Source organism: Schistocerca cancellata, chromosome 3 (genome assembly GCF_023864275.1).
Source record: "Schistocerca cancellata isolate TAMUIC-IGC-003103 chromosome 3, iqSchCanc2.1, whole genome shotgun sequence".
In the NCBI taxonomy this organism is placed as follows: domain Eukaryota; kingdom Metazoa; phylum Arthropoda; class Insecta; order Orthoptera; family Acrididae; genus Schistocerca; species Schistocerca cancellata.
This window is the reverse complement of record NC_064628.1, coordinates 582,628,560-582,700,648: the sequence shown is the minus strand read 5'-3', so window position 1 is coordinate 582,700,648 and position 72,089 is coordinate 582,628,560. Positions and strand designations below refer to the sequence as shown.

The 72,089-nt window shown below is 42.6% G+C and overlaps 1 protein-coding gene across 1 annotated transcript; it reads left to right on the top strand.

The window, feature by feature from the left end:
- Positions 1 to 42,248: 42,248 nt before the first annotated feature.
- Positions 42,249 to 45,115, top strand: LOC126176440 (protein sprouty-like; the record flags this gene model as incomplete). The annotated part of the gene is made up of 2 exons (XM_049923597.1): positions 42,249 to 42,255; positions 42,288 to 45,115. Coding segments are annotated over 2 exons (957 nt in total), but the record flags the coding sequence as incomplete, so codon positions are not given.
- Between the last annotated feature and the right edge of the window lie 26,974 nt (positions 45,116 to 72,089).

Here is a 72,089-nt window from a genome sequence, read left to right as displayed (position 1 = left end):
TCAGGCGTATCTGCGTAACTAAACATTTGGGGATCTATGTTTATTTGAACTTTTTTCTTTAGTTTTACTTGTAGAGTAACATATTAAAATATTTGTATATCTTCGTGAATCACCCTGTATAGTGCTGGCAAATGGAAAAGAACAGATTTATGTAGACTCCTTTTATTTTACATACAGTAATCACTCTTAAGCTTACCTGAATGCAGTATATACAGCAGTACATCGAGTACTGCCCTAACTCCTTTTCTTAAGAGTGAAGTAATCAGTCATTTTACGCTGCTATCTATTAGCCTAATACACATTTTCTAAATTAGTTCTGTTTTCATTATTTCATTTGCAGTTTCTGCTCCCTCCCCTAGTTTCATAGAACATATTCACAATTTTAATGGCTTCCAAAGCGTCACTCACAGTAGATATAGGAATTTCTTTCTTTCTTCTTCCTCTTCTTCTTCACCTCCTTCATTCACTTCTTGGTCACTGTGGCTCTCGTCTTCAGTTTGCGCTTCGGTTGAAACAAGGTCATCATCTGTTGTTACATACTTATCACATTCGCACTGATTGCGAATATCACAATTTCTGTCAGCAATTCAGATGGCAGCAAATCATCAGTGTCATCGAACTTGTCTTCAGTTTCGGCGGCATTTATTCCTTCAGTTGTGATTTCTTCATGATTGAAACAGTTTTTGATGGTTTGGGCTGTGACCCGGCTCCAAGCTTTGGTAATGCATCTCTGCTCGCATACATCACTAGAATAATCTTGCTTTTCTCAATGCATTGTATAATTTTCAATAGTATGAGCTTACGATAGTGGCACTTCAGACTCCTAATTACTCCTTGGTCCATGATTTCAATAAGCTTCTCGTATTTGCAGGAAGAAAAACAAGACCAGACCAGACAATGCAGGACGGCTGTCAGCATGAACCAGTATCTTCCTCGTCTGATCTCTAAGCTCCCAATCTCAACGCTATATTTCAGCTACAAAGAGTTCGGAGGTCATGCAGGCCTTCACATTAGCACTGTTGTGCACTGACAAATTTTTTACATGCTTAAAACACCTGGGATTTTTCGATTTACCTGTCACGAACAATTTTTTTCTTCTCAGTTCCATCTGCATTAGCACGGCCAGAGCTGTTATTCGTACTTTAGATAACTTGCCACCGACACACTTTCTGCCCTTGAATTTCAGAGTTTTGTCAGGCGTCAATTTAAGGAAAACGCCAGTCTCGTCTGCGTTAAAGATGTCACTGTGTGCACATCGTACACGAATTGTCGGCCACACTGTAGTGAGCCATTGTTGGATTGTTACAGTATGCACCCGGTCGGCTTCACCGCCCGCTTTGCCAAAAGTAATGCCTTGACTTTGCTTGAATCTGTCAAGCCAGCCACTGTTGCACTCAGATTCCTCTAATTTTAATTATTTGGCAAATTCTTCTGCTTTCCCATAAGGAGAGATCCCTTAAGGAGAGATGCTTCTCTGTGGGTTAAACCGCACAAGCAGCGCTCATCAACGTCGCTCCTTTCAGCTTTTCGTAGTCGCTTAATTTTAGATCGATTTTGTTCGAACGCAGTAACAATTTTATCCTTATTTTTCCAAATCGTTTCGACTGGGGAATTTACGAGGCCAAATTGACGACACACGTAAAAACTTTTAGCTTCATTCTCGATATCATGAATCACTTTCACTTTTTCTTCCACCACTAAAACTTTCCTTTTCTGGCCATGCTGCTCTAAAATGCGTGCACTTCGTAACAAATTGTTATGGAAACTGAAATCACGTTTACTGTGGACGAGTTCTGTGACAGTCACCACTACTGTAGTACGAATCCGCTAGGGTAACAGTGAGGTGAGGAGTCTATTATAATATACCTATGGTTGACGAAAGGTTCAAATGGCTCTGAGCACTATGGGACTTAACAGCTGAGGTCAGGAGTCCGCTAGAACTTAGAACTACTTAAACCGAACTAACCTAAGGACATCACACACATCCATGCCCGAGGCAGGATTCGAACGTGCTACCGTAGCAGTCGCGCGGTTCCAGACTGAAGCGCCTAGAACCGCTCGGCCACTTCGGCCGGCGGTTGACGAAAGGGCAGAGAGAATATATCAGGTTGTCATATCACAGCAACAGATTGTCTTCTACAGTACTCCGATTCTTGGAAAATCTTGTTGCTACTTGAGGCTGAACATGACATTATATACCAGGTAATGAACATACACATGTCGTGCTAAGCAAGGACGAGAAGTATGTTCGTTACGAGGAATATGGCCGTAGAGGAATATGGCCGTACCACCGAAATCGCGACGTTGTAACGAAGTTCTCATTGTAACCGAAGTCGTTATTAGGAAATTCACTGTACGTTAGTCATACGTTGTTGGTTGACTTATGGTTACTGCAACACCCTGAAAGAAAAGCTTTTGCTGTTTAATAAGAAGTGCAAATTAGTTTTTGATGCTGTTAGTCCAGACGAAAGACAGGACGCGAATGCCACGTCACGTCGTCGGGGCTAACCAGACCGAGCGATCGAGAGAGAGAGATAGAGAGAGAGAGAGAGAGAGAGAGAGAGAGAGAGAGAGAGACGGGGGGAGGGGGTGGTGGAGAGCTTAAAGAAAGAAAAGAATCGGCTTCCAGCAGGCCGAGCCGGAAATTACCATCGCAGTGGAGAGGTGTGCGCCATCTGTTCTGCCCTCTGCCGCAGCGGCAGCCCTCCCACGAGGAAGACTTCCGGTTGCGCGCGGCGCGGGCGCGAAAGCCAGTAACAGCTGCCCCGCGGGCCGCGGCCTTACCTGCATCGGGCTATTGTGTGTGTCCCCGTCCTCTTCCGTCCAGGTTCCCTCCCACCGCCATCTGGGCTCCGACTCGTCATTCGGCGGGAGAGGTGAACTAGCTCTGCCCGCGCCGCAATTCCGTTCATTCATGAAGGCTTTATGCCGGCCGGTCGGCGGAGAAATTATTTTGGCGTCGCCGTAAATATGATGCGGCGGTGGCGCGCTCATTGTAATAATTCCCTTATTCATCTAGGCACGGCCTTGCCGCCGCAGTGCGTCGCGCAACTTGCACCATTTCTATTGAAACGCTGCCCGGTGTCTGCCCCCGCGCCACGGGTAGAGCGAGGAAAAGACGGACAGAGCGAGACGGAATAAACGAGGAGCGAGCGAAAGAGAGAGAGAGAGAGAGAGGGAGAGAGAGAGAGAGAGAGAGGGAGAGAGAGCGCGCGCGCGAGACGAAGTGGGGCCGATGTTTTCGCAACGGTCCGCACGCAGCTGTTTCATTCAGAACAAGTCAATGATGGCTGCCTTGAAAGAAGTCTCCCATTCATAAAAACGTAGTGGCTCGATAGTTTGCGCGCCTCCACCGCCAGATGGCAGAGCGGTAGGGTCGGGCGGGCAGGCCGGCGGCGCGACGTTGCCGCTGAGGCAGCGCCAGTCGTTAGAGAGAGCGTGTGCAGGCGCACCGCACCGCAGCTGCCGTCCGCTGCCACCTACCGCTGCTGTGTGTGTTTTCTGTGATCGCGAGTGCGCGCCTCCTTCGCCCTGCGCCCAGTGTGTACTCTTCGCATCCCTCTCTCCCTCCGTGCCCGGATCTGCGCTGCTCAGTGTGAAATCCGCGGAGCTGCCGCCGCAGACCGGCCTCGACAGCGTCGAAGAATGCTACAACTCGCCGCTTCGTCGAGGACGTCGTCGCTGCCGCAACGCTGCTGTTCCAGCTCTCTGCTGTAAGACATCCCACGTGTGCGTCTCTCTGTCTCGTCTCTGCACTAGCATTTCTCGCTCCGCCTTCTCTAGAGTCTCTCGTGATGTGTACTTCCATATCTCGCGCTGTACCCTCACCGGGTCCCCTGCCGCGTGTGAATCCGTTAGTTCTATGAATGAGGAGCTGGAGTGTGTGTGTGTGCAGCAGTTTCGGTGATCGTATTCGGGTGTGAGTGTGTGCGTTAGTGCGCCGTCGTCCAGTTACTTGCCAGCTTAGCTCTTTGCTTCTCTCTGTCTCTTTTATTTTTTTATCGGCACTGCTGGTGAAGGCCGAGTGTCCTTCCGTGCTGACGTCGTGGCAGCCTCGGTTTGTGAACGGCGGGCAGCTCGTAGCAAGAAGCCCGTGGCGCGCAGGAGAAAGCCCGAGCGGGCCGCGCGGCGTATATCGGTGTGGGCGAAGCTAGAGAGACAAGCCAGCTAGGCCGTGGGTGAACAGATGCGCCGAGGACACTGGTACGCGCCGTCCTGAAAACATACGGCAGCCGCGGCCGCGTGCCCGCTGCACGGGCGTGAATGGGGCTACCGCCGGCCGGCCGCCGCTGGGTGAGGGTTGCCGTCGCAGCCCCGGTCTCCGCGGTTCGTGCACCTCCCCCTGTGTTCTGCGCGTTCGCGTGCCGAAATAGCTATTGCCAGCCGCTCCTTTCTGTGCCAAGGACGTGTGACGCAGGAATTGTGAACGCCTCGACCTGTCGTAATGCTGCGAGGTATGGTCGAAATTCGACTGACGGCCAGTGTACTAATTTCTGCTATCGTTGTGTTCAACCTTTCTTCCTTTGATTCATAATTCCTGAGGAAGGTTTGCAACAACGGCGTAGTATCAACAGATTATCGTTCAATCTCGTGAAAGTCAAATCAAATGACAGATATTCCAAGTTGACAGTCGTAGCGTTTGTCGATTATTGATAATTAACCTCTCATAGGGCGAGAGTAGACAAAGATCGTGCTGACACGTTACCTTACAATGGCGGCTCAGTCTTTTATATACGTAATCCACAGAGGCAATATTTTTTTCTGAGTGCTGTCGAGATCTGTTTATATTTACCAGTGATACCGCGGTTCACTACCGCTTGTAATATACGGCGTTTTCCAGTCTGATAACAGATCTATATTCTTCCTCAGGTATATATGTCAAAGAAAATACGTAAACTTTTTAGTAGTGTGGAAGCTTTGCGAATCTCTGTTAAATACATTTTGTTCTACGCTAACAGCAGTCACCGCTGCTTGCATGACATAATATACAAGCTTCTAGTGAGACGTAAATGTGAAGTGGTTGTGCCTTTTACGCTCTAAGAAAGTTGACGGAGCCATAGTTACTCGAAGTGACAGTCATCTCAGCTTATTAGTTAACATATGTTGCAGTGATTATCGTTTGGTTGCAGATTCACACGCGCAAAAAATCATAAAAATATTCCGCGCTTGAGAATGGTTGTGTACCTGTAGACGCGAATGTATCGTACGATGTGCAACGGACGTGCAGAAAATAATTTGCTATTCATTTAGTGGAATATGGAGTTTCAGTCTTCGATCGCTATTCTTTATTTTCAATTACCGGTTTCGGGCTAGCTGCCCATCTTCAGATCATATGTTGTAGTTACAGAGTAACTTGTCCGTACAGAACACACTGTTCACTGTCATGACTTATGACAGTGAACAGTGTGTTCTGTACGGACAAGTTACTCTGTAACTACAACATATGATCTGAAGATGGGCAGCTAGCCCGAAACCGGTAATTGAAAATAAAGAATAGCGATCGAAGACTGAAACTCCATATTTTACTTATTGAACGATCGCGGAATTCCCAGTGAGACAACTATGTCTAGTTTTGATATTCATTTAGTGGTTTTCATTCGATACATGCGAAGTCTCTAAATTTTTTCTCTCTCTGGTAAACACAGTTCTTTGTTACATGTTGTCGGTTTGTCGATTGAAAACATTGCGTGTGACGAGGTTAAACTCTATTCATCCAGAATCCCTCCGAACCAGTTCAGTCGAGAAATACGGGGTAATATATTAAGCTACAGAAGTCACATTTTTTGAGACTGTATCACGATAATTCTAACTAAAATGACGCGTTTTGGAGAGATTTTTAAAGCGGTGCGACAGTTAAATTGCTTATTTTCGTAGTACGTAATTGTTACTGGTATTTAGTGGTTTTCGTATTCTTTCAGTTTCTAAAACATGCCTAAATATATCGCCAAATAAAAAAGTCCCTAATTTTTCCGTATATATCTAGAAATCATTCACCGAGGCGCTTATAGCTGAATGCGCCCTATGATAGCATGTTTCTGCAGTATAAAGTGGAATTATTAACTGAATTAGTTTTTCACATGTTCAGGTGTTCTTGCAGACACTATAGCCGGTATAAGCTACGCTGTTGATGTGAGATTATTCTGAAAAATGTTGGTACAATTTACTCACGATGACTAATTAGAGTTCTAGCGCTGTATCAGAAAAGATCGGTATTTTGCATCATCTATGATTGTATTACAGATGAAGGATTTTACGGTTCAGCTTTCACCGTCAGGTCGAAAATTACCCTTCTTGAAGTTCTGAATAGTTGGTGGAACTGAAATTTTTGAGCAGACGATGACTGCGTAATTACCGGAACAGTCTTGCGGTTGCAATGAAAATTGTGACTGAGGCAGGATCGGTTCCGTTAATGATTTAGTTCACAGTTGGCGGTGGTGATAATGCAGTCCTAAGAGGGCGAAGCGTGTTCTGGGGAGCGGCGGCAGCTTTGAGGAAGCGGCCGGACGTGGCAGCCAGCGCTAGCGCGGCCACGGCGGGGAAAGTGCCGGCGTGATTCAGAACGCGCCACCTGAGCCCCGCGACGCCCATTCATGCCTCTCTCGCGACTGTTCAACTGACTCACTTCCTGGCCGCGCCGCAGCGCGCAGTTCAATGCCATTTTGCTGACTACGGGCGGCGGAAGAGCGGACTAGGGCCAGCTCGCATCCGTCTCGTGTGTGTCAAACGTCAGCATTCTTCGCCGCGACACAGTACCGGAACTTCTGCAATGGCCGAAATCGGAACAATCTAGGGTTCAGCGAGTTTTCAAACAGGTTGAGTAAGTAGTTTCTTCATCATCAACACTGCGTGAAACGTGGCTGCCACGACTGTACGCGCGACGTGTCTATCTACTCTGCAGCTGTAGGCGTCGAAGGTGTACGTCAGCGTAGAGATGTTCCTCATGTTTCCGTGACTTTCAGAAGTTGAGAACCATGTACATAGCTGTTCCGCAGTTTATGCCTGAATTAGCTAACTCTGCCGTGTGTGTGACAAGAATTCGTTATATATGTCACCGGAACTGCTGTGCAGTGACATCCCCATATTTTCGGAAACAATTCTGCTGTTATCTCCTGTTTAACGGTAGAGGACAGAGCATTGGTAGTACCGATTACAGGCATTGAAAACGGCTTGTGTTAAGATTTAATATTTACAGGGCAAAAAGCAGCTCTAGTTTCCACATTTTGTGGTGTGTAATCGTGAAGTAGTTACTCTTTTTGCGGAGGCTCACTACGTCTAAACGTTTCGCGTGAATTAACGTGTGTGCTAATAATAAATTTCGGATTTATCGGTCAAGGAAATACGCCGGCGCAATGGATTCTTACTTCACCGCCTAGATTTAAATCCTACCGAAACTGAATATTAGTGGTAAGACGTATCGCCCAAAGCCTTCCCAGACCATAGGTCTGTGCAGTCTACTGATGAAAGTGATTTTTGTGAAATATTTATCTTCCTGTCTACCGAACTACGGTTTAGCTGCTGGTCGAAAGCCGTGTAATACTCAGAAGTGCCGAATACATTTCGAAGTATGGCTACTGAGGCTGGGTACGTAGTATCTGTAACTGAAGCATTACAAATATATTTTTAATAATGCGGGTCTTGGAAAATTTTCCAAAACTTTGGCGTTAGCGATTTTTTTTCACTACCGGGAGAATCCAGAGGAAAATTTTGTGTTAGAACGTAGTTCCGCATTGTTTACTGAGGCGTAGCTTGATGTGTAACGTAAGCTGTTATGCATATCACCTACATTGAATAGGTAACGTTGGTGGTGTCTTTATTTCTGAAAAATCTTTTATACGTGACGAAGATGTTATTTTAAATTTTATTCACACACAAAATAAGGCACTGTGTAATGTTTCCTTTCAAACATTTCTCTGCAAGTGTGCAGCATTCCTATACGAACTTCACGCTAGATAGTAATTTATAAGTACTAGCAGCTCTTATGCCCTATAGATTCCTGTTGAATTGTATAAATTTTCGTTGTTCATTAAATGGCATCCGGAATTGTCTGTAATGTCTTCAAAACAACGCTACATTAACCAGCGTCACAATTTCCTGTACATTCTCGTAGGTCAAGGTTTAGGGTAATCAGAAAACAATTTCCAAGATAACTATTTCATTAATATTTGTTGGCAATGTATTTCATCTGTTCAAGCAAGCCACAAACGTCTATTACTTTGGTTGTCAAAGTCTGTTCGATATATTTGCGCCATCATCACTGGGGGTTGTATGTTATTTGAGCAAGAAAGTGTAAACTTTTTACGCCAAAATTCGTGAGATAAAAATTAGGCCTAAACACATTTTTATCTGTGTAGATCATTTATCGTAATGGTTGCCTACGTGTTGTAGGACCTTTATTTACTGACCAGACAGGTTGTCATCTGCCATAACATGATGTGAATATCACTGGAGAGCTAATAAAATCAGTTTTCCTTCTAAAAACCAGATGATTTCATTCCTAAATAAAATTTACATACAACGCGGTTTCTTCGTTGACATAATAATTGCACAGATCGGTTAATGTAGGCAAATTTGTGATGAAATCAGCACGATCAGACCAGTATCCCCAAAGTATTATTAAAATACCGCGCATACTGCATATCTTTCACTATGAGGAACAGGGAGTGTGTGTCACTGATATGGAAGCGAGATAGGGTAACAGTAATTAAAAACAAAGTTTTTCGTTGCTGTGAGACCTTAGAATCTCAATCTTTCTCCTTCCGATGCCGAAATACGATAATTTAACTTCCACCTACATAGCGAGAAATGACTATCGTGATGAAATAGGGGAAATTAGAGCGAGCACGAAATATTTGTGTGTTCACTTTCCCCAAGTCCTATTTGAGTGTGGAACAGTAGAGAAATAGTGTGTAAGTGGTTCTCAGAACATTCTGCTAAACACGTGGGTGAGTTGGATATTCATGTAGAAGTAACTATGTAAAATTACTTTTTCAGTCCTATATATTGCGAAAGCAAACAAGTTCTGTTTCTCGCGATATTAACATTATCCAAATATTTCGAATGAAAAATAAAGCAGAATTTGCAAATGAAGGTTGCAGCGAACAAGATTAAAACTGAATTAGCCGCTAGAAAAGCAAAGGAAATTACGATAGACCCTAAAGTACTCGTACAGGGATATGACAGGCAGCTGGTAGAATGGAACGAGCAACAGTAATGTATTGATAACCAGAGTTTTCTTAACTTTTGGACAGATTGTCACCGCGAAGTCCTCGCTATCCATTCCTGGTTTAGAATTTACGACGTCCAGTAACTACACATCGTATCGCTTTGTCTAGAAATGAGTCAGAAATACGAGGACGTGTTGAAAGGTATTCCTTCCGAACTTTTTATGTGAAAACTCTTACAGCTATTTAAATTTACATTCTACGCCTTTATTCTTCTTGCCTACATATTTGTTTTTTCAGCATTATCACCCTGGCGACGAACACGTATTTCCCATTGAGAGGTTAGCTTGTTGATACCACCGTCACTGTAGACTCTGCCCTTGTTGACGGAACCACAACTTTACCTCTGCTTGCACCGGTTCATCACTAAGTGCAGTCCTGGAAGATGTTCTTCGTTTTGGAAACATGAAAATCGGATGGGGTCAAGTCGGAACTGTATGTGGAAGATTATCGATGACAGTGAAGGCGTCGGATTGTTGCAGATGTTACAACGCTCGTGTGGTCTGGCATTGTAATGCTCTGTCTCGAAGATGGAAATCTTAGAATCCGAAACTCGATTACAGCATGCTGTTTCTCTTACCGACACAATTTACACACCGTGGTGTTACACGCGAAGGTTCGGAGTTCTCTAACGGCAGAGGACTGCAAATAAGAGTATGTAGCCATGAAGAATAAAGATGTAGAATGTTAATAACGTTAGTTTCATTTAGAAAGCTTTCAGAGTATTCACAGAAAAAATCGGAGGCGTTAAGTTTCAGCGCGCCGTCGTATTTACATGCGTGAGTTACCACTGACTGCTTCTGTTTCACCGCACTGGGGAGCGCTATTTGTTGTGTGGGTCAGGTAGGGGATTGGGCTTATCGGCAGATGGCGGAGTGCGGCAGCGGTTGAGCAGAACAGAGGCTGGGGTCGACGGCACGGCGTGCCTTTAACGGTCGCCACGCGTTCTCAGGGAAAGCCACGTCCCTGCTTCCGTTGCAGGGGACGCTCCCACGCAAGGTCGTCCCCATATGTTCGCCTTTTCTTTGTATTCCGACGCAGTGCAGCTAACAACGTAAGGGAAGTGGTTATCTTCCGACTGTCGCTGACAACTGAAATGTCACTCTACAAAATCTTCAATTTTTTTTCCTCCTCCGATAACCACGATAAAATTTTATATTATTGCGAACGTGCTATTCGAACTTAACCACGGTACAGTGACATTGGTTTGCTCTGTTACGAAATTTTATTACCAAATATACGTTCCCACTCGGTGTGCTTAAAATTATTCAATACTTCCTCAGTAGCTAAGTCAAACGTTTTCGTGTGCACAAAAACATACAGTCCACTGGATTATTCATATCATCCTAAATGTTTTTGTAGTGACCAAAGACAAAAACACTCTTTCGCATAAACGATCTTGTTTGACATAGCATTTCTGACAAATGCGTACCAAACAACGTAAGAGCATCGCAAGATAGCATTTTACTGCCGAAACGAATAGTATCTATCTACTTCTGGTCTTGCTAATTTCCGTACTATCTAATTAAACTTTGTCGCTTTTCATGATTTGAATTTACAAGACATGTAAAAGTCACAAACATCTCCTCCCCTCATAAATTCTTGTTCATCTCATAATCTAGTAATTTTACTGAGGTAAACACAAACATCAGATAGCAGTGCAAATCTCTCTTCTCCCAAATATGATTTCGCAGTGGTTCACCAAGACAGCGTTCAAATGTACGTAAGCGTGCTTGTTTAATCAGCCTTCTTGACGGCTAGACATATGGTTCGTATCGGTTCAGTGCCCATCCAGTTTTCTGCGAAAGAAACTTGTAACTATCCACTAAAAAGTTTAGGCCTGTAATTCGTGTCTCAAGTATTGCAAAAGATCTCAGATGCAGGAAACAAAATATACACTTACGCAGATAGTCTGATACAATTTTCGTAAAAATAGCCAATGAAATGTTGATCGTCGTTAACAGTATTGGATATGATGTGAAAGATGCTTAGGCTTCACAAGTTCCGAGTGGAAACTGGTATGTTTCAAACTATTGCTTTATCTTGACCACCGATGCAATTTCTCGTTTACAGTGGAATATTTGTGCGTCTCTATTATTTTGCTTCCACGGAATAGCTATTGAAAATTTTGTAATATGTCACACTTCTACTTCGAAACATCCTGGTGTGAGTTTTTCGTTGTCTGGAACATTAGCGCCTTCTCGGTACGATCAGTATGTAATACTTTCGGCACCGATTAGTAAAAGATAAAAGGATGTTCCACAACTGCGCGAAATTTGTTTTCAATAGATTTCCACAAGTGACCATGTTTCCACGAAACTTTGTACCTTTAATGACTGTCTGCCGAGTTAACTACCACTAGAATAATTATTTCTGAGACATGTATTGACGTACAAATGCGAAAGCACTTGTTCATGAAACTTCCTGGCAGATTAAAACTGTGTGCGGGCCGAGACTCGAACTCGCGACCTTTGCTTTTCGCGGGCAAGTGCTCTACCATCTGAGCTACCCAAGCACGACTCACGCCCCGTCCTCACAGCTTGAGTTCTGCCAGTTCCTCGTCTCCTACCTTCCAAACTTCACAGAAGCTCTCCTGCGAACCTTGCAGAACTAGCACTCCTGGAAGAAAGGGTATTACGGAGACATGGCTTAGCCACAGAGCTTCTGTGAAGTTTGGAAGGTAGGAGACAAGATACTGGCAACTGAAGCTGTGAGGACGGGGCGTGAGTCGTGCTTGGGTAGCTCAGATGGTAGAGCACTTGCCCGCGAAAGGCAAAGGTCTCGAGTTCGAGTCTCGGTCCGGCACACAGTTTTAATCTGCGAGGAAGTTTTATATCAGCGCGAACTCCGCCGCAGAGAGAAAATTTCATACTTGTGTTCATGTTTCCGTGAAACCGGTTTTGGAAATAAAGCATGTTGCAAGTAATGATGCTGATTAAAATACTTGATTGATATTTGATTAAAGCCTTAATTATATATTTACCTTGTTTTGCCATCATTTTTCACTGTTACATACAGTATATTCGATAAGTGTGGAATGCCCTTGCTGAGGAAAGGATACTGTTGAGTTATTGATACTTTCACAAGTGGTTTTATTCCTGTTTTTCGACGCTGTGGCGTGATCCCATACAAGGAATTTGAGTGACTTGTTAGTTTGCAACACAGTACAGAATTTACTACAATTGAGTGCGTAAATAAGAAATAGGAGAAATAGGGACTTCTTGTCGTCCAGTACTCTGAAGCATGTGTAAAATTCCGTTAGACTTCGTTTTGCTCGCCTATTGTCTCTTCTTGAAAATTTCTTTGACAGATTTTTGTGTTGTAAGCAGCGTGTCGTGAAATACTCGAAAATGAAAGTTTTAAGAGAATATAAGCGTTTCCTTTTAAATATCTATCGGCAGGTACGAAATCTACATTAGGCTGTCAGTACGATATCAGTATTCGATCGTGTGTTCGGCGAGAACAGCGCCCTAGTTTTCCGTATTTAGTAAAGATCACATCGTATTTCTAATATCCGAAGGGGAAGAAAAAGAACACTCCATGCTATACTGAAGCAACGGGGGATCCCCGTCAGTCAGTTTATGCTTACTGATAGTTGACAGCACTATCGAAATACCTTTTCGCCCCATTCATCAATGTATGAATGGAAAGTTGGTCTTCAGTTGACTTTCGTAGATATGTTTAGACGTTTTACTTTCATTCATTATTTACTCCACGCTGATATGAAAAACGCCTACGAAGACGGGATTGTGAAACTTACGAATTGGATGTGATATAATATACCTGTACATTTTGGCTAGTGACAAATGTTAATGATGTGAACGTTAGAACAAGTATTAAATTGTCCAAAGGAAAAAGTTCACTTAGAAATTGGAAACATACTGCGGTTCTCTCCCAAAGTTAGCATTAATATTTAGTTGAGTAGTTGTCTAGTCTCTTAAGACACATTGTTTCTTCCTTATGGACGCTTATGTATATTTATTGTTCTGAAACTTTATAAATGTGTAATAACTGTAGTGCTGTTGCAGTGGATGACATGAGCTTGTTATTAAATGTCGTTTCATATTTCATTTATGAACCGAGCATCAAAGTTTTGGTGTTATACCGTATATTATATTTACTATCTCCCCATGGTACTTGAGTTTGCTTCAGAAAGCATTTGAGAATTTTCTGAAAATTTTTAGAAGTTAGCTGTTAGTGAAACATCTGTGGGTACGTTTATCTCCCCGGCACGCCGTTTTAGAATACAGGATATTTTCAAGTGTCGTGCTGTTTTAAAATGCGTACAGTAAATAGTTTTCTCACCAAAAAATTCGATCAATGTCGCTGGCTAGCCTTCAGTATTACATTAGTCATGTGCGAGAGTGTTTCTAATTACGTGATTTTGAGGTTTTCCACATAACATAAATACCTGTATACAAAATTTGTAGTTGGCTGTAATAAAGACACTGATTGCTTGTGTGTACTGAGGCTCTATACTCGATCTTCACGTGCTAGAAGAAAAAAGTCAGATTAAAGTTAAAATTTTTGTTAACCTTTCTCGTGATGCGGGCTTAGCAGGATCTGCTGCTAACGTGCATAGGTGTATTACGTGCAACTGATTTGGGGAAGTTTTTACGGGCGTTCCTATTTACTTATTCGACTATTCCTTCGCAGGGGCTGATCTAGGTTATGTTTGCAGCACAGATTGGAATAAAAATCTGAGGAAGTTTTCACATTTGATTAAAGAGAAGTCTGTTCATAATAATTAGTTAAGAGTTTAGAAACCTCTGCGTGTCTTCGAAGTTACAGAGGAAAAGATAATGTAAGGACCTGTAGGCATTAGTCGAACAAGATAAGAACATGTTTCATTGAGACTGCATGCTACCTGCGATGGGTTACTGGTGTGTCCGGCCCATTGTTCTATTGGAAGGCTCAGTACGTGGAAGTAAATTACTCTGACACTCTCTCGTACTACCATGTTTTGTTTTCTTTTCGATAGTCTTAAATAACGCGTGATGTATTTGTTCTTTACTAAAACTATTAACTGTAATCTCATTTATTTTATACATGTAGCAAGATGTTTGTCAGTGAATTTCTGTACCAGGTAATCTTTGACTGGAAGTGCTGCAGAGGGAGGAAATAATTCCAAAGACAGTATTTAGGTATTTTCTATTATCCTTTAGATAAAAGTAAATCGCTGAACGGGAATGGGAGTCTAAGGAAGTTAATCTATTGCTATGTGAGTTTAGGAGTTCCGTCAATGTAATAAAAGTATTACCATTTTGGAATGACGTCAATCAGCTCGAGGTTGACTTAGGTTCTCTCGCTGTACGCCCCCGTAGTCTCCGCAATGGTGTATAACGCCCAGGAAAAAGTACTGTTCCTGGAACTCCAGCATGCGAAAAGAGCCGAGAATCAGTTCCTAACTTGTGTGTGTTTATCTTCATGGGGCGTCTGCACAAACTATTCTCTAGAATCGTACGTAATAAAAGCACACTGTCGTGATTTGAGACACATTGCACGCAAACATTTCAACTATAGGAATGTTTTGTCAAAATGTAACTTCGGGGAGATTAAGACGTACTTTGCAACAAAGGTGTAACGTGACTACAGATTCATTCTGTCTAACGTTCAATAAATTGTGTGCTATAACGTATATTGCGTTATTTTTCGTTTTTGGCCGTCGCCAATCTGCTCCTCAATTTAAAATTTTAATTTCAAATCTTATCTTTCAGCTTTTCTTTGTATCAGAAATGTTATTACAGAGATGAAGACAGATTTGACTGGCAGTCTTGTGATGGCTGCTTCTTTCGTCAGTTGGAACATAAATATTCATTTATCTTCTGTGTGGATAGGCATTCAGTGACTGACGTTCATAACTGTTCACAGCATGAAACGAAAACTTTACAGATCCTCGTGTACCACTGTTTCAGTCACTAGCATGTTTTATGTGTAATTTGAGTCCCTTTAATTAAAACACAGTATTAATCCGAATGTCTTTAACTGTGTGTTTCAATTTTATATTATTTGTCGCGTACCTTGGTGGGTTAGTTGTTAGGTATCAGACTACAAATTACAAGGTTTGCCGTTCTGTCGGTCCTAGGACTTCTATCTGTCACTTATTGCTTCATATACTTCTGGCAATATTTTGTCGATGTGGAAAAGGCCAAGTTGTATCGTGATTCAGGGTCGATGTTAAACCGTAGCTCCCGTGTAACTGGATGGGTATCACTGTTCAGAAGTCGGAGAAAAGTAAGAGCCTTGCAGACCAGTAAAACAATAGTACAAGAGCGTGGTGTGCAAACCAAGTAGTTTTGCTAGGACTTCACATCTTTTACTCGTAAATAGTACTATGAAACCAGCTTTAATATTGGAATCAAAGCAAGTAAAATAAACTGCCCGCAAGGACAAACATGATTCGTGTTTGAGCGGAAAATGTTTCTTAGATCTCTGTGGAAAAGAGCTTGACACCTGGATCATATTTCTGTCGTTATGAGAAACATCGATATTTTATTGCCACTGTTAGGTTAATTGAAATCGTAGTGAACTGACTTTGGCTCATGTTTCACTCACTATGAAAAAAATCGGCCGTACCTTGGAAGGAACAAACGTTATCCCTGGTGTATTTCAGATGTAAGAAAATCGAGAAGCCCGCCACAGTTTCAACCTCATTACTTAAAAAAGAAAAAAAAATGTTCAAATGTGTGAATTCCTGAGGGAGTAAACTGCTGAGGTCATAGGTCCCTAGACTTACATGCTACTTAAACTGACTTCCGCGAAGAAAACACACACACACACACACACACACACACACACACACACACACACACACACACACACACACACGCGCGCGAGGGAGGACTCGAACCTCCAGCGGGAGGGGCCGCGCCTCAAATGGCGCGGCATTTAGTTTGTATTGTGTACAGATTATGCTAATGCTAAAGTTTCCAGACAATGTTCTGATGCATTGCCACACAACTGTACCTCAAATGGGAATAAGGAACAGAGGCCAGAACAAATATTCTGTAAGTTTCGTAGATGTGAGCCTGCACTTTCTGGACCGTTTCTCCTGCGCAAAGCACCTGCAGTTTCTTCATAGGATGCATTCTATAGTGTTTGCTGCATCTTTGTCGTATTTGTGTAACGAAACGTATTTAATATCGATATTGTCGATTGCGTAGAGTATTTCATTTTATCTAATCTGTCTCCAGGCTCTCTTTTTCTCTCTGGCTTTCAGTGGGCATGGTTTCGTTAGCACTCCATTTCTTAGGTGGCCATTAGTACCTGTCACCAGTAGCCAACATACATTTTTTGCATATGTCTAACTTCTCTGTTGCATATCACATTCACACACATACTTATTGCAATTTATTGACAGTCAACTGTTTACCATTAAAAAAACGTATTATATGCAATTATGGATGATGCTATTTCATTCAGCATGATTCACATTAAACATTGTAGACTGCAAAAGCAATCAAAACGGGAAACTTTATAATAAGGTACGCCCTAAAACACACACCTGTACATCTCGGGAAATTGCATATGACATGAAATCGTAATCTGCAGACGATTCTGTTCAAAGGAAATGTAGTTTTACCCAATGGGTGTTTATGGACTGAAGGATTGTTGTTTTTAACGAAACAGAACGAAAGATACGTCCTTCGCGACATTTTTCCTGCTGTAGAAAAAGATGAGCCACATTTTGTAGGTTGACGGAGACACACACACACTGGGAGAATGATGTGCGGGGTGGGGGAGCGAGGGGGGAGGGGAGGGGGGAAGAGTGTGGATTGATAGAGAAACTTAACTAATTTGTTAGGCCGGAAGAAAGCAGACATTAAAATGGCGGCGGGCGTATCTAACAATAACAGGTTGTTGGACTATAAATACAGACAAATAAAATTCTTTAGATTTTGCTTTATGGACTTACTGTCTTAAAGAGCAATTAAACGTGTGATTAACAGAACTAAATTATTCACGAACCTGAATGTTGGCCCGAACACATGTCTTTCTATGAATGATTTTACTGGAAACGGTATTCACGCACCAACCCCTCCCCCTCGATTTTAACTCATTCGTTCAGTTCACATTTCGGCGCGGAATCAAAACCTGATTTATTTCGGATATACACTGCTTCACCTTTACGAACTGGACTAGAGGTTATAACAGTGACTTTCAATTTGAAATAGCAAAATAAGGTTATTAACTCGATTAGGAACGTCGTTTCACTTACGGATAGTCATTCAAGTGACATTGGTATGTTCTGATGTCTTCTTAGGTTAGTCTGTCAACAAAAGCGCTTATACGAGTGTTGCAGGGGGGGGGGGGGGGCAAGACATGGGGCATGGGGTATTTTTAATATTCTGGAAGACGAATTGCATTTTGTGAGAGGCCATTAAAAAGCTCCAGCTCCAACCATGTTAAATAACTGCGCAACTCGGATTTTTCGATCATATTGTTGAATGAAAAACACCTGAGTACACTATATTTTTTCCTTTCCCCGAGAGCTGGAGGAGGTTGAGGAGGGGAGGCGGCTGCGCCTTTGCCCCCGGCTATGGGTGCCCTTGGCTGTCAGTAGTTTTTACATCTTGCACTTCCGTTTAAAAACTCAGTGACTTCTCAATGGATTTTGTGGCCAAAGGTTCGTCCGCATCGAATGCGGTAATCAGACGAGTTTCGTCCTCAAAGACGCGAAATTCCTTCTTCCTTCGTGACAAACGGGCCGTGAATGCAGAATCAACATAATCCTTGGGTGCAGATTGAAGTATGTGTGCCTGAATATGGAAATAAACGGGAATGTCAAGTTTGGAGGCATGAGTGCAGGAGTAGTCTTTTTTAGCACAAAGATGTATTTCCTTAGATTTTAATCAATGAAACTGATTGCGTCACCCATTCATTTGCTTAAAAAGGAAAGGTACTATTTAGTTCGTTTGTAAATCGGTTCGTTTTATAGAAAACTACAGAAAGAAACGTGTCCTAACAGAAACTATAGCCCGTTGGCATCTACCGAGAGAGGTGTCTGTAGTAAAGACACATACATTCGTCTTCAGGAGGAAACTTATTAAAGTTACAGTTCAGCATGCCTGACATGCTTGCCAGGACGGTTCGGTGAAGTCAGCGGCCGATTTCTTCTTAAGCCACGCGATGGTACAATTATTGACCATATGTAGCAGGTCGCGTACATGTTACGTGTAGACTGCGTTCATGGTGGCAAACAGTAACTGTTTGGCCCAGTTTAAACACTGCATCGATGTTGTGTATCGTTAGTAGCTATATACTAATCCTTACAGCTACAAGAGATTCTTGCACTTTTATTATCGAAAGCACAATGAAGAAATTGGGCAAACGCTCATCATAACACAGCCTGTGTCGTCTCAGTATAAGTTTTCAAAGAGTGGATTAGAGGCTCAGTGATAAAGTGCCTGACAGCGTTTCATAAGGGCCCAGCTTTGACTCTCGGTAAGGCCTAGGATTCTGATTTGTAAATTTTCACTCTCCTACAATGCTGCAAATGTGAAAAATTGTTCGTAATCCACGTTAAACGGCAGGTACGCCTATGACTGTGTATGTCAATTCAGAGATCGGAGGAAGCCATCGACTTAGCACTTTTATTAGAAGAATTGCTAAAAGACTGTGATATTCAAATCAGTCTGAGTTGACACCATTAACTTTTTACTCTCATTTGATAGTGTGATTCCAACTGCAACACATTTCCACTTCTATATGAAGTAGGCTTTGAACGTATTCTCCTTTCACTGTAGCAGTTTCTTTGTAGGTTGTCCTATATCTTTCTCTTATTTGTCTAAAAAAATTGACTTAGTTCTGATCATAATTTAGTAATGTTGAAGAATAGCCTGTAGTTTGTCGTCTGGAAGACCCAATCTGAAATAATAAAGCTTGCCTGGATCTCTGAGCATATAGGTGACTGTACTGCGATAACGAATATCACAATAGTCAACTCAATTGAAGAGAATGGATATATCTAAAAAGGGCAAGCACAGAAATTGAATATAGTTACAAGAAAGGTATCTGAAAAGAAACCTTTGGTAACAGAAGAAATACTTCATCTGATCGAAAGAAGTACAAAACTTTTCAGTAAAAGACAGGGACATAGCAATGTGTCACGTAGGGATTAAATGAAGTGCGGGTAGCCAAGGAGAAACGGCTGAAGCGAAAAATGGTCATCTGAAGGACTGATTTGACACATACACAAGTCAAAACGACCGTCCATGAAATGACGAGTAAGGCTGTCAACATTAAGAGCGGAATGGGAATTCGACTGTCAAACGCAGAGAACAGAGGGTGGAAAGAGTGCAGTGAAGGTGTCAGAGCTTTAACACTTGCCATTAAATAAGGCAGAAGGGAAGATTACATTTGAAACTTCCTGGCAGATTAAAACTGTGTCGGACCGAGACTCGAACTCGAGGTCCCGAGTTCGTGTCTCGGTCCGGCATACAGTTTTAATCTGTCAGGAAGTTTCATATCAGCGCACACTCTGCTGCAGAGTGAAAATCTCATTCTGTAAGATTACATTTCTTCGAAATTCTAAAATCGTTAGAGGAAGTGCCAACCAAATGACTAAGTTGGTGTGTATAATATACGAGACATGCTATATACCATCAGGAACATATTTTCCACCCAATAACGAAGTTAGCAAGAACAGGTAAGTGCGAGAATGATCGCACAATTAGCTGAACCGTCTCACGCATCAAAGTTGCAGGCAAGAATAATATAGAAAAGAATGGAAAAGAAAATAGTGTATCTGTTACATGACGACCAGTTTGGCTTCAGGAAACCTAAAGGTACTGGAGACAGTCCTGATGTTGCGCTTGATAATGGAAAAAAGTCTGACGAAAAGACATGTTCATAGGATTTGTTGACCTGGAAAAAGCACTAGACAATGTAAAATGGTACAAGATGTTCGAAATTCTGAGAAAAATAAGAGTAGAATATAGGGAAAGAAGAGTATTGTACAATATGTGCAAGAACAATCGGGGAACAGTAAGACTTAGACCAAGAACGGAGTGCTCGGATTAAAAATGGGGTAAGACGGAGAGCAGTCTTTCACCCCTCTGTTCAGTCTGTACACCGAAAAAGCAATAATGAAAATAAAAGAATGGTTAGAGTGGGATTAAAATTAAAGGTGAATGGATGTCAGTGGTAAGTTTCTCTAATGACCTTGTTATTCTCAGTAAGGGTGATCCGATCTGTTGAATGGAGTGAACGTAGTAATGAGCACTGACATGGATTAAGAGTAAGACGAAAGTAATGAGAAGTAATACAAATGAGAACAGCGAAAAATTTAACATCGAAATTATAGAATTCTGCTACCTTGGAAGTGAAAGACCCATGACGGATGAAGCAAGGAAGACATGAAAAACATTAGTACAGGCAAGGAGGGCATTCGTGGACAAATAAATCTACCAGTATCAAACATCTGTCAGATGAACGATGAGACAAGGGATGAGGTGGTTCTCCACACAATCGGCGAAGAAAGAAACAGAGAACACTGACAAGAAGGGACAGGAAGATAGAACATGTGCTAAGACGACATGGAAAAACTTCCATGGTACTAGAATTAGCTGTAGAGGGTAAAAGCTGCAGAGAAAGACGGAGATTGGAGTACATGCAACGGCTAATTGAGGACATAGGGTGCAAGTGTTTCTCTGAGATGGAGAGGTTGGCACAGGAGAGGAATTCGTGGTGGGCCGCATCAAACCAGTCAGAAGAAAATAATTCGTTTTATTAAAGATCTCATTTATTTGCTCCTGATTACATTCTGAAATGATCCCGTGGTTTTAATAGCTACTTGACTTTTATAGTTGTCAAAGGCGTTGTTAATAAAGAATTTGAAAATAAATTGAAAGTTCGCTGTCAGTTTCAGAAAGATCTAAAGGACATACGGATCACAGTAACAATGGAGATAAAATACATTTGTTTTTAAACTGTAGTAAAACTACACTATGCAGCAGAGTTTCTAGGGAACGCAAGGGGACCGCGCAGGTTAGCTTCAATCAGAAGTATTCCCAGCAATTAGTAATAAATTTTTATCAAATATGAAGTTCTCAGCTTAAGTGATGCTTCTTCTCGTGAAACGTCCACCACAATTAGACGTTTGAAACTATAGCAAGTCCTCTAAAATATTACTGTCCTGTCACTGTGCCTCTGAGTGATGCCCACGTAGTCTAGAACTTGCCAGCCATGCCTACGGAGTCTGTCTCGATGACGACGTAAGAACACCGCAGCATGTAGCCTCTGTGGAATTGGAGACTCGGCGCACTGAAGAAAGCTGTCCGTCGTAGCTCAGAACTCCGGTATTTAATGAGACATCAGCCAATCGCTATCCACACACATGATGTCCATGGGTTGGTTCATACTGGGTTTGGTTCATACTGCAAACTCAGAGAGCTGCTGAACTAGCGCGGCTTATCGATTGTGGTGTGGTATTCCTTGGAATCGTGAGTACTGTCACCCTAGAATTAAAGATCCGCTTTTTCGAAACCCCCTGTAATTCCCACCCATCGTGACGCTTAAGTTAGAAATTTAGCTCAAATATGCGTAAAACCTCCCTTTGTAATGTCGCAAAAACTTGATGTCCTATGACGTCATCCTCGTACTACATGACGCTTCAGACAGCAATGTCTCGACACATGCGAGAAAAAGGCCGCAGTTCAGAAGTTCATGTTACGTGCTGTGTGTTAATAACGACTCATTGGCATCAAACTTCACCGCAATCCTGCCCAACGCAACCGTGGACTTGTCACACGATGGGAAGGTCGTGGAGGTTAGGACCGCGACACACAACCTTGAAATCACGCGGTTTTCTTATGAGTGGCCGAGGAAAAAGTTTGACGTATTGCCTCTCATCGGCACGAAAAGGCCTTGCGGGGCAGCGTAAGGGACCTCAGTGAAACCACCCCTTTCCCTGGTGCATTGATTCCTACACATTTCGCAATCGAAAACGATAGTGTGCAGCGCAATGAGCAACAGGAAGACGTTCTTGACAACCTTCCTCACTGCTGACACCCTCGAACGATTCAACCCATCTGACACTGTGGGGCTGCATTCCCATTAAAAGCAATCTGACCCCTTTTGGAGCGGAGTGCGACCGAAATTTTTGCTCTCGTGTACAGGTTGGAAACACTAGGGACCGTTCAGCACCACTCGACTAAATTTGAAAGCGATCCGAAGTCGCAGAGGGTGCTTATGCGTTTTCAGCGCTCGTATTTTGTGTCCTGTGGCCTGATCGCGGGGGTGGCGGGGGGAGGGGGTGGGGGATGCGACATTGACACATGCTTGAATAAAACGACAAAGGATCATTCTAAGACCTTCCCAGTTCGGCAAAACTATCAGTTCCACTGACATTGTCGAGCATCTAAAATGTACCTGCACAGACGGAACTTGTGATGTGAGTCCCAGACGCCTGAAGGCAGGCAACACTGCTGCTCTTCAGTTTCTGCGCTGCTCTTCTTGCGCATGATACATCTGGAATCGCAGAAGGTCAAAGGGATTGCCGGTTTGCAAGCACCCAGGACTTCGTCCTGATTTCTGTCTGCACAGGTAAATTTTCAAAATTGCAAATGAAGGTGGGTGGGTGCATGCGTGCCACAAAGAGTTTTACCGAACTGGGGGTGTTATAAAGAGACCTTTTGCTCTTATACTCACGCGTGCATCAATGTCGCATGCCACTGTGGTCACGTCAGATACAAAATAGAATCGCTAAAAGAGCATAAGCACCCTTTGCTACTTCAAACCACGCTGAAATTTTGTCGAATGGTTTTGAACAGTCCCTAGTGATTCCATCAAGTACACGGGAGCAAAAGTTGTGGTCGCACTGAGCTCCACGTTCGACGTAGACGCAGGCCCACAATGTCCTTAGAGAAGGGTTGGAACGTCCGAGGGTGTCAGAAGTGGCATAAGTTTTGAAGAACGTCTTTTTGTTGCTCATTGCACTGCAACCTCGTTTTCGACCGCGAAATGTGTGGGAATCAGCGGCCCAAGGAAGGGGGTGGTCTTATTGACGCTCTTTATGGCACACCTTGCTGCCTTTTCGTATCGATTCTGAGCTGTGCAATGTTTTCCTCGACCTCTCATAAGGAAACCCTCGTGGTTTCAACGCTGTGCGTCGCGGTTCCGACGTCGATCGCAGAGGCGTCCAAAGAATCGGTGAAATGTGGGTTGACGATATTGGGCAGAATAGTAAAGTTTGGGTATGTTACATCACTAACCCGCCTTACATGTCACATCAACTTCGGAACTATGACTTTTTTTTCGCACGTGTCGACATCTTACGGTTTGAAGCGTCGTTGAGGCCGAGGGTGACGTCGCAGGGCGAAACACTTTTGCACCATTACAGAGAAAGATTTTACGTACCTTTCACTCAAATTTCAAAGTTGCGTGTCGCAATACGTGGAAATTACGGGAATTCGAAAAGTTATCCTTTAATTATATGCTGCAGTGTTTTTATCTCTTTCCGTATCTACATATGCATGGTTGTCTGATGCACCAGATATTTACTTGTAAACAACGCCGTTTAACTTGTGATTTGGACACAGTTATAGCATGCTGTTAAATTATCTTAACGGCCCCGTGTTGCTCTGTGAAATGACCTCAGACTGGCAGCGTAGGTTTACTGCTGATGACAGTTTCTAACACTGTAGATAGACTGTACTCCGTAGAGTACATATGATTCATCACCATAGACTTACTTGTAAATCTGTTAGGACAGTAGTCGAGGAAGTCTTTACGCACTGCGTTCTATGAATTTTTTGTGAATTTCGTGGCACAGACTATTTGGTTGCACCATCTTGTAGATGAGTGATCAGCGCGGCTGACTGCCATGCGAAGGAGCTGCGTTCGACTCCCGCTACTAACAGGGATTTTTCCTTGGTGCGAGGACTGGAACGGGAACACTCAACCACGTGCCCTGTTTTGAGGTGTTGCTGGATCTAGTAGAGGCAGCTTCAGGTCAAGAAAGCTGACAGTGGCCAAGAGAGCGGTGTGCTGACCCACCTCCCTCCATATCGCATCGAGTAAAGCCATTGACAGAGGATGACTTGGCGGTCGGTCGGTGATATACCCACCTTGGCTCTCTCTGTGTACGCTGGTGCCCGCGATAACAGCCTGTGGCTTTTTTTACGATAGGTGTCAACGCAAGTACAAAATGCCGCGCATCGTCAGGAGATTTTGATCGTAGATTCTCAAATGAAATATAATGAAATGTTCATAAGAAACTGCGTGTAACGTTTTGTTATCGTCCACATCTGGAATAATTTATTATTCAGTACAGAACTTGTGCTCATTGCACACAGTTTTGTACTCAGAATTGTTACGTCGTTCATTCAGTCTGACTTTTTCGCATTGCTGTTTCCCCGAATACTTAATACCATATCTGTTACACTCTACATATTAAGTTTGTGCTGTTTACCCTCTATAGAATGACTGACTTTCCTATTGTGAATCCGGTTTCTTGAATTGGATGCTTTCCATTGGAATTGCTGCATTCGACTTCTTCAAACAACTTACCTAAAACCCAGTTAAATAACAACGTGGCAATAGTGCTGCAGGTGTTAGTGCGAAACCACGTCTGAGTAAACTTTTAATTGTAGAGTGACTGGTAATTATATCTTCATATTTTGCCCCTTATTTGACCTTTGAGAAGAGAAATTTAGCCACGACAAAGTATTTTAGACCATTGTTGCCCTTCTTGACATTTTTCACAGTGAAGCTGTCTTGTTGATTGAACATTGTAGCACTCCACCAGGCGTTGTCCTATTGGAGGTGATTTGCCCTTGCACTCATCTCACCTTTGAACTGGCTACCGCTTAAAGTGGCGTCTGAATCTCTGTGTAGCCTGTCAGTTTTCACATTAACAGCTCATTGGTAGGTGTCAGAGTAGAGGCAACTAACAGAAGTCCCAAGACCGACTGAGGATTGAACGCGAGACTCTTGGATTTTTAATTTGGCATTTATGCACTGAGATACCGAGGCACGCGCATGGATTATGTGCGAGTTGACGAAGAGTTAAGACATTCGCTCGTTCTGTATTCGTCAACAAGACATACTGGTAGTTAAAAACTAGCACTGAATTAGTAAATAACCGTCAAATATGACTGCAGTTGTGGGGATGTCCTTACCTAGTTGGTTTGCAGTCAGATATTTGCTGAAATAGTTTGTACCAATAAACTAGAACTAGATTCAGTGGTAACTCTCGTTTCATGCACTTCCAGTGGTCGGATGATTAAAACAACTTCGATAGGTACAAACCACCCAGGACAAAAACTATGACGATTTAGCTATGGGAATCTTAGGGTTTCGTTTGGAATTTTTAGCTGCAAGATCTGGACCTTCAGAGGGGGAGAGCAGATGGTAGACATGTGGTTCACACACAAAGTATTCTATACAGAGTGTAAAGATTCCAGATGTGGTCTATGTAGATCCCAAAAAGCGGAGTAGCAGCATCATGCTGTGAAAATGTAAAAGTGCTTCACTATATTTCGTGGTGCGTTTTCCTGTCACCGCTGCCGTCTATGAGAAAAGATGTATGCGATTGGACGGAAGATTTAGCAATGACAGTATAGGTCACTCAGGAAATATTACTTTGTAAAAGTTTTATAATCGCATGCATAATTGATCTTCAGATCGGAAACTAGTGTTGACATGACCAATTTGTCCAACAGGGGCAGGCGGCACACTGAAGTTTAATGTTACATCCTCACATTGCAGCTCTGGCTGTAGATTGTAAGATCTTGTCAGATATACAGGGTGAAACGAAATTCGCGCACTCGGGCTTCGCAGGGCGACTCCTCACATGCCAGCGATAAAAGAAGTATCTCTCAAAATTTCGTCCGGCGGGTAAATTCGGCGGAAAAAGGACGTTAAAGAGTGGCAATCTGGCAACACTGTAACCATATGTATGGTAACAACCTCCGTCGGCACACAGCAGTCGTGCTGTGCAGTTCGTTCAGTGGCTATAGTTTTGGGTTAACATGCGGTGGTAGAGGGTTCGATACTGGGTTGGGGCGCATCCTTTTATTTGCTAATTTCATTCTGACATTTCATACTGTAATATACACAGTTTCTTAGGTCACATGTATCTTAAATTTACAACATTTTGTAACGCTGAGCATAACAAATATATGGTTAGACAAATAAGAAATACCGATAGACAGTTGAAAACGAATGACCTCTCATAGGACAGAATAACTACAAAAACAATATCGAGATACTAAAAAATGGTTCGAATGGCTCTGAGCACTATGGGACTCAACTGCTGTGGTCATCAGTCCCCTAGAACGTAGAACTACTTAAACCTAACTAACCTAATGACACCATACACATCCATACCCGAGGCAGGATTCGAACCTGCGACCTTAGCGGTCGCGCGGTCCCACACTGAAGAGCCTAGAGCTGCTCGGCCACAGCGGCCGGCTCTACATTATGTCCATATCAGTGATTGCAGGACTTTCACAACAGAATACGCTGTCCTCAGAACAGATGCTCAAAGCGACCTCCCTGCACGTCCAAATATTGCGCAAAACGTCGGATCGTACAGCTCTGGACCCTTCGCAGCGAAGCTGCATCCAGAGTAACAAGAACAGCATGATCACGCGCTACTGATTAGTCGACATTCGTCGGCAAAGTAGAGTAAATATGCTCCTTCAGGTGTCTCCACAGCAAGAAATGCAGCAAGGAACATCTCCCTGTGCATCAGGCAGATAGAGAGGAATGCATAATACCTTCGTGAAGTCAACCGGCCAGGCAACATGTAGGGGCCCAAATACCTGTCGCCTAATATTCCAGCCCTGACGTTGATACCAAAGCGAACTTGATATCCACGGTCGCGGGTGACGCACGGGTTAACCTCTCCCATATGGTGCACATTGAAGACACCCTCACGAGTGAATGCTGCTTCATCCGACCATATGACGGTGTTCACAAAGTCATCATTGGCTTCCTGTTGTTGTTGGAACCATTCACTGAACTGCATCCGCTGGTGGCGATCTGCCATAGGTGTTGCGTGAAAGCATAGTGATAGGGGTGCAGCCCATGCTCGTGCAGCACGTTAACGACAGTGCGTTGCGAGACATGCAGCTGTCTTGCCACGCTACGTACACTTTGCCGAGTTTCTTGGTGTATGACCTCCAGAATAGCTTCCCCAGTAGCTGGAATACGGTGAGTCCGTGGACAACCTCTGTCACACAGTGGTGGAAGGACAGAACCTGACTCCCGAAGGCGGAGCTCCAGATGACTAAATACATTTTTATCTGGATGGCGTCGACGAGGATATCTAGTAGCATATTCACGAGCGGCAACACCAGCCCGATTATCAGATGCACCAAGGACCAGAATCATATCCACATATTCGTTTGTGTATGCCATACGTCTGCCACACTGGTGTAGAGGTTTAAAACTAGAAAATTCGATACGTGTATGCATGTACGTTTGAGTGTGTCACAGGCGCGTTACTCCGCTCGCAACTAGTCCCTGTCTGGTGGACAGCGCATACAGTATAGACACCGTCAGTCCTGCGAGCTGTTCCACCTAACGCGCATTACCCCTCTGACCGATATTGTTCTGCACGATTCATCCCGACACCGCTAATTGTGAAATGTTCGGTTTCGAATTACACTGTTTTTCTAAAGGTAATGGACATGTTTCCACAATTCCGTTGATATAATAATAATAATAATAATAATAATAATATAATAATATAATACATGGATGATCTAAAACTACTGGCAGCAACAAATCAACAACTCAACCAATTACTAAAGATAACAGAAGTATTCAGCAATGATATAAATATGGCTTTTGGAACAGACAAATGTAAGAAAAATAGCATAGTCAAGGGCAAACACACTAAACAAGAAGATTACATATTGGATAACCACAGCGACTGCATAGAAGCGATGGAAAAAACAGATGCCTATAAATACCTAGGATACAGACAAAAAATAGGAATAGATAATACAAATATTAAAGAAGAACTAAAAGAAAAATATAGACAAAGACTAACAAAAATACTGAAAACAGAATTGACAGCAAGAAACAAGACAAAAGCTATAAATACTTATGCTATACCAGTATTGACCTACTCATTTGGAGTAGTGAAATGGAGTGACACAGACCTAGAAGCACTCAATACACTTACACGATCACAATGCCACAAATATAGAATACATCACATACATTCAGCAACAGAAAGATTCACATTAAGCAGAAAGGAAGGTGGAAGGGGATTTATAGATATAAAAAACCTACATTATGGACAGGTAGACAATTTAAGAAAATTCTTTCTAGAACGAGCAGAAACTAGCAAAATACACAAAGCAATCACTCATATAAATACATCAGCTACACCATTGCAATTTCATAACCACTTCTACAACCCTTTAGATCACATAATATCAACAGATACAAAGAAAGTAAATTGGAAAAAGAAAACACTACACGGCAAGCACCCGTATCATCTGACACAGCCACACATCGATCAAGATGCATCCAACACATGGCTAAGGAAAGGCAATATATACAGTGAGACGGAAGGATTCATGATCGCAATACAGGATCAAACAATAAACACCAGATATTACAGCAAGCATATTATTAAAGATCCCAACACCACAACAGATAAATGCAGACTTTGCAAACAACAAATAGAAACAGTAGATCACATCACAAGCGGATGTACAATACTAGCAAATACAGAATACCCCAGAAGACATGACAATGTAGCAAAAATAATACATCAACAACTTGCCATAAAACATAAACTAATAAAACAACACGTTCCCACATACAAGTACACACCACAAAATGTACTGGAGAATGATGAATACAAATTATACTGGAACAGAATGATTATAACAGATAAAACAACACCACATAACAAACCTGACATCATACTCACCAATAAAAAGAAGAAATTAACACAACTAATTGAAATATCCATACCCAACACAACAAATATACAGAAGAAAACAGGGGAAAAAATTGAAAAATACATCCAACTGGCTGAGGAAGTCAAGGACATGTGGCATCAGGATAAAGTCGACATTATCCCAATTATACTATCAACTACAGGAGTCATTCCTCACAATATTCACCAGTACATCAATGCAATACAGCTACATCCAAACATATATATACAATTACAAAAATCTGTAATTATTGATACTTGTTCAATTACCCGAAAGTTCCTAAATGCAATATAACATATACCATACAGTTACAAGGAAGTCACGCTTGACCGAGGTCCGCGTCACGTTCCATTTTTAACCAGACTTAAGTCTGAGGAAAAAAAGTCAATAATAATAATAATAATAATTACATCAATGCAATACAGCTACAGAAATCCGTAATTGTTGATACATGTTCAATCACCCGAAAGTTCCTAAATGCAATATAACATATACCGTACAGTTAAAAGGAAGTCACGCTTGATCAAGGTCCGCGTCACTTTCCATTTTTGACCGGACATAACGTCTGAGAAAAGAAAGAAAGAAACAATAATAATACTAATAATAATATAATAATAATAATGCATTTAGGTACGTACTGAACAGCATGCGGTTACCAGACTCATTGTTCACAGGTGTAATTAGTGGTACCGTGTTGATAACACATGCAAGTAGCAACCGAGTTCGGACATTATTCGCAAACCACGTTGCTAGCCCTACTGATAACGTGAGGTCCTAACGAAATTTATTGGACCTGAACGATACTAGAATAATAGTTGGTTCTAATTTGTAGGACCACTGGAGGAGGGTACAAAGAAAACAGGTTTCGCATCTAGTAGACGAAGTGTTGAAAGTAAATTCACGCCCACGACGTGCAAAAGCTTCTTTCAAAGCTGACCATATCTTCCATTTCTACGATTGTAGTACGAAAGTGCAAATTCTTTCTGGAGGACATGCTGCAATCACTGTTGACGATTAAGATGCCAGATACAGTACCACCTGCACTAAATTTGCCAAATAAAAAGCGTATGCCTCAACTCAGGATCGAACCATCAGCCTCCTGCTTGTTAACCCAAAACTATCCACTGCACCGACTGTGCAGTACAGTGTGTATGTGCTGACAAAGGTAGTTACCATACATAGGGTTATAGTGTTGCTAGATTGCCACTCTTTAACGTCCTTTTTCTGCTGGACGTACTCGCCGGATGAAACACATTTTTTTACCGCTGGCATGTGAGGAGTCGCGCTGCGAAGCCCCAGTGCGCGAAATTCTCTTCACCCTGTACAGTGAGTGCGACTAGTACGTTATGGGTTCAAGTACAGGAAAATTTAACGTTCATAGACATCGAGGTTGTTCGTAGATGCAGTGCTAGCTCAATTGGACGTGCATGGAGGCTAGAAGTCGGCTGTGGTCTTGCTGAAAGCTGCGCAAGAACCAACTGAAGCGAAAAGTATAGGGACTCTGATCTATTACGAGTGTAGTGATGTTTCCGGATTGTCATCGATGAAAACGACAATGTTCTATAAAGTAGAGCCAAAACAGAGGATTTGTTGCAGGAAGAGCGAGTGGAAGATTTCAGTCTGTTGGTAGGAAGTAACGCACGGCTAAAGAAGTTACGTACAAGCCACCCAAGCGCCTTATTCTTCTGTACTTGTGTTGCATTTGTCACCACTTCCATGACAGAGAAACGAGATAAAGTACTTCCGGAACGTGCTGTTAGTTGATACTGACTGTCAGTACCAGTCAGACAGGGAAAAATTTGGGGTCTCAAATTCGCAAATGGAATAGGAAAGGAAACAACGAAATACATCGTGAAGCATCTTAAACGTTGTTGCCTGGTTTTCTGGGTGCATAAATTTGAAGATTTATTTAATCTATAAGAGACAAATTAATAGATGCTGTCAGGCTCTTAACATTGAGTTTGTTCTTCTTAGAAACGTGTATTCAGTCAACAAAATAGCTATTATTGCAGTGAATTTACAGCTTGGATTGTCACAACAACCAACTTATGAACTTACTACTGCCATTACAGTATACTATCAAATTATTTTGAGATGTCACCCTTTTTTCCTTATTACTTAGATGCCTTATGTAGTAGAACATAAGAATAATCTGTAATATAGTGCATGGTAGATCGTTTTATGTCGACCAATTGTCCAGCCGCAGCCTTTCTCAATTTCTCGATTACTTTTGTTTCACTGTTTGATCCATTCACAAATGAAGGGCTATTCCATATCGCCCACTTATTGCCACTGTTCTTATAATCTCTTAGTGTTGTCGAATCCCTTCGCGTGCAGTCCGTATGCTGTAAAATCTTGATTTCCTTTCCAGTTCTAGCTACTCTTTGGTATAAATAAGTGTTTGAGGACACAAGTTCAAAGTGATATTCTGAGATGAGAAGACTGGCACAGGGGAGGAATATGTGGCGGGCCGCACAAACCAGTCAAAGACTGATTCAAAAAAGTAAAAAAGAGAAAGAGAAAAAGGAAAAGGGTTGGGCTCCTCAACATTTTGCGTTCTTGCTTAAGCACTGTGTTGGATCATTCTAGTGACTAAAATGAAACCTTGAAATTTTTCTGGACCTCCCTATTCATGCCCGCCATTACTGACGGTATTTGCACAGTGGGAGAATAGAGGTTCCTTCTATGGCTGCCGTGGTTTACGTTTTCCGAGCTGACGCTGTCTCCATCATAATGTCACACTTCATAACCTCAAAATTGTTTGAGGGTAATTTGGGAATGATTTGTTAAGCAGGTCGCAGCTGATTCAGTCCCATGTCATTAAATGTCTCTGATCACCTCCTTTCGATCTAACCATGAAAATTTCATACGAAAATTCATCCCAGTTGTACTAGCAGCACAGAACCATGGACGGGTCTTACGAAGTGTGTGAGAGGTTAAGGCGAGCCATTGACGCAGCTCTGCGAATGCGTTGGTGATTTGGGCAATGTGAATGGGGAGCTAAGATATCAGCGAATTTTGATTCTTAGTCACTTTATAAAACCTAATGGTGTGGTTCACTATCATTCAGCAATTTTTTTTTTTTTTTTTTTGTAACCTAAATTGCGTAAGCCTAAATTACTTTCCAATGGTCTTTTACTGGTTTTTTCCTTATTGCAATTGACTACTAAACCACAAACTCTTTTGTTTTGAAGTCTACCATTTTTGTGTTTATATTTCATACATGTGACTCAATAGTCTAGTAGGTAAATGTCAGCTTGGCAATAGTCGGTCAGTCAGAGATTTTTTTCTCTCACTTGTTCCATGTCAATAAATCTGTCTTTGATCACCTCCTTTTCAAGGAAACATCAAAATTTCACACGAAAATCAGCTTAAATCTCTGGCAGTGATTTAATGTGAAAAATTCAAAGTTGCACCGTCGTTCGTGTATCACGTTAAACTGGGACCCCTGTTATTGGGTGGGTGAGTCAGTTCAGACGCCGGAGGAAAGAAACGGCGCATCGTTTCCAGTAGGATCATGCTTGGTGAAGGACTGTGGTGTTAAAGCCAACCTTCTGTTTGCAAGATGGCGTTTTCTTCGTGGGAATATAAAGGGTGGTGGTTGTTACTGGCATAGATACGTTCGTAACAAGCAGCTAACACTCAAATATCACTATTAATAGAGTTTTAGTGTTGAAATAATTAAGTGTAACGAAATTCTTATTTTTGATTTGTATTAAAGAATTGGATATCTTAATCTTCTACGTAGTACGAAACAAACATATGACGTACAGATACCACAAGTAGAGATCAATGGATACCCACTGAAGTCTATGTGAAATTCTCAATTACCAAAATGTGTAATAAAATCAGGTGGTCAAAAATGGCTCTACGGAACTTAACATTTGAGGTCATCAGTCCCCTAGAACTTAGGATTACTTAAACCTAACTAACCCAAGGACATCACACACATCCATGCCCGAGGCAGGATTCGAACCTGCGACCGTAGCGGTAGCGCGGTTCTAGACTGAAGCGCCTAGAACCGCTCGTTCACTACGGCCGGCAAACTCAGGTGCCAACAGCACGGCTACAAGTTAACCAGAAATCTCAGTTGTAGCCGCTTTGCACTTAAAAATCTTTGAGCCTTGACCTGCTGACAGTATTTCTAGTGTACTCTGCATATTTTCGGTCGATATTGCCCCATGACAGAATTTTCTGGGGCTATGCATCTTAAGATAAAAACATATTTAGGCCCTGTTCTACAGATGATTATATTAAGGATGTTAACAAGTTGTCTTGCACAAACATCTTAGAGAACCTCGGGATACATAAACTAATACTCCAAAAAAATCTCCCAAATGATATTTAATGTTCATAACAATAGCGAATTCAGGATGGTTTGTACAATACACAGCCACAATACTAGAAGTAAAAATAACTTCCACACAGACTTTGCACCTCTGTTTATGCCTCAGAATAGAGTTTTATATTAACGAGTACTACATTACTGCTTAATGTAAGTACAGAAGCATGAGAAATACAACTAAAACTTTGAAAGGTTCGTGATGGTAGTTATACCGTATTAAGAGTTTGTTCATAGCTGTAGGTCTGCAGCTGAAGAATATTTCAACAAAGATACGAAATCAGTCGTCAGCTGTATGCCTTATTAAGTTACCAAATTAAAAAAAAATCAGTACAAAAGGAGAAAGACGATCACAGCCGAAAGCAGACGATACAAAGATACAGAAGCCGCAAAGAAACCGTGTTTTGGGACTCCCTTCCCAAAGCAGGCAAACGGGATGAGTGACAAGTAGAGAAAATTTACTCTCATAATCTCGACTCTGAAAATTGAAGTGTAAGTGTGCTAACAATGAACGTAATTATTTATAAAGTGAGTCAGAGGCGGTTTATCCACACGTCCTGCGTGTTCGCTGCCGCCAGGGACCTTACAGACGCACTGCTCAGTTGACCGCTAGCAGTTATGAACCGAAAGTAACAACGCTGTTTAAGATAACATGTTCGTGTTTGTGCAATATTTTTAAAGCACAGGAGATAATATATTAATAACAGTGTACATTTTCGAACGCTGAAGAATATTTTCGGCGCTATGCTACTTAATTGTTAGAAATCTGCGCAGTGTTTTATTTAACGTTGCTTCACTCTCTGGTTCGTTGTTAATTGTAACAAACTTATTGATAGGAAGTGATAGGAAGTTGTGTTGCTTTAAATTGCCAACAAAACGTGCCTAAAAATCGTTCGTTGATATACTGTAGACCAAACGATTTTGGCAGCTAAAGGGAACAATACTTCCAAAGTTTGATAGCTGTTAGTTTGAATTAACGTTAGTGATATCTGAGGTAGTATTATTTTCATTTCACGTTTAACAGAAGTTTCTCTAATTTTATTTTTAGTATATATCATATGTCTACCATGTTTCAAACGTATTTCTGTAGGGCTTTCTCGCATATTTCAGTGTTTAACCCATTCAGACACAAGGTCGGCGTCCGTAATAGGAATGAGTTACCGAAAGGCAAATATCGATGATCGAATATCGCAGTATTTTATTGATAATGACTTTGAATGGAATAATGCTATCGGTGATTCGATACATCGATGCCAATAATTCAGATTATTACTCATGATTGCACATGTTTGAAATTCTGAGGAGATAGTTTCATGGAGTAAGGAATACCTAATTCAGTAACACATTAGTTTACATAAAAATAGAGTAATCTTAGGAAAAACTAAAAGAACTTATACTACAGCGTAAGGAAAAATACATAACCAAAAGCACTCAAATACAGATAATATAAATGAGAAAAATTTAGTCCAAAACTTATTTTTTTTTTTATGGAACTGAAAACATTTTGTTGGTATGTTCCACTGTTAATAAATTGCTTTAAATAGAAATCACCGTCCGCCTCCTTAGCTGGGTGGTAAAGTGCCATTGGGCCCAGGTTCGATTCCCGGCCGTGTTGGAGATTTTCTCCGCTCGTGGACTTGGTGTTGTGTTGTCCTCATTTAATCCTCATCACCGGCATGCAAGTCGCCCAGTGTGGCGTCAACTGAAATACGACTTGCACTCGGCGGCCGAACTTCTCTGGTTGGGCCTCCCGGCCAACAATGCCATACGATCATTTAATCTCATTTTTTTCAATAGATATCACTTTACACTTTTTTGCGCCCACGCTGCAAAATCACCAACATAGACATTGATCAACGGAGAACATAAAGTGAAGAGGTTTCGTGAAGTACATTTTAAACATTATCTACCAGCCTTGCTTTCGAGTGAGAGGAGATTGCTCGCATATGCAGTTAAGTCAAACTTTCTCTTAGAACTTCAAAGTAAAAAACTGTAGATATCGTTATTACCTTGTAAACATTTCAGTATTAAAAAGAAAACAGTTCATTTTTCACCAACACACCGTCTGGGCAAATACCGAGCAAAAGTATCACGTAACTACTTATATCTTATCGATATTTAGATATATCGCTCTCCTATATCCGGACCCTATGTCGATAGCTGAGTGGTCAGCATAGATGGTTACAATGCAGAGGATCCGGGTTCTATTCCCGGTACTGCCAAGAACTGGGAATAAGGATTTCTCCTTCATGGGAAGTCTGGTACGGGGTGCATGCAGCTTCGTGATACCAACTGAGTGGCTGCTTCACTGAGGAATAGCGGCTCAAAGGTTTGGGATGTTCATATGCCCCTCCATACTGCATCGGCATGATGCCCCAAGGCAGAGGATAACACGGCGGCCGGTCAAATGTTTCAAATGGCTCTGAGCGCTATGGGGCATAACATCTGAGATCATCAGTCCCCTAGACTTAGAACTACTTAAACCTAACTAACCTAAGGACATCACACTAATCCATGCCTGAGGCAGGATTCGAACCTGTGACTGTAGCACCTAGAACCGCTCGGCCACCCAGGCCGGTTCGGCCGGTTGACATCAAGGCCTGGACGAGGAGCTCGTTTTCGCATTCACACATAAAGGACATAAAGTACGGGTTGAAATTTAACTGTGTACTTGGTTTTTCCTTGCTATGGAGCTAATATCCATCAACTGGCATGGGTAGTTTTTAGTGTCTTTGAGTAGTATTTACTGTGTTGGGCGGGTAATGGAGCAAGAATAGCGTCTGTTAGTGCTTAAATTACAGAACTAAAATCGTATTAGTCGCTATCTTCACAAATATGGATATAAAATAATACTTTAAAAAGACTGCATATTGCTAGTTATGACTCTGCTCGATGACTTCTTTAGCCCAAGGGACACCAGACTGCGCCCACCAGTATACTGACCTTATTGTTTACATCTCGTTTAACTATTGTCAGTTCATTAAGTTTTAAGCCTTCTCAGTTTTACTAATATGAATCTCCCTACTCGAAAATATTATTTATTCCGTTACTTGGTCCTGCATCGGTTTGGCGGAGGCTCAGATGTGGATAAGGTGCCTCTCACTGCACATTGAAACGTCCCCTTAAGATTCCAGGTTCGAATCCCGGCAGGGTCGCCATATGAAACGTCCCCTTAGAACAATTATGCAAGACTGTGCGTAAACTGACACAATATTTTTAGCGCAACGCAATGTGACTTTCAGAAATCCCTACAAAAGAATGGCCCTGACTAACATTAACCTATACCTTTCACAAATCACTTACCAAAAATCTTCGTTACTCGAACTACTGCAATACAGCGAGCGCCACTACTGCCAGCTAAATAAAAGATTCAAACTACTGAAGGCACTAACTACTGATAGGCATAGTTATCAAATGAAAGATTTTAATAGAGAACAAACAATGCATTTACCTTAATAATCATAATATATATAGCAGTTCAATTTCAAAACTTCCGCCATCTCTCTCCCCACATCCACCACTGCTGGCGGCTCACCTCGAACTGCGCAACGCTACGCGCTGTTCACATCCAGCTGCCGCTGCCCAACACTACAATGGCAGACAACAATGCAAACTAGCCACAGACTGCACACAGCACAGCCAGTGATTTTCATACAGAGAGCTACGTAACGTTGCCAATAAGAAAACGTGAACAGCCTACTTACAACATGAGCTCTCGTCTGCACTCTGAGCTGTATACCCTCCCGAAACACGTACTTTTACTTCTCAGTTCTTCTCACCACTGGCATCGAAATTGCTTTCACCCCCCCCCCCCCCGATTTTACCGCTTCTACATACTATCATAAGTCGATCAAATTTATGGCTGATGTCACCAACTCCAAATGTATTAATGACCACATTGTTTGGTCCATTAACGCTCCAACCAACCGACTTATCTAGCCGTCTACGTTGGCCTGATATATCCACAAATGTTCACCACGGTTCTCCTTTTTATCTTGGCATCTTTAGCAGCTTGCTACGGTACTGTGGCGCTTGGATGCCAGAGTGTAGCGGGGACTGCTCGTGCGTATAGTCTGTGTGCAAATTGAAGGGCGAGCAGGCGAGCCTCCACTTTCTATCCCACTACGTCACAAGGAGCACCTATAGGCTGTTTCACGATGTCGTGCCGACCCTTTCGCAGCGCCCCTTTTAAATTAATGGCAACGCAGTGTGCAGACGTGCCGAGGGAGTATTTACTATTTTCAACTAAATCAGTTAGTACTACACTGAATACAGAAAGAAGAAGAAAGGAAAGAAACGCACACGAACACCGCACGCTGCACGGCACCACTAGACAGGAAACTGATTCTTGGTAATCCAGTACGGCAGTTGTAACGTTATTACTGGAAAGATCAATCTCATAAATGCTGCTCACTTACCTGCTTACAGACAGAACGTACTATCAAACAAACAAAAAGTGCCTTTTCTAACTTTTTCGAGGTAATAATTGCTACTGTATTACTTTGGACAAACTCCTCTGTTTCTGCCATCCGTTTCTGGACCCTATACTCTGCGCGCAATTAAATGCCCTGCTGCTTTTAAGGTGAAACACTTCTTCAGTCACTTTCATAACGGATTCCCCAAAAATTAACACGAAAACCAGATTTCCTTTTGCCAAACAGTAAAGGAAATGCTCTCACCTTTTCCCATTTAGGCTTCTTGCTCTTTCCATTTTTCAGACACGTTACTTTCTTTGCCCTACCTTCATAGTACTGTTGTATTCTCTCTCTCTCTCTCTCTCTCTCTCTCTCTCTCTCTCTCTCTCTCTCTCACCGCATTCCTTCTCTGCTGCTAGCCTCCATAGTTTAAATCTATCCCCCTGTAACTTGCTCTGTTGTTCCACTCGTGACCGAATGTAACCTGTGCTATGTTTCTTCTTTCCGCACTATACCAATGATGAAATGTTTTAGAAATTTTGTAAACTGGAAATGACTTCTATGAAATCTTCACGGGTCACTAGCAGAGTGACGTCGTCTTCTAGTCGCAATGTTTCAATGGACTGCGTATCCATCATCTTCGCTTGAAGACGCAATCCATTGAATCATTGCGACTAGAAAACGACGCCACTCGGCTGATAACCCGTGAAGATTTCATAACTGAAATACCCCGGGAAAGCCTGCAATCGCGTATGGATATGACTTACACTTATGGTAATCAATACGATGCAAAATACGTAAAACACCTGGTGAGATGTAGGGGAGCGGCCTGATGGCGTTAATCTTGTCGGGCTAAATAAATCCGCCATCATGATGACGATCATCCAATTTGATCACTAGTTCACGTAGCCTCTTTGCGTTGGTGTGCAACATAGAATCCCAGTGGCATCTTCCATTTCCGCCAGTCTTTATTTTCTCGTCACCAATTGAATCCAGCTGTCTTTGTAAGATTCTGCCCCCTCGTCAGGCGGCCTTCGCCGTGGTCTTTCTTGCTAAACTTAGCTTCAGTCTAGTATTTGTTTTGTTCATCTCGCATCCTTTCATCGAGCGACATGATCCGCCTATTGCCATTTCAATGTATTCGCTCTTCCCATCATGTCACTGACCTTTGTCGTACGTCTAGCAACTACTACTTTCTTTCTTCCTTTGTGTAGCCCAGTATAGATCTTTCCATTTCTTTTTGAGCTGCTACTAGTTTTCTAACAAAGAATTCATTTAGTGGCCATGGCTCACAGACATAAATTTTTAGTGGTGGGATGCACCGATCAACTGTTTTCTTCAGTTCGGCCGACATCTTAGACTTCAAAACCGAAGGGTCTCTGACGAACGCTTGCCAGCTCAAATTCACACCTGGAAAAATTTCTGGTTTAATAGCTCCTTTCATATTTTCACGTTGACCCAGCTAGAAATATTCTGTGACCCTTTGCAGCTGCATCCTTGCAACATACACATTTCCCTTCAGTGTCCATGCATTCATCATTATCTTGGTTCTGTCATAGTTCTTTCTTAGGCCAACTTCAGAGAAAACTAGCACAAGTTCGCTAACTAATATGTTATGTTCTTATGTACTATTTGCAGATAGAAAAAAAATCAACAGATCTCTGGTTATTTAATATCTTTCTCAGAACGTTGATTACCTTCGTTTTTCAGTTAATTTCGGCATTGCTTTTTTCTAGGACTGCTCAAAAACGTTTGAGATACAGGTACCTTGTTTTACACTGTTTTCATTGAGAAATTCATTGATTTGTTAAACAGACACGTGGTGGTTTTGTATATTTTATACGGGGTGAACTAGAACAGCACTGATAAACTTTCAGAGGTGGTAGTGTGGACCAAAATAAGAAAAACAAATCTTGTAAACATGGGCTCTATAATGCTTTCAGTAAGAGCTATGGGCGTTTGTCCATATTCGATACTGCGAAACATATCTCTTCCTCTACAAGCCCCTTGCTTTCCATATTTTCGGTGGTGGTAATAGGAAGCAAAACAAGGAAAAACGGTGCCGTGAACGTGGGCGTACGCTAACAGGTGTGATCACTTGTGCGTTTACGCTAGTGTGAAACATTTAGTCTACTGAAAAAGTGTTCATACCTCTTACGGTATCCATATTAGAGCCTGTGTCTACTGGACTTTTTCGTTTTGGTCCGTACTACCTCCTCCGAAAACATGAACACCAGAAAGCTTGCAGTGAAAGAGATGCGTTTCATGGTATTGAAAAAGTGCTCGTAGCTGTAAAGGTATGGATTTTAGAGCTATGTTTACAAAACGATTTCCTCGTTTCGGTCCATATCACCGCCTCCGTCGATGGAACTATGGTTTAGCCTATATAAGAGCTACATGCAGCTCTGTTTCTACTCCATGTTGTTTCGAGCCTCAAACACAAGTGGGTGACTGATCCAATTGAAGACGTTTACAAAATCTTTAAAGGGAAGCCAAGAGACAGATGTTAATTGTTCCGCTAATTGCTTCATGTAGTTGCACTACATTCTGCGCAAAACTCGGTATTGTCGATGACTTGAGCCAGGTGTAGTGCTCATTCTGGTTCTCAGATATTTTAGTGAAATCCTTGAACAGTATGGACAGAAGGCAGATACTCTAATATGTTTAATAAATAAAAATGTTTCTTAGGAACTGGAAATACGTGAAATATAGATTACACATGAAATCAATATTATTTGGATTGATTACTAGGTTGAGCTAACGATATAGCCAGCTTCAGGTCATAACTTTCTTCCTTGCTGTAGGTGCCATTACGGCTTCACAAATCGTTAAAATGTGTTTCAAAATGCTATCATCCGTAGACGACATTGTTCGAAACAGCTTTCCATCGTTCGTGGCCAGTGTGATTGAACGATTGTCATAAAACAAAGGCTTTATGCCGTCACAGTTTGTTAACCGACACAGTGAGTAAAATATGTTACCCAGTTATAACGGCACAACACCTGTATTTTAACACCACCGTTCAATTACACTGGCCACGAAAGATGAAAAGGTGTTTTCAGTTGTGTCAAGGATGGACGGTGTCACTTTGAGGAAGATTTTAACGAAGTGGGAAGCCATAGCGGCGCCAATAATAATGAAGAATGGCATATGATCTGAAGACAGCTAGATTGTTAGCCGAAACTAGTAATCAGTCCAAATAGAGTCGTGGGTTTGTTCTGTTGTAAAAGTTTACAACAGAGCACATACCTTCTGCTTACAATATCAAGAATCTTCTTTAGGGAGGTGGGACGTCAAACGGGCTGAGCAGGAGAGGCACTACAGGACATTTTAATTTCCACTGTCTATACTTTTAGAAATAAATTTATAAAACTTTTTCAGCATGACCAGGAAGGATTCGGGATTCACGCCCATAGCAGTGGAAGTTCAAAAACGTAACAAAATAATTTTTTCTTATATCTGAAATTTCATCAGTTTTTCACTTATTATTGGCTGCATTTGTTCCTATCGGGACACTTTTATTCACAACTAGGAGAGATTTTTCGATGAATTTTTCACAGCTTACGAACCATACTTACAGGTGTATGAAACTCTAGAATTTTCCAAATCTATTAAAAACTGTGGTAAAAATTGAGATATTTAACTGTAAAATTTGAGTTTTTTATGGACATGAAGTTTAAAATGTAACAGCTTATTCATTCTTTCATAAATTCAATAAATTCTAGAGTTTCATACACCTGTAAGTATGGTTTGTATGGTGTGCAAAATTAATCGAAGAGTCTCTCCTAGTTACGAAGAAAAGTGTACCTATAGCATCAAATTCTGCCAACAGTAACTGAGAAAATGAAATTTCACATGTAAAAAAAAAATTTTGTCACGTTTGTGAACTTCCACTGCTATGAGTGTGAACCCTGAATCCTTGCTGGTCATGCTGGCAAAGTTCTGTAAATTTGAAACTTGGTGGCAGATTAAAACTGTGTGCCGGACCGAGACTCGAACTCGGGACCTTTGCATTTCGCGGGCAAGTGCTCGTAAAAGTATAGACAGTAGGAATTAAAATGTCCTGTGGTGCCTCTTCTGCTCCAAGTCGGCCCGTTTGATGTCCTACTCCCTTTAAATAAAGTTTTTGGAGTATTTTTATCTTGTGGGATAAAATTTTGTAAAAATTAATTGTGGAGTGAGAGCTGATGTGCGATTGTGCTCTCTTGTTGCAGCGGCTGGCGCCCGGCCGTAGTATGTTCTGAAGGCGAGCACACGTCGAGCTAGACGGTGGGATCCCCGATGGCCCAGCATGGCAGCTCGCCCCCAGAGCTGCAGCGACCGCCGGCCGCGCCCGCGCTCGCGCTGGTGCACCGCCCTCGCGTGCCCCGGCCGCCGCCGACGACGCCGGCGCCGACGACGACGACGGCGGCGGCGCCGACGACGACGGCGGGGGCGGTGGTGGCGGGAGACGTCGTGACGCTGACGACGCCGCGGCCCGACACCGAGCGCGTCACTAACGAGTACGTGGAGACGCCGTTCCGGCCCGCGACGGCGGCACCGTTGCCCGCCGCCGGCAAGCTGGCCGCCGCCCCCAAGCAGCGGCACCACCCGCTGTCCCTGCAGCTGCCGCCGAGCCGCGACTCGGCCCGCGACCACCAGGCGCTGCACCTGCCCGTCGTCGTGGCGCCGGGCAAGAGGCCGCAGCTGCCGCCCGCGCCGCACCAGCACGCGCACCTCCTCCACCACCACCACCACCACCACCACCACCACCACCCGCACACGTTCGAGAAGGAGGGCCGCGGGTACCCGGGGCCGGCGGCGGCGCTGTCGGGCGGCGGCGCGGGCAGCCCGCCGTCGGGCTCCGCGTCGGGCTCGTCGTCGCCGGGCGGCCGCGGCTCGGACGGGCGCGTGGTGGCGGCGCTGGGCAGCCTGGGGCCGGCGGGCGGCGTGCCCGACTGCTTCCGCGGCTCCATCATCTGCCCCGAGTGCGGCCGCTGCCGCTGCGAGTCGTGCCGCAAGCCGCGCCCGCTGCCGTCGCGCTGGCTCTGCGACAACTCGTGCTACTGCTCGGCCGAGACGGCGCTCGACTACGCGACGTGCCTGTGCTGCGTGAAGGGGCTGTTCTACCACTGCTGCCGCGACCACGACCTGGAGGGCGCGGACGAGCCGTGCGCGTGCGGGCCGCCGCGGTGCGCGGCGCGCTGGGGCTGCCTGTGCGCGCTGTCGCTGGCGCTGCCCTGCCTCTGGTGGTACTGGCCGCTGCGCGCCTGCCTGCGCCTCTGCGAGGCCTGCTACCGCCGCCACAGCGCCGCCGGCTGCCGCTGCCGGCCCGCCAGCTCGCTGCTGCTCGCCGCCTCCCCGGACTTCTGACCTATTTATTTTTGTACCACTTACGCTCTAGTGTCGGCCGTATCAGGGATTATACATATATATATAAATATAAATACATACTCCTTTCCTCCATTTGTAACGCTTCCGGAAAGCGAGGCGGAGCAAAAAAAAAATAACAAAAAAATGTCAGTGTATACGTGGGCGCGCGCGTGTTCGTGTGTATGAGAGTGAATGATCGACTGTACACACTTGCTTGCGAGAAAGAGAAAGAGACTGCAGTTTCGGACCGTGAGGCGCTATCTTTCTCCGTCGCTGCCGGGACTCACTTTGGCAGCGAGCACTACCGTTTTTCTCCCGTCGTCCCGCCTGTCTTAATCGACGCCGGAGCGACGGCCCGTCTTCTCCTCTCACCCTCCCCCCTCGTCCTCCCCTCCGCCGTCTCCTTCTCGGGGACCGTCTCCGGTCTCCGGATTCGATAACTAGCGCCCAGGTCCCGGCGGGATTTCGCACCGATCGGAATCGGCCGTTCGATATTCCGGTCCCTGCGAAATGGTGCCTTACCTGTTTGTCTACTGTTCGTCAAACTTAATCGACTCTCCCACCCCTCTTGGCACTCTCACCTACACACACACACACACACACACACACACACACACACACACACACACACACACACACACGAAGTCACTACATAGGTAACCTCACTTTGGAAGGCAAATATCGGAATAATTTTAAAAAAATGTCACAATACATTACAGTACTGAACTTGCATTTGGATGGCAGTGGCAGTCGAGTTGTTGCGAACAGTCAAGCTCTAGTTTTGTGGGATCTTTTTTTGTAAAGTGTACGAGAATGTATCGTGGTTGCAAGTTCCTAGATAATATCTGAGAATTGGAGTGGGTGATGCTTTTTTTCTTCTTGTATTTTGGGTCGGGCCGCTTTCATTTTTTAAAAAATCCCAAACAGGCAGCGGCGTAACGGTCGTTTCACGTACAGGCACCAGCTCTGTACGTTTCAGATACGCACACACAAACAGGCACGTAGAAAGTGAGCGGCTCGTACAGTAGGTTTCCGGTCGAGGGACGTATCGGGCAGTCGGGAAGTCTTTTTTTTTTTTGTAACTCGTATATGACGCGTTAATCGTCAGTTGTAATAATTTCAGCTTTAAATCAAACAAAATCTAAATAAAAAGTCTTTTTATAGTCGAAACAAATGGAACTAACTGTTAGTCAATGTTTGTATGTAGGGAAGAACTAAATTTTATCTACACGTATCACTTATGTTTCCTCTTGCCACAGTTTGTCATTCCACCTGTCAATCGGACGGGGAAAGGCGCATCGGGAATGTCGGTCGTATTTTGGAGTAGCCGTCTAGGACGCACTGGAGTCCAAATTACTGGCACACGGGGGAAGCAGCGATGATAAGTTTGTAGATAATTATTTCTAACTGTATTTATGTAAATTTGAAATGTTCTGTATAAAGACTATATAATTTTAATTTATTTTTTGCACAAACACAAGATTGCCAAACAATTTTGTGTTTCGTTAAACATACAAAAATATGGGGTACAAACTTGAAATAACTCACCTAATCTTACATTTTCCTTTCATTTTTGTCAGACTTTTATTTTCAAAGGATTTTTATAGTATTCTGAGTGATTTTAAGCCGCTTACCTGTGCTGTCAAAGGATGCGTCATAGCAAACCAAAATGTTGTTTAGTTTCTGGTCGCATTATGTTACTCACTGCCATTATTAGCAAAAATGAGGAAAAAAGTGGCCTTCCTTTGGTTCTGTTTGATTATTTTGGGAAGTTGATGGATTGCAGACAATCTGAAATATATTTTGCAGTTTGGTGTAAGGTTAGTTATTTGTACTCTATGAAACATAATATTATGTGCTAGGATTGTACCAAAGATGGCCATCTTACAAGATGTATACAACTTGCCGTATGATAGGACTCATTTTACTACAAAATTTTACATACTAATAGTTACTATTAATGTTTTTACAAAACACATTTTATTAAGATTCTCATTACAACTTTTCATATTAAGAAGCATAGTATAAAACAAACGTAACTTGTTGAATATGGAGCAAGTATGTACAAAGATGTCTTTTTTTTAACTTAATAATCTATGTATTTGTTGTAAAGAAAATGCTTATTTATTATATTTTTCTGTCCTTTCAGAAGATTTCTTAAACATAAAATAATTATATTGCTATAAATATATATATATGTATATGAAGTAATTTCCTTTCTGTTACTTTTTAGATGTTAAGGTTGATGCCTTATACAGTATTATCTAGTCTAAAAAACTTCAAGTTGTTTTGTCATCAGAATAAATAAATAAATAAATATTGTATAATTGTGTAACCAATTAGGGTATGCATATCTTGATTTCATTTCACAAAATCTTGCCTGCTTCAGAAATGAGGTGTTACTGAAAAGTTAGACTGAAACAGAACTTCATTTTCAAGTGAAGTACTGATATTTTTGCTCACAGTTTGAAGTTTAGTTACTATCTTGTATTGATGTAGGTGTCAATGCAGAATGAACAAATAAGGTGTTATTGCCTCATTTTTGGAGTAAATACATGTTTTGTGGACTGAATCAAGAGTCATACCTTGATGCTATTCAATGTTGAATGATTGTATCATATTATTGTATAGGTGGCAAATGAACAAGTTATGCTGCTGTTTTTAATGACTCATACTAAATAATAGCAGTTGTGCTATACTGTCTCGATAAAGATATGGTCATGTAAAAATGCAGCTTTGTATAATACTGTCTTGTAAATAATGTGAACTCGAAAATTGTAATAATAATAACAGTGATCAACTGCATTTAAAATTCTCATTTCTAATCCAGAATCCATAGTTGTTTTTAACTCATTCCATTAGGAAGCCAGGATGTTCTGCTAATGTTCTCAATTATTTCGAAGTATGAATACATAAAACCTCCCAAGAAATTTTGTGAAAACACACCTATGGTGTCATTGAACAGGTAACAAAATGACATCCATTTGACAGCAATAAGGTCAAACCATACACAAAAATAACAGCACATTGTTTTAGATCAGATTTTTTCCAAACACAAAAAAAACTTGTTTTGCAAGAATTTTTCTGTTAATGTTACAGTGAGCACATTCGTAATCTTCACCTCACTTTTCACACTATAGCAAAAGCATTCAAGTAATTGCAGTTTAGACTAAAAAATGAAATTAAAACTAAACTCCTCTCAAATAGCCCCTGAAGGCCCAACAGTACCAACAAGCTGCCGTGTCATCCTCAGCCTGTAGGAGTCCTTGGATGTGGATATTGAGAGGCATGTGGTCAGCAGACTGCTCTCCTGGCTGTCAGGTTCCAAGAGTGGAGCAGCTACTTTTCAGTCAAGTAGCTCCACAGTTTGCATCAAAAGGCCTGAGTGCACCCCACAATTGTATTTTCAATGAACAAAAATTATGAAAAGGAGGTTGCTACTCTTTGTGAAGATGACACGTTGAGTCAGACAGGCACAATGAAGACTTATACATTAAGCTTTCAGTGAAAGCCTTTGTCAGAAAAGATAAGTAAGCACACTGCACCACACACAGACATGATGGCCAGCAAGTAGCAATCTATATTTCCCATAATGGTTGATATTCCAATCTGGACTTTGTTGCTTGTAGTTCAAGGTTGTGATGAGCATTACCCTGAAAAACCTAACTTTCAAACACACATTCGTTTTTATATAATTCAAAATGAATGATAGAGCACAGCTGGAAACATTTTCAGTTTATGGGAATGGGTTTTTAGATAAACGTAGTGTAGTGGGTGTGTAAAATAAGGAAAAAGCAAGTAGTCACCTTTTATGAAGTGGTGTGGAGTACAGAAAACATCATTCACACTAGCTTTTGTACAGTTCTTTTTCTAGCGAGACACATTAACACACATGCCCTGCAGCAACACAATTATTATTAACATTTTCCTGTGATTTATCATGGTCAACAGTTTCCACCATCTGGGTTTTGTGCAGAATCATTAACAGTACAGTTTTTTTAAGAATGAATTCATATTTTGCAGGGACAAACTGTATGCTTGTGTTCAATTAAAGGGAGTATAAGAAATAGGGTTGTGGAACATGCAGCACATAATTTCTGCATAATTGACTAGATTATTATTTTTCTTTGAAGAGCAATATAGAAGGATCGAATCAAAGAAACAAGTCAATGAACGAAAAAAGAATTCAAAATTAAGTTTTCTTAAGTGAAGGAGGTTTTAGTGCAAAAATGTGTAATTGAATTAGATTATATGCTTGACAGCATACGTTATATAACGTGTGAATAGTAATCACACACGTATTGTGGAGAGCAGCCGCGGTAGCGTAAGGAAATACTTGAAATGGAAAATAGCCTATTACAATGTACAGACGAATTGCGAAAAGAACGTCCAGAGTATTCCGGAGTGTCACATAACTCAACGAAGAGTGAAGCAGAGGGGAAGCGACGTGAGAAAACAGCATGTGGCGTGGATTGCTGATGGCAATGCTGTGGTATGTGTACTGAAGTGAACAGAATACGGGATGGGAAGAAGGATCTGTGCTACAGTAGTTACGTGCATTCATTTCAAAGTTGAGATTCTGATAATCTATACATAACGAAATTTCTAAGAGGATACTGTTTCTTACTCTGAATTCCATGCGTCCATTACAGAGCTTGTGTTATCATGGACGGTTTTCTATGTTATCTGCCTCTCCACTGGTTCGACGGTCTTGAAACTACCTTTATGAAAACACTATTGAGAGTAATTCTCGTAAAAAATGGCAATAAGTGAAGGAAGTAAGAAGTGGGGCAAATGTGTGTCGCACACTCTCTTGCCAACCCACAGGCCGCATCCCAAAGCAAGTATGAAGTATCAGTGCGGCCCAAGAAGTGAACGTCTATCACATGAACGGAAAAAATTACGCTTGTGTTAAATTGAATATTTTCAGTCTGAAATTACCGCCACATCAAGCCATTCTCTCCTGGGTCCATCGCATAACTCATTTTTTAAAGTATATTATGTGTCACCCAAAAATACTCGTCTTCTCGCAGTGTGGCCCAGGTAAGCTAAAACGTTGGACACCCCAGCTGCAGAACCATGATGGGCCAACCGAAATGTCCGCTATTTTCTGTAGTTTATATCGGCGATGACATCACATCAGTTCGCATCGTTACCCTCTAAACAGCATGAAAAAACAGATTTAGATACATGGACATGATCGTACACAACAAAAAGAAATTATGGGCGTGTGTACAGAGGATTCCCAAGTGCAAAGGAAATTAAAGTTCAGGGATAAGAAATCAAAACTTTAATGTAGGTTAATTGTACACAGCCACGGTCTCACCATGTCAGTTTCAGACAAAATAGAATCAAAACTTTGAGGTTTGCCGATAACATAATGTTTTAAGGTACGTCAAAAGATTTTGAAGGAGCAGTTGAACGTAGTGGACTGTGTCTTGAAAAGAAGATAAGATGAATATCAACAAAAGTAAACCAAAGGTAGTCGAATCAGTCCGTGCGATGCAGAGGGAATCAGATAAGGAAATGAGACACTAGAAGTACACTCCTGGAAATGGAAAAAAGAACACATTGACACCGGTGTGTCAGACCCACCATACTTGCTCCGGACACTGCGAGAGGGCTGTACAAGCAATGATCACACGCACGGCACAGCGGACACACCCGGAACCGCGGTGTTGGCCGTCGAATGGCGCTAGCTGCGCAGCATTTGTGCACCGCCGCCGTCAGTGTCAGCCAGTTTGCCGTGGCATACGGAGCTCCATCGCAGTCTTTAACACTGGTAGCATGCCGCGACAGCGTGGACGTGAACCGTATGTGCAGCTGACGGACTTTGAGCGAGGGCGTATAGTGGGCATGCGGGAGGCCGGGTGGACGTACCGCCGAATTGCTCAACACGTGGGCCGTGAGGTCTCCACAGTACATCGATGTTGTCGCCAGTGGTCGGCGGAAGGTGCACGTGCCCGTCGACCTGGGACCAGACCGCAGCGACGCACGGATGCACGCCAAGACCGTAGGATCCTACGCAGTGCCGTAGGGGACCGCACCGCCACTTCCCAGCAAATTAGGGACACTGTTGCTCCTGGGGTGGTGGTGGTGATTAGTGTTTAACGTCCCGTCGACAACGAGGTCATTAGAGACGGAGCGCAAGCTCGGGTTAGGGAAGGATTGGGAAGGAAATCGGCCGTGCCCTTTCAAAGGAACCATCCCGGCATTTGCCTGAAACGATTTAGGGAAATCACGGAAAACCTAAATCAGGATGGCTGGAGACGGGATTGAACCGTCGTCCTCCCGAATGCGAGTCCAGTGTGCTAACCACTGCGCCACCTGTATTGCTGCGAAAGGTGGATATACACTGTACTAGTGCCGACATTGTGCATGCTCTGTTGCCTGTGTCTATGTGCCTGTGGTTCTGTCAGTGTGATCATGTGATGTATCTGACCCCAGGAATGTGTCAATAAAGTTTCCCCTTCCTGGGACAATGAATTCACGGTGTTCTTATTTCAATTTCCAGGAGTGTAGTAGACGAGTTTTACTATCTGGGTAACAAGGCAAATGATGATGGTCAAACCAGAGAAGATATACACTGAGGTGACAATAGTCACGCGATTCCTCCTAATGCAGCCTTCTGCTACCCCGCACAGTGCAGTAACTCGACATGGCACGGGCTCAACAAGTCACTGTAATTGTCCTGCAGAAGTGCTGAGCCATGTCGCCTCTACAGCTGCCCATAACTGCGAGAGTGTTGCCGGTGCAGGATTTTTTGCACGAACTGACCTATCTATTACGTTCCGTAAATGTTCGACGGGATTCATGTCGAATGATTTGGGTGACCAAATCATTCACCTGAACTGTCCAGAATGTTCTTCAAACAAATCTCGAACAACTGTGAGCCAGTGACACAGAGCTTTGTCATCCAAAAAAAATACCGTCGTTGTTTGGAAACATGAGGTCCATGAATGGCTGCAAATGGTCTCCAAGTAGCCGAACAAGACATTTCCAGTCAATGATCGTTCGAGATGGACCAGAGAACCCAGTCAATTCCATGTAAACACAGCCCACGCCATTATGGAGTCACTATCAGATTCCGCACTGCAGCCATTCACCCTGGGGGGTAACTGACGAAAGAAAAATCGGAATTTCAAAGTTGCATTGTACAGTCATTTTACATGGTATAATAGACAGGCTAAACAGCTTCACAGACAGATGGTGGCTTCGAATGTCGTCAGAGGCACTAATTCTCATTTTTAAATCATCATAGAAATTACTTCGATCATTGTTTTGATTCAGTCAATTGGTTTACATGCAGTTTTCGTTCCTTTGTCACATCTATTTAATCACAGTATGAAATTCTTCATTTTTTCATTTTTCTTTATATAATTCTTTTTCTAGTCGGATTTTTTGTGAATATGAATTTAATTATATTTATCTATTATAATTTTTAATTATTTGAAATTTCCGATCCATCAGTTAAAAAAATAAAAGACCAAATAATCTATTCATATCTGTGAAAAGCTGTGAAAAATGTATTTTTGTTATCAGATGTGCAATTTTTGCACGGTAATCGTCATACAAACATTTAAAACATAACCTACATACCCATTGTACTGTGGACAAAAAGTGGGTTTATAAGTAAAACGAAATTCAAGCGAGATGGGAAGTAGATATAATGAACGCAATAATGTCGACGAAAAAACAGGGTGATGAAAAATGGAAATGAGCGTTTGGCGTCATTGGCAGGGAGACCCCTTGCGGGGCAGGTCCGGCCGCCTTGGTGCAGGTCTTATTACATCCGACTCCACATTGGGCTACCTGCGCGCTGGATGGGGATGAAATGATAATGAAGACAGCACAACACCCAGTCCCTGAGTGAAGAAAATCCCCGACGCAACCGGGAATCGAACCGGGCCCATACGACGGCAATCCGTCACACTGACCACTCAGCTATCGAGGCAGACAGCACGTTAATAAAAGAAATTAAATCTAAATTAATACATAAGAATAATTAAAACCACTTTGATAAACATTTCAAGTGGAGAAAGAATGATAGGAGGAAGAAAAACGAGAGCAAATGAAGAAGTTAATATTATTATTAAGGGATGGAACTAAAAAATTACACTTAAAATCAATCAGTTGAATAAAAATGATGATCAAAGTTATTCCGATAAAGATTTAAAAAAATACAAGAAATAAAATGAACTTACTGCACCTGACAAAATTTAAACGCACAACCTCCTGCATGCAAATCTGTTATCGTACCCATTATACCGCACAAATGGACTATCTAATGCAACTTTTTAACGCTATTGAATGTCACACAGAATTCCCAATTTTTTTCGTCAATTACTCGTAAACGAGGAGCCATCAGGGTGAAAGCTGCAGTATTGGATACCAGGGATCTTAGCCTGTATTAACGTATAGATAGTTTCAAAAAGTCGATCGCACCACTGGGGGCGCCTCCTTCTGAGTACAAACGACAGCTCCGCCAATGCACTGCCCTTTTATATCATGTGTGCGCGATACTGTATACGTGCATATCGCTATCCCATGACTTTTGCCACCTCAGTGTAAAATACAGACTGTCAACAACAAGGAACGCATTTCTGAAGTAATTAAACCAGTTAATGTCAAGTGTCAAATTAAATGCTGATAAATCTGTTCTGATGATATTTAAACTGAAGTGTAGCCTAGTATACAAGTCAAACATGCACGATAAACAGTTAGGATAAGAAGGGAATAGAAGCTTTTGATATCTTGTATTACAAAGGAATGATGAAGATTAGGTGGAGAGCTCGGATGTGTTATGAAGAGGTACTGATTATAACTGGGAAGAAAAAAAATTAATGCACAACTTCACTGAACAAAGCGATCGAGTGAGATGACACATCTGAGGCATCAAGGAATTGTTAATCTGGTAATGAAAGGGATAAAAATTGCGCAGAGAGACTGAGGATTGACTATAGGACACGTTCATGTAAGTTGCGACAGTTATGCAGAGCGGAAGAGGCTGGTAGAAGATGACTGGCGGTGAAAGCAGTATCGACTCAGTACTTCGAACGAAGACTCCAGCAATAACATTAAGCCACAAGCGTCAGGGGATGAGGGACGTGTTGCAGAAAGTAAGGAAAAGGAAGAATAGGATGGCCTGGTCTATGAGAAGGAAACTAGATTCGTTAAAAATGGTTCAAATGGCTCTGAGCACTATGCGACTTAACTTCTGAGGTCATCAGTCGCCTAGAACTTAGAACTAATTAAACCCAACTAACCTAAGGACATCACACACATCCATGCCCGAGGCAGGATTCGAACCTGCGACAGTAGCGGTCGCTCGGTTCCAGACTGCAGCGCCTAGAACCGCACGACCACTCCGTCCGGCTAGATTCGTTACGTTTCTAAAAGTTTTTAGAGTGCAGTGCTGGGCACACGAAGTGTCCGCTACTGTTGCATGCACGACATGGGTTGCCATCGAATATTAACGACTGTTGCTAAAGCTGAGATTTCGATGACACAGCCTCTGTTCCTCAAACATTTGGAACTGTACATTATTCCAGTAAGACTATGACTGCCACTGAATCACGAACATTCAAATCATTTTGCATCACATCGCAGCACCTGCTATTGCCCTATTAGTCTCCTCGCTATGTACAGCAAGAATTGAAGAGCGACCCTCTCGACTTCGTTTATGATACGGTTGTCGGCCTGATACGATACTGTAGGATAGGCGGAGGTAAAACTGGCGCCGAGTAACAAACTGTCCGATGTCAATTCAGGAGCTGAGTACCAGGTTGTCTTGTAACTTGTTGTTCCATGAAATTTCGTCCCAGCAGGTCCCTCCAGACCTGAGAAAAGGAAGTAAGCTTGTCTTTTGCTACTCGTACTGACATGTACCTTGTCTGACGTTTTACTTAAACAATGTATAATATAGTGTTGGAAAAGAAGAATCAACGAATTACTCATTGACAATACTCCATTTAACCTCCACTTTCGCGTGGAAATAATTATCCTAGTTGGTCCATAGAATCAACAATAGTGTATTTGTCAGAAAATGGTGAAATGGGGCAAATCTCCGCAGGTGTTTCGGGCTGAAATCCCGCAGCTCTAACAAATGGCTCAAATGGCTCTGAGCACTATGGGACTTAACATCTTAGGTCATCAGTCCCCTAGAACTTAGAACTACTTAAACATAACTAACCTAAAGACATCACACACATCCATACCCGAGGCAGGATTCGAACCTGCGACCGTAGCAGTCCCGCCGTTCCGGACGGCAGCGCCTAGAACCGCGAGACCACCGCGGCCGGCCAGCTCTAACAATGTGAGACATTTCTTCAATGACAACCCGCGCAAAAGATGACATTCAACAAACAATGCGTAAGATTATCTCGCCTGAAGATATAATTCCGTTGTCTAAAATATAAATGTAGCGGAAATTTCTGGCAAAGCATTGAAATCTGTGCTGCTAACGTCAGTGCTCAATAAAGGACGAATGAAAAAAGAATCCATGGGAAACAAGCTTGCTACTGAGAAGGAATGAAGCGCCAAAGAAAAAAAAGAACTTACTGTAGAAACAAAACGAACTGAGCTACATTTTATTACATCAGTGCCAAAGAAAAGAAACAAAACGGATCAAACAGAGAGGTGACTAGTGTTCACGCTCTGATACGGAAGTCTCACAACATGACAGTAGCTCAGACGCAGATATTGACTTAATCCTTGGAGAAGAAGTATCCGAAGAAGGAGAAGTGCCTGGAACTTCAAGGAAGAATCAGAGGACCTAACAACGTACACTTTTTACTGGATACCTAGACAGCTTAGCCTCAGTAACAGAACGCGTCCAGGTTACGCTACTAAACTCCTTCTGTGGAGAAGAAAGTATCTGTAAGCATTATGTTCAAATTTACGAGACACTTCAGTTCAATATTGTGTTAGATAACTTGGCTACAGTACAACAACGCTGTAAAAGATTATTTCAAGAGAGATTTTATTATGCACACCTCATGTGTATCTCTAATGGGGCAAAGACCAGAACTGCGGGGCTTTACCAAATTTGGTGGGGTAAAACCCCACAACTTCTTGTTTTGGGTAAATTGTTAATTTCTCTGTAATTAATAATCAGACAGAGCTGGAATTTGTATGGATTATAGGTAACAACCGAACATATGACTTTAATTTGAAATCGCAGGAAAATACAGTAAATCCCCAGTTTACCACAATATTAGAAAAACCGAAAATTGTGTCGTGCTACCCCCAACTACCATAAGAACTTATAAAATAAAAGAATAAATTATAAGATATGGCAGCAATTCTAGATCTTGAATATTTCGTGAGATGTATCAGGCTTTTAACTATGTTACCGATTTTTCTTTTTTTTTTTCAATTTCCATCAACTGTTTCCTATGTAGAAGAGAAGTGATATTCATTTACAAGAATTTCGTTGATTTCTTATCTTCAGAAACATTTTTGTTCCATTTATTATACAGTTTTAATCACTGGATTTTATTCACAAAATATTCCTCTCTAGTGAGTACATAATTTTTAGTTTGTCAACTGTGAATAAAAGATATGGGCCATTAAGAATATGTGTTGCAATTGACTTTTAAAATTAATACGTGGTAGTATCATAGTATTCTGTACTTTCCAATCAGATCATATTAGAAAACAAAAATGTAGAAGTATCGGCTTTATTTGTGCCACAGAGAGGCTGTTATTAAGTAGCTGTTTGTTACTGTGTGATACATTGCATTTGTTCTGAATACTGTCATTAGTCAGTGTAATTGCGACGCACTTACTCCGCTACTGGACTAGAATTTTCCATTGCAGCACTTCCAGATTTGCATTTGGCCTTGAATAACGGAGAAAGGCTTACCTATCCAAGCTAGATTCAGACAGGTCCAGCAATGAATTGAGTTCTTTCTGTCGTGAATATCTTCTCTTCTCTTCATACGAACAAGTGAGAAAATACACTTCGCCGTACAGCAAAAATATCGCAAACGCGCGGAGAAGTAAAGGTTAATTCTGGAAAGAGTGGTGTGACAGAGAAATGAATGTGGGGCCTTCTTTCAGTTTTGTAAAGCTACATTCACCTTTCCAGTGACAGGGATCCAAAAGAAATAATTTCTCATCAATCTGCAAAATTGTAATTTCTTTGAAAAGTACTTAACTGAATTTTTTAAAATTTTATTTGAAGCTTTAATTTCTCACAACGCCAGACTGATTACTACACTTAAAGGTGACTTTTTTTGTAAGCCAGTGCCATAGCAGACTTCGCACTACGCTGTACTTTTGTCGTGAACATTAGTCCCACTATATCACTACTAGAAAATGCGACATATCCTGCGGCATTAAGAATCGTTAATTGGATAATGGAAGGACCTGTGAGGGATAAACATTGTAGAGGGATATTCAGCCTTGGAAGCAGTTTGGAGATCCAAATCGATGTAGGTTACAGTAGATATGTTGACGAGGAAAGTATTTCGGCTCGGACAAACATATTGATGCCACAGTTTCGTGAAGAATCATTTAAAGGTCCCTTATTGCACAGTGATAGTCGTTTACCTGCAAACTTCTGCAGTTGTCCATTAGAGGCCGCTGAGTGTGGCATCATGCCTACGGCAACGCCAGTCGAGACCAGTTGGACAGTGCAGCGTGTGTCTGAAATTGTGTTTTCTGAAGTTATTTGCGTATTGAAGCGTCAGATGGGTCGGTGACTGGTAATCAACTCTGCTAATGTATTGCGATTGATTGACAAGAAGCTGGGACGATCTCTTCTTCGTGGAAGTAGTATTGGTGTTGAAGATCAGTCATTAGCATTTTCTTTGGTATCTATTATACTGCAACAATATTACCACTGGTTAGAAACAGATATTATTGTAACATTAACACGTACACTGAGGCAACAAAGGTCATTTGATACTCCAAATGTCGTGTAGGACCTCCTTTTACCCGGCTGGTGCAGTGTCTCGACATGGCATGAACTCAACAAGTTCTTGGAATTGTCATGCAACAATTTGAACCATACTGCCTCTATAGCCGTCCATAACTGCGAAAGTGTTGCCGGTGCAGCATTTTGTGCACGAACCGACCTCTGGATTATGTCGCATAAATGTTCGATGGGATTCATATTGGTTGATCTGAGTGGCTAAACCATTCCCTCGAATTGTCCAGAATATTCTTCAAACTAATCGCGAGAACTTGTGGCCCAGTAACATGTCGCATTGTCATCCACAAAAATTCCATCGTTTTTTGGCAAATCCTTGTAAAGGCAGCATATGCCATTATGGAACCACCAACAGCTTGCACAGTGCATTGTTGACAACTTGGATCCATGGTTTCGTGGGGTCTGCGCCACACTTGAACCCCACCATCAGCTCTTCCGAACTGAAATCGGGACTCATCTTAGCAGGCCACGGTTTTCCAGTCGTCTAGGGTGCAACCGACATGGTCACGAGCCCAGGTGAGGCGCTGCAGGCGATGTCGTGCTGTTAGCAAAGGCACGTGCGTCGTGAGTCTGCTGCCACAGCTCATAACGACTAAGTTGGCCGCACTGTCCAAACGGGAACGTTCTTCGTACATGAAAATTGATTTCGGCGTTTATTTCACGCATTGTTGCTTCGCTGTTAGCATTGACAACTCTACGCGAACGCCACTGCTCTCGGTCGTTAAATGAAGACCGTCGGAGACAGCGTTGTCCGTACTAAGAGGCAATGCCTGAAACATGGTATTCTGGGCACACTCTTGACGCTCGGAAAATTAAATTGCCTAACTATTTCCAAAACGGAATGTCCCATGCGTCTATCTCCAGCTACCCTCCCGCGTTCAATTCCCGTCGTGCCGCCATAATCACGTTGGAAACCTTTCCACATGAATCATCTGAGTGCAAATGACAGCTCGGATTTTATAATTTGTGTATGCGATACTGTAGCCATCTGTACATTTGCATATCGTTATTTCACGACATTTGTCAAAGCGGTAGTGGTACAGCAGGCTCAAGAAGAGCCGATGGAAGCTGTCGGGGGTGGGGGGAGAGAGGGGGAATTGGAATTCCAACTTTTTCCCGATAATAAGTTCAAAGGCGAAAGTGTCATTACCGTGTTTGTACAAGACACTAGTGAACACATACGATGAAGTTCACGTCAGAGGTTTCAAGACATATGACAAGCTTCTGAATGGATAACCTAAAATGAAGGCTAAAAGCTATATTAAAAGTGTACTGGAGTATATGACAAAGAAAAGAGAAAGCAATACATTTCTTGAAGGAAACTGCAGCCTGTGTTCAGTAGCACCAAGCAATGTGTACTGGCGAAATTCGATGAAGCGCGTCCATTACCGGCATTTACAGCATTGGGCATTGGACATGTCCAGAAATCTTGGGTGTACAAACTTTACAACGGCACTGCGATTTGTTGCTAATTTGAAGTAGGAGTTTAGGACAACTATAATCACGAAATGATAAGGGTGACGATGAAGAGATGATTCAGAGAGTTTAAGCATTTGCTGCTTCAGTCACAAAACATCCAAATTTGTTCCGTATCGAACTGTAATCAGTTCAACTATGAGCTTTCTTCCGAGAAAACACTACCTATGCAAGGGGAGAGGAAGCTGTCGCTACGTTCCAATCAGTTAGCACTGCAACACACAGCTACACGATTGGCGTTACTATATCAATTATGGATGGACGATTGGCACAGAGCCTCTACATACACTGATCAGCCAAAACATTATGACCACCTGCTTAATAGGTTGTTTGTACGGTTCTGGAACGAAATACTCACTGATTCTGCGTATCAGGGCTCTGACAGTTTCTTGCTAGATTTCTGGTGGTGTGTGAGTAGTGGGTTAAAGACAGTTCTGGTGCAATTTGAAATCCAATTGGTATCAAATCAATTATTCAAATTGATTAATTGATCAATTAATTTCCCCCAGCTCCTCATAACGTCATAGGTTTTCCCCAGCAGCAATTAGATCCCCCTCAGGGAACTCTCAGGCCTTTCCCCTCCTGTGATGTAATGGAGAATGGCGGCCTGGGAAAAATGGCGGGAAATTCAGATTAGTTGGTGGGGATATCAAATTTTTGTGTATACCATGAGTTCCAGAAACCAACTGACCCAGTTCATAATGTCACCACCAGAGGGCACTGTTTGCTGTCCCACTTTGCATAGTGAGTTATTTTTTTCCCGCAATCAGATTACATTCACCAGGTAACCATTACAGATGCTTCCATGACGTTTCTGAAGGCTTCCCACAGGTTGGGTAAATACTTCCTCTGATATCAAAATAGTTGGTAACCATAATCATATAGCTGAAGACATCAAATGCTATTTGTGTTCTGTCTCTCGGTTGTCTTGTCCTGTGGATGGAAGTATGTCACTTAGATTTCTGGTATACTACTCCTGAACTAATCCTGCTGAGACTGTCGGTCTATAGGAACAGTAGAGCAGCTGTTAATGATTCCAGACTCGCAAAAGTTGTCCTCTCCTTCACAGAAGGACTGGGCACTTAAATGGTACCAGGGTAAATACTGGCATGTTGACCAATATGCCTCCCCTCATCTGTCCTACAATGTGAAACGTTTTGAGATGTGTTTTCGAAATATCCCAGAAGGGCTGACACATTGAGCAATAATAAAATAACAGTACACTGACCGCTACATTTCAAACATGTATGTGTCTGCAAACATAGGCTTCCCATCAAAATACAGTCTTACAGAAGCATTCCTAGTACTTCCTGCCAAATTAGTGGGCAGATGATTCGAGAACCCAGATGGGAATACCTTGGAGGGATGAAAAATTTCTTCTCAAGGAACACTAATGGAAACTAGCATTTGAGGCTGTCCACAGAAGGATTCTACTGCTGCCAGCGTATATTTTGCATAAGGACACAAAGGTAAGATACGATAAATTAGCTCTCATAGGGTGACATATAGAAAGTCTTTTTTCCTCACTGTATTTGCGACTGGAATAGTACAGGTAATGATTATAGCTGAACAGGATACCAGTAGTGGGACATTGCCCCACTGTACATTGTTGCCAAATTTATTCACAAATGCTGATCCAAGATGCTGGCCATAGATGTGACAACATCACACTGACATCATGGCAGGAAATTCAAATTTTGGTGGGAAAATAGGTCACTTGGTCTTCCTCCAGTAACCTAACTTTCTCCCCTCCTCCACTCCCCCTTTCCCTCTTCTCTGCCTCCATTACCTTCCTGTCCCCCATCTGCAAATTGATGGAAAAAGGACTCAGTCTGTGCTGGGCTGCCAGATAGAATGGATGTAGGTCTTTATTGTGTATATAGTGTGGTATATTGTTTATTTAAGCAATTTGAGTTGCCATTGATGGAGCACTAGACAGTAGCTCCATGCAGTGTGTTCACCTTGAGGTCTGAAGACTAACTGTCCTAGTTCGGAACACCACCACCAGAGGGCTCTGTTAGGCTTCTCCCCTCCCCTCCTGCTCCCTACATATGACGTAATCAAGACGGCAGGCCAGGGAAAAAATGGCGGAAAATTAGCTCACTCTATGTCAAGCTGCTGGACCGACACGACCTCATGATAGAAGGCTAATATAGCGTTCACAGGTTATTGTTTACAAAAATTCTCTAAGAATATTGTTTATTTATTTCTGAAATTCGAATACACCTCAAAATTGATGCTTGTATTTAAGCAATTTAGACGATCTTAAATAATTGCAATACTTTTTTGTTCTGATAGCAAAAAGAACCACAATATTACACTGGCACAGATCGCGCTAATCATCTGAAAAACTTCTCATGCACACTCTGTGCACCCGAGTCATGGCCGCTGTAAGCATCCATGCGCTGGGTCGCTCCACAGTGACGATGGAAATACCTCATCCTTCTTTCTTTCTTTGTGGCACAGGGATACCCCTCGTAGTTGAACACAAACTACTTCAGGAGTTATTAAATCTTGTGTTTAAGCGATGTGCGGAATATTGTCACTCATATATCTTGAAGAAATCACAGGAACTAACTATACCATTGCACAAAGACAGAGAGAGATTTTCAGATGGCATAAAGAATATTTAAACAATTTGTCATATAATTACCCTTGAACACAGACTCTAAAAGGATTGCGGCGGGTTCTGACACACCTGTCAAACCTCCCAGTCCCCAAACAGCCTCCCAGTCTTCATCCAGCTTTCCTTCCTGAGACACTTCGCGCGTTTGTGGGAAATAGATCCCGAAACCGATATCAGCTGCAATATCCAATTTTACACGCCAAAACGGTGATATCTGGAAGTCGAAACGAATATGTCTGTAAATCCAAATAGGATGCCCACAACTTTTTGAGTTTTTTGTGATTGTCTGAATCCAATGTCAGAGAGAGATAAATTTCTGAGTCCTACAGCTGCTGTGGTATTCTGAAACCTTGAGTGGGCTTAGTTTGTATTTGCTGCTGGAGTCAGGGATGTTGAGACTCTTATTTGTTAATTTCCTCATTTCTTGAAGCACACAGGTGGCTAAGTATAGATGGGAAAGTCAGAACTATTACAATTCTAAAAATGAAATATTTCAAATCCCACAACAATTCGTGAAACACATACACATAAACGCAGAGAATTTGAAGCACTGGCCTATAGACGATAAAAGTGGGTGGAATTTTCGAAGAATTTTTGATGTCCTACAACTGTTGTTCTGGAGATGCTCTATGGCGACAATGGCGGATGGCTGACAGCACCCCACCTGTCTGAAGCAGAGGAGGTGGTTCTGCTTGGACTTATATCTGAACATTCGAACAAAGAAGCCTGCTTGCCACCATGGTTTCTGCAACGAGTTGCGATCATCTCCAGACTACTGGATTACAGGAACATACGTATTTTGACATGGTTTGCCAGAATATCATACCATTTATGCCATGGTTCTTGATATCAACCACATAACAGAATGTTACCGATCGTTTGCACACTTTAATTCCGCAGACAAAGAGTGGAAATTATATCTCTAAAACCCAAAACTTCAGTGAGGCAATTATGTGGGATGTGCTGCAAGCCAGTGAATAACTAGTAACTTATCTCGGCTGCGAAGATCTTTCTGTGAAAATTCGGAAAAGCAAAGGAAACTGGTTGTTCCACTCGTATTTTTTAAATGAATACTGATATCAATGATATAACAGATTCCCAATCATCCTTGTACATTGGAAAATCAGCCAAGGTTTTAATACGTATAATAGTATGTTTCACATGTCTAGACAACCAGCAAATGTCTCTTCCATCTGTTTTTCACAAACTAAACGTTACAATCGCTGTTCTGTCAACCAAATGAAGACAGGAAATATGTAGATTGGCTGTAAAAGCAGTCAACAGGTCAATTTACATGGGAGGAAACAATTTTCCGGTGCAAAATCTCACCATGTTGAATCTTCTCAAATTTCCACTGAGAATACTCTCAACACATGCAATCACGAAGGCTGCCCACCACATTCTGAGTATTAGTTCACTAATCACCCACGTAGAGGGTGACACAGTTAGGTCAACTGCATTCTTGTACCCTGCATCTCCATTTCTGGCAGAACAGCCATGGCTCCTGCTGTAAGCCAGAAATGTCAGTTTGTTCCGGTCACTGGCTACCTGAGCCATGCACCCACACACCAGGCAGAAGTAGTGGAGCAACAGCACCATCAGCGTACATTGAAAGTTGCCTACATTAGGGGCAAGTATACATTAAGGGACAAACCTACTGTTCTCCTTTGACTGAGAGGTCCTTAAGCTATTGTTCTGGGGATAATTAATCCTTTTGACTGACACGTTAAGACTCCCTGGGGATAATTCTTCCTTTTGGTTAACGGGTACTTAACCTATTTATTATTCCTCCACCCCTCTACCTCCTCCTCCTCGTCCTACATCTCGTCCTCCCCCATTCCTCAGGCAACTCCCCTCACTGATAAAAGCACACTTTTGTATCAATTTGATTGACTAATTAATTAAATAGATCAACTAATTAAATCCACCATCTGGAAAAACCCCCCAGCTCTCCCCCTCCCCTCCTCCTTCCAGAAATTGGCGGGAAACTGACTTAGCTGATGGGCTGTTTGGAGGGAATCGATTCCAGTGTATGGAATATTGTTTGAACAATTTAGACAATATAATTAATTAATTTATTTTAAACAATTTGGTGAGAAATAGATTGCAGCACATGGAATATTGTTTAAGTAATTAGACACTTTGTAGAATATTGTTTATTTAAACAATTTATGGCTTACAAGGCAGTGTATGGAATCATCATCATCATCTTCTTCTTCTTGGGCCTTTTGTCCGACTTCAACGTGGGGGCAGCCCTGTTACAATGGATTTGGCAATGTTAGTGTCAGACGGTGGCTGGATGCCCTTCCTGTCACCACCCCAATTTCCCCTCCCCCCCCCCTCCCCCCACCTGGGACGGAATTAGTGTACCCCAGCTATCAGCATCTAGTGTAAGCCATGAAATAGTGCAAACATTTTCAGGTGTCTGCAAGTCATGTAAGTGAGGTGGGACATGGGGCCCAGCATGGTATTCACCTAGTGGTATGTGGAAAATCGCCAAAAAACCACATCCAGGCTGGTCGGCACACAAGCCCTCGTCGTTAATCGGCTGGGTGGATTCGATACGGGGTTGGCTTGCCTACCCTAGCCCAGGAAGCAGTCCATTAGTGCTCTCGGCTAACCTGGTAAGTAAGGCAGTGTGTAGAATATAGTTTACTTATTTATGTAAAGAATTTGGTCGTTGGCAGGAAATCGATTGCGTTGTATGGAATATTGATTAAGCAATTTAGATAATGTGTGGGATATTTAAACAATTATGATGCTTTTTCATTCCGATTGCGCAAGGAGTACCATCATGAAACATCCATCACATGTAATTACACTGTTAAAAACCATTCGATCGCTAAGCACGCACCATCCACAATCCCCTGTCCATTGGAGCACACCCAATGCTGGTCCACGCCACCACATATGCAGTTCACTCAGTGTGCACTGGCGAGAGCCATGAGCAGGTGTCCGTTCAGGCTCCACGACTGACAGACCGGATGTCACGCTGATCCTCGAACAAAAGCATCCGAGAAATTCCCGTAGAAACACACGCTCTTTCTCTATTTCTCCTTCTGTAACATGTCACTGCCGGGCCTGTTCGCACCGTCGCTCGCTGTCGGACCGATCTGCAACTGCAAACAAAGCAGTATTTACTCAGTAAAGCCCTGTGGAATACCGAAGCACGTGAGACGCCTTCCTTCCAAGGCAAATTCCTGACCGAGAATGGATTCCGCCATGGGCTCTAAGCTGCCATCTGTCCTGGAGAGAGAGGATCTCACTACAAGAAATTCAATTATATACCATAGGATACACTGTTTGTTAATAAAATTTAATTTGCAGGGGCTGGATCTCACATTTATTTGGTGGGAAAAGCTCACATTCAGCAACTACATGTCCTAGTTACATAATTACACCGTGACAGTTTGATGGTGTCATCTTATTGGAAAATTTTCATGTGCATGCTGACTGTGACATGCAGGGATAGACTGATCTAGTATACAGTGACACCACCAGGAAATGTTCCAACCCTCCCTACCCCTCACCCTCTGTCTCTCCACTTCTCCCAGAAAAGAATTGGTAGTTAAAAAGGCCCAGTCTGTGCTGGAGAAGAAGGATCTCACGACAAGAAATTCAACTCAAAATCAATGATATATTGATACATATACTTTATTTAATCACTTTGTGGGAAACAGGATTCCACCACTTGGGCAGACATTGTGACTGCAGTCCTCACCCTTGCCCCCCCCCCCCCCTCCCCATGACATAATAAATGCAATCACAAGGTAATGGAATGAAGTGCGATATAGTGGCCACTGTTTGGGCTCTTGCGCTTTTGTGTCTATCGTTAGGGCGCAGCCACGAAAGGCAAAACAGCCCAATGTCCGAATTACAGATCACATTACTAAATACCACCGACGACAGAGCTCGGCCTCCTTTGATCTCGTGGCCCCCAGACAAAGCATCAAGTGGCAGCAATCTGTTGATCGGCAAATTCCAGACTCGCTTCCTGTCTCTGTCGCTCCCAAGAAGGCACTCCACGCTTGCCTGTGTGAACCAACGTCTGCAGGCACGAAGACGGAGGTTTTCACCTCTCCTCTGAATACTGTATTCCAATTGACTGAAGCTGGAGACAAAGGGAAAGCTGATGCAGTTTTGATATAAAAAATGAGTGAAATAATCCATTTGCACTACCCTGTCATATTAATTGTTTAACAATTTACAGATCGTTAAAAACACTTCTTCTTAATAAAACATATTTTCAACATTTGAGTATCAAATGCAAACACTGTGCAAATCAAGTAATGAAATTTCCATCACAAATAGATCGTAGTGCTGAATACATCCGAGATCTTGTATGCACCCTCCTCCACTACAACATTTCCTCTAACGTATCTGGTGGAAAAAAAAATATCCTGATGATGACACAAGCTAGCGACCGCGAGGCGCGCCCTGTCAGCGGACTGCAGGGTAGTCCCCGTCTGTATTGGCTGGGAGAGAGACACCCACACCTGCGCTGACCACGGCCACCTGCACTAAACGCATGTGTGCATGCAAAACAACTATTGGAAACAATAAGTTGATCAATCGGGAATTTAGCATCGCGATTGAGTTTTTGAAAGTACTGTAGACATCCTAAATTGATTCTCTCACTACATTCAAAAGGAGGGAGAAAGATTCTATTGCGGGATGCAATTGAGACATCAGCAAATGTCCGCAGCTCGTGGTCGTGCGGTAGCGTTCTCGCTTCCCGCGCCCGTGTTCACGGGTTCGATTCCCGGCGGGGTCAGGGATTTTCTCTGCCTCGTGATGACTGGGTGTTGTGTGCTGTCCTTAGGTTAGTTAGTTTTAAGTAGTTCTAAGTTCTAGGGAACTGATGACCATAGATGTTAAGTCCCATAGTGCTCAGAGCCATTTGAACCATTTGAACCATCAGCAAATACCAATGCAAGACAGAGTTCACTGCGATGTATTGAGAACCACTAAACACGACACACTTAAAGCACAACTCAGTCCGTAGGAATAAGCTGTCAGGGCTAGATGATGGAGACAACTGGAAACAATTGCGCATCTCCACGTGCTCCTGTCCCGAGGCCCACACGTGGCGCCCCCTGTCCCATGTACACTGCCAGCGCTGACGTAAAGAGATCAGTGAAAATTTCCGCTGCGGCCGCAGTCGCAATCGTGGACACTCTTGAATGCCGTAGTGCACCACTTCCAGCCATGGAGGGCTTCAGGGGATGACTGGAGTGGTAGGAATTCGTATGTTATCAATTCATCCAGCAAAAACGTCCATCATTTTGAATCTTCTCTCACATAACACACGCATGTCCGCTTCTGTCGTGCTCACTCAGTATATTTGTCACTTCACCAGCCCTTGCTGCCACGGGCAAGATCAGGCATGTAGGTGCATTCTTTGTGAGCGTCAAAGGCAGTGCTAATCCAATACTTCCGGTTGCCGACTCCTCGTGACCGCCCTTGCAGGCAGCTGCAGTGCATTGCAAAAAAGCAGCTGCAGCTTTGATGTAAACCATAATTCTAAACAATCCCACCCCCACATAATTAAAAAAATCTGCTTTACCCAATCCGAGGCAGTGATGCCGTTGACCATACACCTCGAATTTCTCAAGCGAAATGTAGATTCCTCCCACTTATACGAGTTATTTTCGCAGACAAAAGAAATAGGACAATACACGCGTTTTCACGTCGCTAAATTATCGTTACTTGTTGTGAAATTCCCGTACAGGATTATGGCAAAGACTATATTCCCTCGAAGTATTCCCTGATCAAGTAGGAAAAAATATCTCTCCTTGTCTGTTACGTCGTGCATCACTGGACTAGAATATTAAACTTGTTTTTGGCTCATGACGGAGTGCTAAGATCTATCACTACCACAGGACGCCCCCTCACTTTCGAGCTCCCTCTTAACCCTGTGGTACATGAATTTCACTGCAGTGGACAACTTTTAATGGTCAATTCTCTGGCGTTTTCAATCAGTCATGAGGCTGAAAGTGCATGCAGGATACAGCACCAATAGGGAGTGCCCACTGCAGTGGACTGTGTGCATTTGTAGCCTCAGGACTGATTGAAAACGCCAGAGAAACGACCATTAACAGCTGTCCACTGTAGTGGACACTATGCGCCACAGGGTTAAGGTAGCCAAACGTCTCGCCACATACGAAGTCGCTTAAGGTAACAGCACAGAGAAGTTATAAATATAAGTTTTATACTATGTATCACTTTATAAATTCGGTAATACATGTGATTTTATTACGATGGTTGTCACTCCCGTTATAGGTGGACGATGGAAATATCGTTAAAAGATATCAACACAACGAAAACAAAAAACAAAGTGAAGAATCACGTCTGTGGTGCCCTAGCTGTCGCCTATACGCGCCAGCTGGAATGCTGCTGATATCATATTGACAGGCTAACTAATTAAATTGATCATGAGGATCACTTTGCATGGCGAGTAATTTTTCTTTTCCAGTAGTCGGATTACGCTCACCAGGTAGCTCAAATGGGAATCCCTGGAGCGAAGACGACGTTCTATTGGGGGAACACTACAGAGAACAGACATTTGAAGCTGACCACAGAAGGGTCCTACGGCTGTAAACATACATTACACATATGTACAGCGCTATTCAAAACACAATCACGACTATGTTACTGTCATCCTGCCTAAAATGCGGTCTTGGTTCCACAGGCACACAAAAGAATCGCTGATAGTGTAACTCTTTCTGGTAGAAATGCTGTATGCAATTTGGAATCAAATCTTTCCATTCAAACACATACCAACGTTTGATCCTACGGAGATGTCTTTTAATGATTACAGCCACTAGCGAATCATGTTCGTGGCGCTCTCTATCTCGAAACGAGTCAGTTTTTTCGAACCTATCTGCTATAGTACAACGTGGTTTTACATAGTCCCTATGCATCTTGTAACAGCTCCTCAGTCTCTCCCTGTCACCCCTACATCTTCGCGCATGTGATCTTTCCAATTTAAGTCGAAACCAAGCAAAAGTCGGAGAGCAATATATCTACCCGTATAGAAACTGTAAGCTCAGTTAATGCGACAGGACCGTGTTTTAACCACTCGATGGAAATGGGAACATGTTGTCGTACCTTTGCCAGCAGTACGATGTGTAAGGTCAGTGTCAAAGCGAAGACATAAGGTAGTGTAAAAGACAGTATAAACAGTTAAAGGTGGTGTTTCATATCGGAAAATTAAGAAGACTCACATCATACAGGTACTGCAGTCCGAAGCAGATTTGCGTTCCTCAGTGTTCATTCATGTCTACCACCCAAACATTCTGTCATTGTTATTTTGTACCATCTAACAGAGAAAATCTATTAACTATAAAAGCTCTGCTAACTTTATCCAACAGAGAACTCGATAAGATTTTTACCACATGTCTGTCTTCCGAAATATCGAAAACAAATACTGTCTGCATGCCAGCATGGAGCATATGCACCGATCATTTTAAATATACAGGTATTGATCTTTTGGAGCAGGTGGCCAGTGATTGAAGTCGCCTGCACAGACCAGTGTAGAGTTTCATCGCCTGGATTGTAGGTGGACCATATCCCACATATTGTCAGTAATAAGAGAGGGTCCCTGTTTTGTTGCTACATTGTTTTTTTCTGCTGTAACATGTTCTGTGCACCATCAAACATTTTGTTTTCTCCACTACGATTCGAGTTTCTAAACTGACATTAACACATTTCGATTCATTGGCCCAAAACTTGAAATCGAACGGTGTAAATCATGTTGCTGCTGCTCTCACAACACACACACACACTCGATAACTGAAATAAAAGACAGCCACAGCATCAAGAAACTGCGTCATTGTGGAGAATTTTCAAATAGCTGTCGGAAGGTGAATCTTAACCTGTACATTTAATCTCATCTTTCACAATGATGGGATAGCCGATGGCTCAGTGTTCTGTTTCGATTCATTCTTCATATTGCAGTCATGTATGTGATCACTGTATCGGTGCTAGCCATCCCCAGAAGATGTTGCCCTTCCACCAAGACTTATTGTCCATCTCTAACAAGCGATGTCAGTCACTCATTATGTGGTAATCTACAATGTACCAGTGGACGGTTAGGATGGAAAAGACTCCATGGATGTACTGTAATAATAAGCATCACAGTTGATAGTAGCATCACTTTTACAAATTCTACAAGTTTGGCAGTCTGCTTCCCAATTGCGTAACATTGCTAAACCACCTCTCCTCCACTTTGCGAGTACCATTGCAAATGTAGATAGATGACTATGTGGTACCTCCATTCATTGTTAATTCTCAAACATATACACCAAAGTATACCAGACAGTGATCCACGTATTTCTAGCACATCGATCATAGCGCGCAGTTTACATTCTCTCCCTATGCAGATGAGAGTCACAGAGAATTCTCGCGTTCTTAAGATAAAGTTAGAGACTGAACGATCTGGGATGGTCGTCTGTGTCAGCATTTTGTACACAAGGCTGTCCTGTCAAATCTTGTCGTACACATTTTGTAGGTCCAGAAAAGCCACTGGCATCAATACGTTCCAGGATTCTAAGAACTTGAATTTTAGCGACAGGTGGGAAACGAAACTGACTGCTGCACCTCTTTATTTTTCTTTGTTGTGACTTCATTCTCCTGTCACATATGGGCAGGGGAGATCTGGCAGTGGCACAATCCACCACTCTTCAGCCAAGTGACATTATAGTTAAAAAAGAGGCAACTATACATAAAAATGACTATAAAAACGGAGACATAAGAACATAATAGGTGGAGAAAATGGGGGTTAAAATATACACTGGCATGGAGATGTTCTTGTGGGACAGTTAAAAATATTGACGTAAAGTCAAAAAACACAGTTGGCGATTCGTGGAGCACATAAAATACATTGAAGTCAAACATACAAGATTAAAATTGGCCTCAGTATTAAAACGCTCCAGAACAAAGATACTTTAGAATCACTGTAAAAGACAGAGCACACATATGAAGAACAAAAGCTGCCAGGAGGGACCTGCCAAAGGGGAGGAGGCCTGAGAGGCGGGACAAACTGGAGTGGAAGGGGAGGAGAGGGGGCTGCAGGGGGTGGGATGAAAAGAAAATGGGGGTTTGGGGGCACCCAAGGGGCAGGAGACAGGCGGGGTGGAAGATGGAGAGAGAAGGCAAGTCAGGAGGGAGCACAGAGACACAGAAGGGGTGCACTGGAAAGGGATGGGGAGTGGAGGAGGGAGGAAAATCGCTCAGGGGCAGGGACTGCTCCCATGAACCAGAGGAGATCCAAGTCAGCGTTCGAGTATGGATCTGCCGCACGTTTTATCCAGAATGAAGTTGGGATGCAAATCCACAATATTTCACATCCGGGATAGAATTTGAGGGTGGATCTGCCACACATTATATTCAGGGCGATGTTCAGAGGTAGATCCACAATGCATCACATCTGTGATATGCCTCAAAGTTGTATCTGGAGATGTTTTCTATGTTCGAAGTTGGGGGAACCACGTCACAGGAGCCAGCCATAACACAGACATACAGAAAAAAAAGAGTAAACGCACTGTAATTGTAGAATATGTGGTTGGAGGTGACTGGATGTAGTCGAGTACAGTGCTATACTATGTCACCCAACCAGGAAAATACTGCCTTTGCGCTAGGTGTTGGCAACTGTACTACATTTACAAGCAATATTAGAATGTGGAATTAGAAGTGATGTTATGATCCCATGGGTAGAAGTGACATAAAATCGGTAAAATTATGAAAAATGACAGAAAATACTTATAAATTGAGGGTAAATACTCGAAAATGTGCGGAAATTGAGGGAGTACCTGCAGGTCTTCTGCTTGGTACAGAACAATTCTTGTATATGGGAACGAGTATGTGGCAGCAAGAGGAATCCGAGAAAACGTTGACGGGAAAGCACCAGGAACCAGGAACACAGTCATTTTTTGTCGAGGCAACATTCTACGGCATGTCTATTGAGGTAATACTGATACACGAGAGTTGACTGCTGTCTTTTACGCTTTTTTTTTTTTTTTTTTTTGAAAAAAGAGAACCATCTGCCTCTAAACATTCTTGCGTCTGTGTTAAAAGATGACCGAGAGTGGTTGGAATGATCGGTTGAGATGGAGTTGTAACGAGGTATGGTAGACTGATGATGCATTCTAGAGAGAGAGAGGGAGATGTTGCTGTAGATCAACTGACCATTTTTTGTGTTGTTCTGTTGGGATGCATCAGCTGCATGATATAACCTGCGTTCGGCTCTTATACAATTACGTGTTCTGTGTGCGACTTAGAGCACTGTCTACTTGTAATCGTTTGCAGTAAACCTCTCAGTCATCAGAGGACTTCCGTGTCATGTGTGGTGAATCATGTCCATCCTGTTCCGACACATTCCTCTAGATGAACAAAGTTTTATGCAACGTATTTAATTCCCCTGCCTCATCTTGGGCCTAAAATCGAGTATTCAGTTTTGTCACTACGGACATTCTAAGTTAGCGACAGGTATTTGTGAGGTACTGCAATCCCCATGTATACATCTGCTTGACCGATGTCCTGTTTACGAAGTTATTAGAGGGATGACGTGTAATTTCACACGTCAAACACCGCTGCTATGCAATTATCTCTTTTTTGTAAGAGGTATTGTCCATTACAAACGATTATTTTATGTAGGACTGATGCAAGCATCGTATAATTTCTGAATCGTGATCAGATTCGAACAGCGGGCGCTATACAACTATGCAAAGCTATATTGTGCACGTATCACAAAACATCGATTATTTAAGGAAGCAGTTTTTACAATATACTGTTTGTCACTATAATTTATCGTGGAGAAATCTGCAAGGAGAATGTATGTCATGCGCTGGAAATATATTTCTTACCTTGGTATAGTAACAGCATTGCATTCCACATAACTAATAGGTCTGAAAATGCAATTATAGCATGTTTTAAGTGCAGAACTGTGTAGCCTTAGGAGTACAAGTGTTTACTTGCTCTCTTACCAATACGTTCTTGGCACTGGCCCCAGACACTAGAACAGTGCTTTAGAATTGATAGCGCAGTTGATTTACATAAAATTCTTCAAACGCCATCCATCTTGAGCTCCATCATGCATAGAAGCCGCCAGTTTCTTGTTCTTAACCGTCTGTTATATCATCACAACGCTTTCATATCTACTATACACCGATACGGAGAGCTAACCTCCTCGACATTCGGGCATCTAGAGAAATCTTGTGCTCTTGGATGGCTGTGGGACACTAGTTACAGACTCGATTCTCTCTGTTCCTTCACGAAAAGTGGGATGTAGCGGTCTACTTCTAGTCGGCTGCAGATTAAATCGGTGACAGTGTTGCAGGGAGTGTTGGTCCAGATCATGGATAATTTCCTCAATGGCAGAACCTTTTTAGTTACACAGAAAGCCAAACGCTTGAGCTTACGTCCTATGTCGATGGACTCTGTGTTGTCTCCCACCCTTTTTAACATTTATGTTAATGATATGCCTGTCATCTCACATTGACACCTGGTATAGTACGCTGATGATATGACACACTATACGACTGGCTGCAACACTTACCAGCTCACTGCTCGTTTCCAGAGGCAGATGGATGTGACAGTCACCTGGTGTCGTTCAAACAAGGTTGCCCTCATGTCGCCAAATCTAGGCAGTCTACTTCACCTAACAGCGCCCAATCCTCCGCCATAACATCACTATTGCAGGTGCCTAGGTCCCATGGTCCCCCGATACCAAATATCTAGGTGTCTGCATGGATAAAAAAGTGCTCTTCCATCGACATGCAGAATATGTCATCCAAAAAGGACAGAAGCTGATA